Source organism: Melopsittacus undulatus, chromosome 1, assembly GCF_012275295.1.
Source record: "Melopsittacus undulatus isolate bMelUnd1 chromosome 1, bMelUnd1.mat.Z, whole genome shotgun sequence".
NCBI lineage: Eukaryota > Metazoa > Chordata > Aves > Psittaciformes > Psittaculidae > Melopsittacus > Melopsittacus undulatus.
This window is the reverse complement of record NC_047527.1, coordinates 33,439,213-33,511,301: the sequence shown is the minus strand read 5'-3', so window position 1 is coordinate 33,511,301 and position 72,089 is coordinate 33,439,213. Positions and strand designations below refer to the sequence as shown.

At 38.0% G+C, this 72,089-nt stretch overlaps 1 protein-coding gene across 1 annotated transcript; it reads right to left on the bottom strand.

The window, feature by feature from the left end:
• Positions 1-18,283: 18,283 nt before the first annotated feature.
• TRPA1 (transient receptor potential cation channel subfamily A member 1) lies at positions 18,284-51,869 on the bottom strand. Its single transcript, XM_005150799.4, has 27 exons — positions 51,750-51,869; positions 49,016-49,178; positions 48,509-48,684; positions 46,636-46,743; positions 46,147-46,255; positions 45,649-45,794; positions 42,109-42,245; positions 41,453-41,501; positions 38,681-38,780; positions 37,672-37,772; positions 36,209-36,378; positions 35,958-36,122; positions 34,939-35,053; positions 33,524-33,690; positions 32,601-32,694; positions 31,920-31,979; positions 30,483-30,581; positions 29,578-29,648; positions 28,959-29,106; positions 25,259-25,348; positions 24,880-25,049; positions 22,577-22,706; positions 22,271-22,453; positions 21,246-21,314; positions 20,354-20,464; positions 19,732-19,829; positions 18,284-18,852 (listed from the first exon to the last, which is right to left on the bottom strand). The coding sequence occupies exons 1-27, from the start codon at positions 51,867-51,869 to the stop codon at positions 18,621-18,623; spliced, it is 3,381 nt and encodes a 1,126-aa protein (XP_005150856.1). The 3' UTR covers positions 18,284-18,620.
• Between the last annotated feature and the right edge of the window lie 20,220 nt (positions 51,870-72,089).

Below are 72,089 nucleotides of genomic sequence, written 5' to 3'. Positions count from 1 at the left end.
GCCGAAGGGGAGAAACAACCAGAATGTCATGCAGCATTTTTACATATTCTGGAAAAAAAATATATATATGAATAGTGAACTACTAGTACTACAGAGCAAAATGAAAGATTTTTCAAGGACTTATTAGCATGGAGGTTTGTTTTTTTTTTAACAGAACAAGCTTTTATTGTCAAATACCCCAGGCTGCACCTGAGAAATTAGATTTGGAGCAGAAGGGAAACACTTCGTACTTGGTGACTTGGGAAACTTGTAACAATAGGACAAGTTGGGTGGTTCTTCCATAAAATGCCGTAAAACAGGTTTATTTTCCTTTGTGTGCAGAACTCCACATTGCAAATTTCTTATGCAGGAGGCACGTCACATGAATCACACTGGGAAAAAAAAAAAGAATAAAAATGAAAAAGATCTCCCAATCTGTGGCAATGAAAGTGTGTTTATTTTACTATATTTATTTCTGCATAAGCCTCAGTGAGATTTCAGCACATACATCAGTCCTCAGTGCAGCTACTGATTGTAAACACACAATACCCTAAGAGGCATACATCTTCCCCAGACATATCCGAAAATAAAGAGCATATATGTCCTTCTGCAAGAGCACAGGAGTATGGAAGAGGTTTCCCAGTGAGGTGGTGGATGCACCACCCCTGCAAACATTCAAGGCCAGGCTGGATGGGGCTCTGGGCAACCTGTTCTAGTTGAAGGTGGCCCTGCTCATTATTGCAGACAGTTTGAACTAGATGACCTTTGAAGGTTCCTTCCAACCCAAGCTATTCTATGATTCTATATGTAAGGTGAGTATAATCAATACCAGCCTAATGCCTAATGATACCCATCAGAGCCACTTCTACTAAAGGTCTTCTGTTTGCTAATCTTACATTTGGCCAAGAAAATGTGATAGCAGATGACACTTGGTTAGCATCAAGCTATATCTCAGTTTAAACACCATAATTTTTAATCTTGCTACATGCAAAAACATGTTAGCTTAGCCTATTCTTTAGAGCATAACAGATCTAAATATTACTGGAAGTATTAATTCAGATGTTAAGACATGACAGTAAAATTATTAAAAATAACATCTCAGCTTCTGTATCTCCAAGCATGGAAGCTATTCCAGAATAAAAAAACCAAAAAAGACAATTCTGTGATGCAGTCACACAAAGTTGGTTCAAATAGACATGTCCAAAGCTCTTGTATTTTTAGTTTTTGCATTGATAGTCCTGTTAATATTGCAGATGCAATAGATTTTCACTGGTGACGCATTTTCAGAGCTGAGTATGCAGCAGCTACTGCTTTGATAATGGACCGGTTGCAGACATTGTAAGCAGACACTGGAAAATACCTCACTTTTGTGGAATAAGTCTGTGTATCGGCAGGCAGAAAGGAGCTGTCAGTGTCATGCACTGACAGCCACTGCAGACACATCCTGGAGATTTTATTTGGCTGCCAACTGCAGAGACTTTCCTGCAATACTTCAGGGTTCTGCATATCCAGCAAAGACAACATTTTTCCAAGGTAAAATTATGCCTGACACTTTCATTTAGGGCATGTCATTAATAACCTGCCCAAAAGGAAGCATCCCAACTCTCAGGGTCAACAAAAAGGTCCTTAAAGCAGCTGTTGCAATGCAACAACTTCAAAATCCAGTTGGCTTTTTGCTCATGTGTTGATAAACTGCATTGATAGGGAGGGTGAGTCTGATAGTGTTACTTTTCCCTCTCTGTCCCTCATCTTTCTTGTGAAGGCATAGGGCAGTGGTTTAGGGCAATTCTCAGTGGGAACTGTCAACATCTGAAGCCCTAGAGATGTAGCTCCATGCCAGCAAAATAGTTTGTGCTCCCAATCCAGCCCCATGGTGTCTTCTGAAGTGACCTAATGGAGGTATCTCCTGCCTGAGTAGGCATGAACTTTCAGAGCTACTTTCCATCTCTTTACTCCTTTTGGATGGTGCAAAATGGGATGGAGTATGGGGAGAAATGCTAAATGAGCACTGGGTAACGGCTTGTTTCTTTCTCTGATATTTCTTCTGGAATTACATTTTCTCTGTTGATAGCTTGACAGCTCAATCCTCTCAAATAAGAAGACACCTGCAAAGTCAGCACCTGGAATTAAATACTTGTAATGAAAATAGAAGCCTCTATCCCAGATGGGACTGAGTCTCAGTCTTCTATGGAGAGGTGACCTGCTCTGTTTAGCTTCTGTGTCAGGAAGGAAAATTGTCTCCAGCCAGGCTAAATGGTGTTGATAATTCAACTGTAACAACACAGCTTTGGACTTCGTGTCAGAATCAAGTGCAGAATATGATCACAACATTAATGTGAGCAAGCATGACATCCAACCCCATTTGATGTAAAACAATGTGTAGTTTCCATTTCAGTTTTCTACTGCTAATCACAGCTGAAGTCAATCAGCCATTATTTGAGAGATTTTTTACTTGGGATACATAGACTCCCCAGTGGCAGTAGGAATAAAGTAAATGAATTCAAAGGATTCCAGGATGATATCTGGTAGGCTATCTCACATGGGATTTGAACACCAACAGCGTTTCACAGTGCACTGGACAACAACTGACTGCTCTGGTAGTGCTGTAATCAGTTACAAAGCTTAACCCTTCCATCCCTGCAGTGAAAACCCCCAGAAGTGAGGGAACAATAAGAAATTATGCAAATCAAGCAAAATGGAGAATGGAAAGAGGAAGTAGAAGATGGCAGACTGACATGGTTCTATAGTTGCAGATATACAATGTCTGGTGATCCCATCAAGAAGTGGAATACATGGGATTTATGCTAATTTCTGTTGCTTCTGCAGAGCATTTAACATTTTGTAAAATATCTCCATGCTGGAGAGGGTGGTGAGGCACTGGAACAGGTTTCCCAAGGAACTGGCTCCATCCCTGGCAATGTTCAAGGCCAGGTTGGACAGAGAGTCAGGCGACATGGTCTAGTGTGAGGTGTCCTGGCCCATGGCAGTGGGGTTGGAACTTGATGATGTTAAGGTCCTTTCCAACCCTAACTATTCTATGATGCTATGATTCTATGATTCTAAAGTGTATTTCCCCTAACAGCTCCACCAATGCTAATCAGAGATGACATTTATTAATGAACTGTATATAATACAGTAAGGCTTTGTTGATTTGATATGTAACAGGGGGATTCCAGTTTTTCTATCTCACCATCATAGTTCATGGATCACTTGGCTTTCCATTAGTGATTGCACAGCAATGAGTGCTTACATGGTAAGTTGATATTCAGGCAACATTTGTAGTATAATTTAACTTTCTTTTAGCAAAAATATCAGAGAAAACCCGGGTAGGATTCAGCAGCATGTGACCTGTTAGCCCACGACAGCTTAGGGACTGCTATCTGATGGTCCCTATCCTGTATAATACATCCACTACATGGGTGATCTTCTGCATCGTGGTGGTAATCGCCTCTACAATTAGACAATGTTATTTTGATATGTGTGGTGTTATTTAAATTCTTCTATGCTTGCTGCAGAGAAGATCAATTGTAGAAAAAATGAAATTTGTTGCAGTTACAGTGTAAGGTTTATATTAATCTCAGGCACTTGAAATGACTTTTAAAGGCACTCAAGCTGTACTTCATATTCTATGGACAGCGGTGATTTAATGTTGAGAAAGTGCAATTTATTCTAATCAAATTTTCTTTGGAAATGAAACTTAAATTCTAATGGGACTCCATAGATTATACACGTTTCAAGACTTGAATCATAGATATTTTGAGCTGGAACTGAACAATGAAAAAACCCTACAGTGTTATTAGCTCATTTTCTCTTTATTTTTTTGCCAAAATAAAACTGCTTTTGGAAATACCTTCCCAAGAGCTTTGTCTAATACTTTTTTAAGTGACTCATATGATGTGACTTCTGGTATTGTCCTTCAGAGAATACCCAAATCTAATCACCCGATTAATGTATTTTTCCTGCTATTTGAATGAAATTTCCTGCCCTTAATATTTTCTTTGAAATACCACTTTGAGATTTATATACTTTACAGTAATGAAAAGAAAAAGATATTCCTAAGAATATTCGTTATATACATAGGTTATTGCAGTAGCTGCATCCTCTGTTCAAAAAATTTCCGTTCACATTTCAGACGTACTCTGATGGATAGTTGCACCCTTGTGGCATGGAGACTGGCAAAGAGACTGGCATCCTGTCAAAGCCAGAGTGCTTGTGGGTGAAATGACGAGTAAGCGAGAGGTCCACTAACCCAGTGAAATGCATCTGATGGGCTGTGCAAGATCTCTTTATCTTCTAACTCCTTCTAGATTCCTCTCCCCTGCAAGGTCAGGCACTCGGAGGAGCAATTTATAAACTCACAGCTCATATTCTGGTTGCAGTTCCAGAACTGACACAAAATTAAATCAGTCTTGAGTGCAGTAGGATACAAAAATTACCTTCCCAGTCTACTGAGCCCTTCAAGACTTCCAATAAATCTTCCAGCGGCAGCATTCCAGCGCCGGTTGCCTATCTTCCTTGCCTTACAAAAAGACCTTGAAATGGAAACAGAAGGGTTTTCTTTGAAGTCATATTTCATAGCAAAAAAAGACATGCACAGAAGCAGCTGACTTAAGTAGTTTCCCCCTCTTGTTCAAAGTATTTTCTGAAAAGTTTTAAAAGGGACTTTTTACTTAATCCCCAGAACTCCTAATTGCTGGGGCCACACCATGTTTGAAATCAGGAGCTGATGTCAACAAAGCTCCTTTAAAGAAAGATAAAGGCAAAACTCTTTAAAAGTCTGCTGGCTAGCAGAAACATTGTTAAGCTTCATCTAATTGCATTCCTCCCCTGAAAATTATAGCACTCCTCCCTAAAAAATATTAAACTTGAGCAAATATATTTCACTGCAGCTTAGAACTGGCACTGAGTGCAGATGAAATATAGCCCTGTATAATTATTAAATTGAGCAAGCCATAATTATCATCTCTAGTAAGGTTCCTTGGGCTTCAGAAGAGATAGGTTGAGTTCTTGTCTCTTAGACCAACCCTTTCTTTTACATTTTGTGGAGAGGCAGCATCAGGTCTCAAAGCTGGCTCAGGTCAGTCCAGAGCCTGTTTTTCTGGCATGTGGCCTGGCATGGGTTCCCTGTGCCATAACTGAGCTGCACTCACCTGGGGAATGAAGGGTTCAATGTATTGGTTTATTCCTCTTTCATAAAATCATTTAATCACAGAATAGTTTGGGTTGGAAGTGACCTTAAAGCTCATCCAGTCCCAAACCCCTGCCATGGGCAGGGACACTTTCCACTAGACGAGGTTGTTCCAAGCCCCATCCAACCTGGCCTTGAACACTGCTAGGGATGAGGCAGCCACAGCTTCTCTGGGCAACCTGTGCCAGTGCCCCACATTAAAGAATTTCTTCCTAATAGCTAACCTAAACCTGTCCTTTTTCAGTTTAAAGCCATTTTGCAAGAGCTCACATTGCTGTGGGACTGGCAGGTCCACAGCTGTCGTGGTCCTCAAATTGAGGTGCCCCTCCAGTGACCTGGGGACAATGCTAGCTGGGTGAGGGAGCAAGTCCTATAAGGAACAGAGATGACCTCATTTGCTATCCCTAGCTGAGGTCAGGCAGCTGCCTTAGCCTGGGTGATCAGGAAGATACAAAACCTTCTCAGATCCTCCAGGAAGGCCACCCTATCATTTCATAAAGGGCTGCTGTCATATTTTTGGTGTCAGGCTCTCTGTTGCTCAAACAAGCTTAAATATTGCACAATGTACATGGGCACCAGCCCTAGCACCTCCCAGACTTTGGGCCCAATGCTGACCCTGGGGCCCACCTCTATTTTAGGTCCAGAGCCCTCTGAACCTGTCTGTGTGCAAGTGGGCTCCGAGAGGAACTCCCACATGAGTGACCCATGAAGACTTCATTTTGTTTCAGACTGCTTAAAGTGTTATTGGAAAATTTTGTAAGGCAGCTCAAGTGAGTGAAAATGATTTGCTTAGGATGAATGTAACCACCAGTGCATTACTTCACATAATCTAAACAGAGTTTCAGGCACACTTCATCTATCATTCCCTGAAAGAGAGAGGCTGAGTTAATGCTCTCTGACAAATATTATGTTTCTCAGGCAGCCCTAGTGCTGTCTTCCACGTTTCCTGACCCACTTTGATTAGATATATAAACAGCACGAGTAAAACACAGGTCGGGTTTTGCTGTTGGAAATGCAAGATAAGGATACCATAAAGGCTCATCAACACCCCAGTGCTCTCTGTGCGAGACACCAAGCACTCGGGAGGTCAGAGATTCCTTCTCAGTGCTGTAAGATGAGTCACTTGGCTAATAACTATGATTTATAACAGTGTTTTAATAGCTCCCTGGGCTCTCTGACAAAGGCAGGAGAGGGCAGGGTGTCACACCTCGGGACGGTTGCCTGCGAGCTGGGGGGAGAGGGGAGAGCAGGGCCGACATCCAGCGAAGAGTGAGCATCACTCAGAGGGCAGCCAGAGAAGCTCAGGGGGAAAGCAAGGAAGGCACAAAAGGCAGAGACACCGATGAGCTCCTGACAGTGGGTTTGCTAATGCTGGTACTATCCTCTGAATCAAACATTAATGTCAGGGCTTGGAGCTGGTAACAGAGAGGAAGAGATCCATTTCCTCCATGTTGTGTTTGTGACTAAAAGGTATGTGACTAGTGAGTCAGTCAGTGTTACAACCCCTATAGTGGATAATCGAGTGGGTTAAATTTGCTTTAAAAACACCCAAAGCCTCAACTCTCTTTGTTAATTAACTCTAAGTGGGCCCATAGCCACATCTCTGGGCATGTGTACAAAAAAGTAATCAGCAGAAAATTGGAACACTTCTTTCCAAGCACGAAAACCTCCCACGTCCGTCAAACTGCAGTTCCCTTAAAGTCAGTACTCATTGCTTGCTTTCCCAGAAAGGAGCATTACAGAGCAACTTGGAAGTCAAGTATGAGACACACAGCTTCACTATATTGCTAATCCAAAGGGCATGGAGGTTAACTGAGACCTGGCAGGAAGAACAAAACAAGAGTTTTCTCTATATGGTTTCCCTGATACGATCATCCAGAATCATTAGCTGGAGGAGGAAAGGCTTAAGACTGTGTTTCACAGAGCTGGGCTGGAGCCCTATCTTCAGATCTTCATTCGTTTGTTTGAGCAGGAGAGTACAAACTAAGTGACCAAACCTTACCCAAGCTGGCCAGAGAGGCAAGCACAGCTTTGCCCCATGGAGCTGAATGGTGACATTTGGGTTTCCAGTGCCAGGGGTCCAAAATGCCGTCACCAGTGCCCATGGACAACTTGGGAGCACCCAGATGAACCTGCAGCTAGAGCTGGGTGGGCACAATATACCTCCCTGCGACATGCTGCAGGTTTTGAAACTGTATTTCACAGGGCAGATCAAGACAGCAAACTAAAAATCTCTATCCAAAATAAAAACCATGAAGCTGATGGCTAAAAATTTTGTAATTAAAACTGTTATAGCCCTGTCTGACTTCAAACTAATAAAACTGCAGACTTTTCACAATTTATTGCTGTTTTTAAATGCTGATTTTCATGATAATGATTTATATTTTGTGTTTAATCAGTGTTTTCTGATGAAAAAAACTCTTTCTGTGAAAAAATGTTTTAAAATATTCCAGTGAGCATGTGCTGGTGTTTCCTTACTTGTATCAAGCAGTTAAAAGCAGTGGCCTCATGAAGATACTATGAAGCAGTATCTGCAAAGCTTTTTCACATTTCTGGGTGTTAAAGAAGAGGAAAGCTGTATTCCTTTGAGAGTGATTTTGGGTGAGTTTTGTTTGTTTGTTTGGGGAGGATTTGTTTGGTTGCTTTTTTTTTTTTTAAACAAGAAATCCCATAAGAATGATAACTTCTGTGTGAAAACATCTTTCAGGCTGCTGTCACTTGCTATAATTAAGTACACAATCCAAGCATCTTGAAATTGAAACTCAAGTTTTATTTTTTGCATTAAGATGCAAAGATAAGTCTACTCCTACTGTCTTCTTTAGCAGATATCCAACTTAAGTTTCTGCATAACACTGTGGAGATGATGTGGAGAAGAGCATCCCAGGGTCAGTGGCATTGTCTTTACATGGGTTATAGCAGGGGAGTCTTTTATTTTTGTGAAATATTTGGTGAATTCCTTAACTTCTGTTTTTTAGGGGGTGGTTTTGGGGTTTGGGTTTTTTCTTCTTTTAATTGGAAAGGGAAGAAAGTAATAAACAAGAAGACTGTCACTGCTAGGAAATAAAAAATAGCCATGGTTGTGAGAAACACAGAGACAAAGAAATATCCAAGTTGTTTTTACCTGCCCCTTGAGACTGCCACACCAAAGCTGTGTGGCTGGGGAACCTGGGTGTGCACAGCTCAGGTTCTGCCTGGCCAGGCACCACCTCAGCAGCCAAACCTGTGGTTAGGATGAATTTACAAAAGAGAGGGCAATGTATTAAGGGTCAGTTTGTACAGTTGGTGAAGACCCTCCAGTGTGTTATGGACTGATGCAGTAGGGCTGAGAGGAGGGCTGACAGCCCAGTCACCAACTTGGCATCCACAATCAGCTGGCTTCTTAACCTGCTCAGAGGAAGTATAAATTGGTTTCCCTGGAGCCTGCGTTAACCTTTTGTGGATTAACATGTGAAGCTCCTTGTGAGCACAGTGAGGCCCTGTGTTGGGTGTCACTGCTCTGTGCAGAGATGGGGGCCTTTTGACAGCCTGGAGCCTTGGCAAGGGTCAGAATAGCAAAGAAAGAAATTAAGGCAACTCTTCATCTCCACTGACAACTGAATTAATTTAGGAGTTATGAAGAACAGGCTACCGTTTTCTGTCCTTCCATCCTTCTTGATCAGGCACACCTTCCACTAGGACCAGGTTGCTCAAAGTCCAGTCCAACCTGGCCTTGGACACTGCCAGGGATGGGGCATCAGTTTCAAATTGCCGCGTACATTGAGTCACCCCTGAAGCTGACTTCAAGCTCTCTGATGTAAAAATGGGTCTTTGCTTTCAATGATCTGTGGGACTTGCTGCCATGGTTGTTACAATGCTGCTGCTTCTATGCAGTTATTAATTAGTCTAATAGGAAAATATGAGGGGGGATGAAGAACCACTGGCAGGTTTGCTGGCTGCTGCACTATCCTTCTACTCCCTGTGCCTGAGAGCTATGCTAGAAATGCTGCCAGGTGCCAACACATAACATTACAGAAAGGGCATCCACAAGGCTCTGAAAGCCACTCAGAAAACATCATATGGCTTTGATTTGGGAAAGACCACACACATTACTGCACTTGCACCACCTGCTACACATTTCTTGCCAATCACTGCTTTGCTTTGTTTTGCTGGTTCTGGTGTATAAATTGATCTTGAAAAAATCTTATTTTGATAACAATAGCACAGTAGAATCATAGAATACTCAGTAATACATATTCTTCTCCTTATACATATCCTGAGAGTATACTGAGGGAAGAGCACAGGCCACTGAATCAGCAAAAGCTAAACAGTTGGTAAAAGTTCAGTTTCTGCAGCAGGTTAGAATATTCCCAGTGGATTAAGGCAGCCACTTGAAACTACATCACTTTTGTCCTGGAATATATAAGTCATGCTGCAGCACCTGTTTTGTGGTTTTCCAAGCTCACCCTGCAAATGGGGCTGGGGAAGACAGGGGTGTCCCCTTGGCAGCACTGGTAGTGCTTCACAGACCCAGAAGTTCTGCTTGTGCTGGACAATCTGCTTACCGTTGCTGCTGTGTGCCAGGGAAGCACTCAGGAAGAACAGCAATGCTCAAGTGCCACCACAAGTGCCTTGGGAATAGCTCATGCCTTGTCTCTGCTGACAAAAAACTGAGCAAATCTCCTAGCTACATCCAGAAGGAGCCCAACCAACTTAAATTATGTATAGGAGGGTGTTAACATAAGCTGGATGCCACTAATGACAACACCAATGCTGCCACAATCAGGATGCTGTGCATCTTGCTTCCCTGGGAAAATGGTCTTGCTGAGAAACTGAGAAACAAGTGCTGTGCTAGCATGGAGGTCCAGGCACTAAGCAGAAACCTGTTGTATTTTGAACCACAAGGGACCATATCATCTACTCCTGCTTTGAAAGGAGTACAGGTTGCTGCTCCTTCATCTAAGAATGTTCTTGGTGGGGGATTGTGTAACACAGGGCAAAACTTTGCTGGCAGTTCTCTGGATGTGTTCAGGCATCCCAAACATGCTTTGAAATCTGGCATAATTTGCTGGGAGGTTTATATGAACCTCACATGCATTTCCAAAGTTTTATCATGCTGGGAATAATAACCTGAACTAATGTGCAACCATCCATGTGTGTCCCCAGGCAGGGACAAGGGTTGTCACCTGCATCGGTAGATCCTTCAAGCATTTTCTAAACTCCAAGGCAATGTGAAGGGTAAATGTGATGGGGAAGCAGGGAAGACTCATTGCAAACCTCAGTAACTAAAAAATGGAGTATCTGAAATAAACCAGCCTAAGGCTGTCTCATCCCACATAAGTATAACAGCAGAGCAGCAATACATCCCACTCTGAGAGGTGCAGGTGAAAAGCTGGACTGGAAAGCATGGGGGCGGGGCTTGGGGCAGGTTGCTTGGGCTGGGGGAGGGCTTGAGTCACATCATAGTGATGTGGCATTCAGTGCCACTGAACAAGAATTACCACCTGCAGGTGACATTCCCAAAAGAATTATCACCTGAGAGAAATTGAGATCTCATTAAGATCAGTAGTGAATTTGTCACTGGGGCCAGAATAATCAGGAGTACACATTCCCCCTTTATATCAGCTGTCAGCTAATGTAGCATCATGTCAATGCATACATACCAGGAACTGGACTGACACAACTGTGGGTGCTGAATCTAAGAACGACCAATCCTCCTTTAATTTTGGTTTAGTCTCACCGAAGCACTTCACCTTTCACAAGCCTAATTATTTAGTTACACTATAAAATAAACCAGAGCTTAAAGTGTTGTTTATTTTTGTTTTCTTCAGCCTTTTTTACTTCTCTCTAGGTAGAGGTTTTAGGTTTTAACTACTTCTAAGTCCTCAGAGGAAAGATATACACAGCCCTGGAAACATATTATTACTTGGTTTTAGAATTCAAGAGTAAGCTCTTTACCAATCATTTGGTCTTTTCTTTAAAGGCTATTTTGTAAAGTAGGATTGTAGGCATTAAAAACCAGACTTCTACATTAGAAAATGTGCATGCTGGAGCTAGGATTCTGTTGTTTATCTCCAGCATCATTAATACATGTTTAATGGTTTCTCAGGATAATTTGTGCGTTGCTGTGTTTATTCAGATAAGTGGAAAATGCTTTTATGACTCTTCTTGAAAACAAAGTTCCCTGGTGACTCACAGTCCTTGTGGTGGACTATTGGCTCCATCCTGAATTCCCCCAGCACCCTTTGCTTTCACCAGTAAAACTCAAGAAACTTATAGCATTGATAACTTTGCTGTCCCAAAGAAATCACAAATGCCCTCTAAGCTAGCTTCCCTCTAGCACCTTTCATGTTGTCTCCCCTCCTTTCAAAGCTAGCCATAATTGCCTACAGCCCCCCAGGTTGGGTCAAGTATGCTTTATATTTGCACCTCCTCCTCCCCAGCTTGCACTCACCACTCCACATGGATCCTTCTTGACTTCTTTGACCATGTCTATAGGTTATATAGCTAAGAAAATAGTTATTTTAACAGTGCATTGTCACTTCCTAAGGCTTTCCACAGAAACCCAGCTTGTGCACCTCAAGGGAAGCATCAGCTGTGCCCTGTCCAGGAAGAGGTACTCAGGGGTTGCATCCTCTAGGCCACCCTGTGCCTGACCTCTCCTTGTGGTGACATCCATCATACAACTGCTTTCAGGCAGAGAAGGTATCATAAATCCACCTCAGCTGCTGTAAAGGTAGATGGGAAAGTGACAACTGGGTTTCGTATAAGGGAGAAATAGACACCAGGAACCACCATGTAACAGGAGGGTTCCTAGTCTCAGGCCACAGATGATACTGTGGCTTGGAAGCAGAAGAGGTATATTCTGTCAGTCACCTTCACTTTCTAAGATCCTTAGTGTTGAGCAGTGCTTATTTCTGCCTTACATTCCTGCAATGAATTTTTGTGGGAAACTCACTTCTCCAGCTGTTTTTCCTTGGTTATAGCAGCCTGACTTTTGGATCGCCCTCAGTCCTTCAACAAGACCCATCCTGTCTGGTCAGAAGGAAGCTGAGGTGCAGGTATCTGATTGTGGTCATCTGTCTCTGTTTCATCTGATGTAATTGTAACATGTATTTCTACACTTCCCAGTACTTATTTGCTTATGTTACAGAATAACTGAGACCTTTTCAAAGCAAAATATCATTTGAGTCATATAAAGGAAGAGAGTAGTGAAATCTTTTGGCTAGTTTTATAATGTTAATGAAGAAACATGAAACAACTGAGGTTTTGACATGCTGAGAAAGTATTAATGTAACTAGCAAGGGAAAAAATTGTAATGAAACAAAATCAGTTTGGCTCTATTAATTATCAGTGTTTATTGGGTTGAAGTTAAGTGCTGAAGTAATACAGAACTCCCTAGCTTTTCCTTTGTGTGTGAAACTTATTCTCAAAACAGTACGTTTTACATGACTACCAGCTAGCTCTCTTAAGGGAGAAATAGTGCCAAACTTAGACCAGATATGGATTTGAAACACTAATCCTGAGTCTTCTCGAAGCCAAAGGTAAGCAAGATCAGAGCATCCTACAAACTTGCTAGAAACAGTCAAGCTGAAACCCTGTGCAACCTGGCCTTGAACATTTCCAGTGGTGGGGCAGCCACAGCTTCTCTGAGCAACCTGTGCCAGGGCCTCGCCACCTTCACAGGAAAGACTTTCTTGGGGGTACACCATGGCCCTGGGTACTGACTGCCATTCTCATGAGTATGAAATACCCACCATCTATTTTTTTATATATAATATTTATAACTATGTATCATATACCCAATATATAGACTAAATAAAATATATGTAGTATATATATATATATGGGTAAAAATAAAGTTATTTATTTTTACAGAAGGATTTGCATATATAGATTCAGCCTGTAGCACCCTGGATGCTGTACTTCCTCAGCAGCATGGACCAGAGGAGTTGCTGATATTTCCCAGGAGTAGTGATTTCCTCCTGCTCCTGCATGGTGGAGTAGTCATATGAGCAATCTGAAATACCATACTCCTGTCATCAGCATGGACACATGAAAGCAAGATCTCATTGGAGAAAAATGATGTTCCAAATGATAAGCACTCTCTTCTTCCCAGGTTTTATCTAAAATACAATTTATATATAAGTATACATATGTAAAAACCTGTTACTACAGATACCTTGCTCTTAGGACAACAAAATAAAGGTGGTGGTGCCTTCACTGAGGATGCTACCCAAACTGAACACAAGAATCGATCTCTGTCTTTTCCCTCTATCTTTGAATTTAAGTTTTTATTACTTGTTGGAATGTGTTTGTAATCCTTTCCTGCTTCATTTTCCTTTCAATTTGGGTGCTTGAAGAACTTACCCAGCTGTGTTTAGCATTTTTGTTCTGGTGGCTTTCAGAGGCTTGGTGGGCACAGAAGACAGCTGGAAGGGGTTGCAGATACAGTGGAGGAAGAAGTTTAACACATGGTGCAGGGCTCAGAGCAACAAGTGCTTCTGAGGAAGCACTGCCACAGTGTCAAAACTGTGCTTGGAGGCTGAATGTTGCTAACTGAAACTGGTCTCTCTGATTCTTGAATATCCAGTGCACTTTTAACAAACTATTTCAAGCCTAGGAAAGTGCAGATGTTCCTTGCCTTGATAATCCATTTCCTTCATTAGGGTGAAGCCACCATATTTCAGATCTTCATGAATGCAAGATATGGACACAATCTTCAAACTGAAATGAGACAGACCAAATCCTGTGAAATATTCATTTCCTCACAACATAGTAACAGTGACAGTGGTAGCTTTTAACCATGATTACTTTCAGACATTTAATTTAACTGTGATTATCCCACAGATTAGGAGAATACACCAATAAATGTTAAAATTCAAATCTGCAGGAAGTGAGTCATTTTAAGAAATGAGAAATAACTCCTGAAGTCCACTATGGCTATCTATCCTTGCATCGCTTTCTTGCTGCCTTGCTGAATCATTTCCATGGGCATTGCCAGCCCCAGGGATTATCATCAGGACTGAGCTGAGAAGTTTGCATTCTGGTTTTAAAAATCTAAGCGATCTTAACTGTGTCCTTGATCTGAGGATATGGCTGAATGCATCTGAATTAGACATTCTTGTGAGCACCACTGTTGTACTCAGACTGTGCCAGTGGTGTCTTGTGGCTTTTGGACCTTTTTAGTTTGATCACATGAACATCAATGCTACTCCCAGTTTCTCTCTTAATTTTTCTCCAAGTTACTGCCCTGTTTGAACCTCCTGATTTTTGTCAATCCCCAGTTTCCTGCTGATGACTGTTTTAGACTGCAGTCACATCTCTGGATAAATAAATATTAACAATATTATTACTCATTTATGAAATTAATAGCTTTACACTTTGCTCTGCTTCCTAAGATGTCCTAACCCTAACCCTAATCACAAAATGACATAAAATGCATTGCTTCTCATCACTTGCAGTACTTCCCATCTTAACTTCTAAACCACGTCCTACCATTGCTGAGACTTCTCCCTGCCTGAGCTACTTGTTCAAGTGCTGAAACACTTTCTCTCGTGGTTACTGTGACATGGTCATGTTGCATTTCTATAAGGATGCCTACATATTTAACAATCAGGTTCAGTTAAGCTTGAGTGGCCTGGGTACAAATCAACTCATACACAGTCTCACTGTAGCTCTCTTGCTGTTCATGTGCCAGAACCGATTTACACTTGCCAGCCATTATAGTTTCTCTATCATTTCAAAAGGAAAGCCCATAAAATCTCCTGCTGTCCAGAACTCTCAGGGAAGGTTTGCTACACTCCTTTATTTTACCCATTCATTAGGTATAACATGGGCCTAACTCCTCCCCACAGTGGGACCCCTTCAATTGGGCACTCAATGTAACAATATAACGGATGAGTAGTACACTGAAGCCTGAGTGGTTCCTTTGGTTCCTTTTACTGACAGAGTTGGGTAAAAGGGCATTAACCTAAAGAAAAATCCATCTACTTGCATAAAGTTTCTTATGCTATATATTTCTCAGAATCTATCAGATATTTCTACCACATGGCAATTAAATAATCTTACTCTGATGATTTCCACAGAAAGTTAAATAATTTAATGTTGTAATAATTAGCTAATGAAAAAATACCTTCTGTCTTTCCAAATAAAAATTGTTGACCAAGATTGGGTTTTCTTTGCATATTAATCAACATACAGGTGGCTTAATTTTTCTATCCACTGTTCTTTCTGCATTTGCTGAGAACTGCCCCCGTGTGAAGCTGAAAGGCTGGGTTCTAAGTTAATTTGTACCTTAAACTGCAGGAAACACCTTTCTTAAACTTCTGTGCTTTCTTCCAGAAATGGGCTAATTTTCTTTCTGCACAGCACCCTGAGAGTTCTGCTCTGTAGGCACCCAAGGGTGGCTGAATGAACAGGTGCTCTTTATCTCCCAACCACCATAAAGTTTTCTTCTACCCTCAATTTGTATAGCCCTGCTGCCACCACAATGGAAATGACCAGCTCTCTGCCAGTCTATCCTCATGGTAGTAGCCTGATAATGAATACCAAACCTAGGAGCAACTACCTAAACCAATGCACTGGTAGGTTCTAGCATAGAATCATAGAAACATAGAATAGTTTGGGCTGGAAAGGATTTCTAAAGGTCTTCTAGTCTAACCCCTCTGCAATTAACAGGGACAGCATTAACTAGATCAGGTTGCCCAGAAAGACTTCTATTAAATTACTTACTTGTGTGTGGACTACCCTGTAAACAATGTATATTTGGCAATTTTTCATTAAATCTCTAAGTGCATTTACCTTTCAAATGGTGTTATAACACACTGTGGAGTCTGGCAGAAGTGCTGGTACTGCCAAATTCACTTCTGTATGTGATGATGTGCATTGCCTTCTTAAACCTGATCCTACACTGGATTTAGAACCACACTGGATGTCCAAGCTGTCCAGTCACACTAATCTGTGGAAGAGCAGTTGCTAAGAATTTTGATAGGCTGTGAACCTGCTACAGCTAAGTCACAGAAAAGAAAATAAACCAAAACCATGCAGGCAAGCTATGCAACAGCATTACAGTCAGCCTCAGATGTGTATGTGGGAAGGGTGGATATGGTCATCTGTATTTTCCACCATAATCACAGCTGCTAAATGTATGAAAGAAACAAAGCATGAGGGGGGCAGGGGAGGGAGGGGAGGAAGGAAAATGTTTCTCAAATTGTGAGTTAAATGTTCAGAAAAGCTGAAGAGTTGCTGTGTATAAATGGTTCAGAGTGCTGTTTAATGGGGTTTGAAAGGCTCAATCTTTAAAACTTGAATGCTGACTACTTTGCTTCTGTTGTAACTGTACTGCTGTTCCTTGTCAATTAAAACTATGCATTTAGGCTCAATTTACTTACTAAAAATGTTATCGCTCACTGCCATCTAGTGTTAATGGTACAGATTGTCAGGAATCTAAAATTACTTTCCTGCCATTAAAAGAAAAAAAGAAAGTCTACCTTTTTCAAGCTCGGCCCTATCCTGAGACCATGAACATTCTTGTTTCCATTGACAGAGGGAGCTGCAGATGCACAGTAGCTCAGAAGTCCATCCAGTTTATTCACAGGAACAGATGTGAGATTAGAGGCTACATTGCAATTTCAATGACTACAGTTACGTTCAATTTTACTTTCTTGATCCTGACCCTCCTTACTGGTTCACTCCCTGACTCACTGTGTCACACTAGGCTTCTTCTCCTGCAGCTTGTGGGGCAGATACAGCATGCTTTGCAGCACACATTCCCTATCCCCTCATTGTCAAGAGAAAACTGGAGACACCATTATGCTCCACTGTCTGTGCAAAGCACTTCTTTCCAACTGGGTATGTGAAAGTGGTGGTACACACCAGACCTCAACAGCACAGACTTCAGGATGGGGCCTCTAGGGCAACCAGGAGCCTATCTGTGGGCACAGACATGCAGCGGTGCATTATGTGCCTGCCCCCAGTATGCCATTTGAATGGAGTAGCCAACTACTCATTTTCTGCCTCAAACTTACTTAACTCACCTATTACAGTCACACTTCAATGCAAAATGCCTGTGAAGATTCTGAGAGGCAAACTCAAAACAGGACTGAAGTTTTGACAGCAATCATCTCAGTTACAAGTGGTGTGGATTTATGCCACAGGATTCAAAGGTATCAATGAATCTGGCTAGTGAAGAGAAACAAACTCCAAATGCTCCACCACTTGATATTAAGCAACTGCTCACCTTAGTAACTATAATTGAATAGGCAAAACCAGCAATAAACTCCTCCTTTCTCTATCTTACAAGACAAGAATTTAGCCTCAAAACTGGGATAAAACACTTGCGTTAGAAAGCATTTTTCTTACTGAACAGCATTGCCATCCATGGCAGTTTTAAGGCACAAGTCTCACTAATACATAGTGCATCTTCCTGTGTTTTCTGAATATTGCACAAGTTCTGTTCAATGTGAATTACCTTCTCGTGGCTACCTTTTAAATAAATAGGAATCATAACTGTTCTTTACATGAAGAATTAAACAATGTCTGAATTCAAAAGCAGACCACAGATTGTTACAACCACATATAGTCATAACTAGTTTATTAGCACTGGGTTTGAAACAATTATACTCAGGTATTTAAACACAGCTTAATTCATGTTTATTTGACATATTACTGTATGTTACATAATGCACTGAATATCCAGTAAATAAATAATAAAACCAAAGTGCAGATTAAAGTAGCAAGGTCAGTTTTAGGTTATCAGGAATGCCAAAATTACATTAGCAGTATAAGGGCAGCAAGTTATAAATTACTAATATTTAACACATCATCTTAGCGCTGCTGTATGCATGCTAGTATAAATGATCCCTCTGAGAACCGTGTATAGTTATCTACAGAAGACTGTCCTTCGCTTCCATTACAATTTCATGATCTTTTTATTTCTTACCTTTCAGGCCTGATCCTGCAGTCCTTACTCAGCAAAACTTCCAAGGCAATCTGTCAGGTTAGTTTCTTACTTGTTACTTACTTTTTTCTTTAAGCTACATAAAGCCCATTGGCTTTCCCAAAACATCTGAATAGTAAATTATTAGAGTTTAAATTTCTAAAAATTCAGAAATTCTAAAAATATTTGTAACAGAAAATACTGTAATTAAGTACAGACCTAGGAGTATTAAGACCAAATCCAGAAACAGATCTAGGCAGAAGCCTTGGGAACTGTCAGGACAGCAAGGTTGGCATCTGGTGAGTTAGGCACTTTCCTGATTAGCCAGCCACTTTTAGGATCACAGTTTTGGATGCAGACATCTTAAGTCTCCTTAAATACTGTTTTGAGCACCTGCATCCTTTTTTTTTTGATCTGGCCTTTTTTTATATTTGAATACATGATGTATCACATTAACATTATGCACAGACAATAAGAGAAAAAAAGTGACCCTAAAGTAAACCAGAATGATAACACAACATGATATCACAACCATGTCTAGAAGAAGCTATTGTTCTTTTCTGTGCTTGGGTTGGGCACATTTGTTTTAACAGCTTTTAACACTGTATCCCATTTACTATTCTTGTGTTCTAACTGCCTTTTCCTAAACTTGTGCTGAAACAAATCATTGCTGTCTTCATCCTCAGCCTCCGACACTATCTCCATTTTTTGGATAATTAACTTAATGAGGTCATGTTGCTTTTCCAACAGTGTTGATATATCTTTGAGCCTAAAAAAAAATAAAATAAAAAAATGCATACAGCTTACAACAGGGTTTGTTGTTTGGTTCCAAAAGACATTTAAATCATGAAAATTACTGATGCAAAAGACTTGCTAGATTCCATGGTTTGCCTACATCTGTAGAGTGTATTTTCACTCCCCTTCAATTCTTGTTGAGTACTTTATCCAAAAAAATACTTAATCAGAATCTATGCAGCAAGAAAAAGATTTAATAGATTAAAAGAAAAAAAGGGAGTGAAGGGTGGGGAATGAAAAGAGAGAGAAAAAGAACAGGGGAGAATGAGACAGAGTGAGAAAGAATAGATTTCCTCAGCTTTTCTGAAGTGATTCTTAAAGGATATATTGGTAAGATGAATAAGAAAAGCAAGTACAGAGAATTCCTTCCCCAGCTTTTCGAAACATGATCTGTTCAAGGATGAGCCAGGATACCAACCCATTTTTGGGGAAACAGTCTGAGGCAGATTGACCACAGGACCAGTGGAAAGATTGTGTGTGTTTGCAAACCAATTGGAATTACATCAATTGTGAGTTTAAAATAACCCTTGAAAACCTCCATACACAAACTTTTAATTCTGAAATGAAAATGCATTTTCCACATTACTTCAGTTTACTTTAATGAACAAACAAGCCTGTCATCTTTCTCTGCCATGGGATAAAAATATTTCTCTACCACACAAGTATTTTGAAGGTAAATATATTGCAGAATACAAAATACTAAGTTACCATAGTGAGAAAGCTTACTTAAGGACACCAGATACCCTGAATTTTACTTTTTAGGTATAGTATGGACCTTTAGAACACTTTTAAAAATAGCACTATATTTGCAATCTTGTTTATTTTTACAGCAGTAAAATAACACAATGAATACCTGTATTTCTGCTTCAGAACTTCCAATTCTAATGTTGTATCAGTGCTCTGTGCATCTGTAGTAGAGTCCTCACACCCAAAGCAATACTGGAACACACTCTAAACAAAACATGGAACCAAACTGAAATCAGATAATATAGTCTGACAATAAATTAAAAATCCCAAATAAGTGAATGGTAACAGTCTCCACACAGTGTTAAAGTTGAAAAGAGTTTCAGTTATGAAGTTATTTTTCGTATATTAAACATCTGTTTTACACAATTCTTTTAATCAGAAAATTCGTCTACCAACAACAGCTGAAATCAAAAGTAAACAAATAAAAGAAGAAATGCCAAAAGGAAGTAACTCTGTTTTCTGTCTGAATAACTTCAGTAGCTTGTCTTGCTTAATAAAGTCACAGATCACAGAGAATTCAAACACTGATTATATCTGAATAAGTTAGGATGCACTGAAACTGATTTATCATTTTCACTGACAACAGTTAAGACCTTATCATGATTCCACTGATGTCAGTTAATAATTGAGACTTATTAAGGAGACGTTCCCAGCAATTTGTGTACAAAGTTAAATCAATTTTATCACATTTTCTTAAGAATTCTTTACTCTAAAATTCACCATCTTACCATAAATCCACAGTATCTTGGTCTGTTTGGATATACAGTGATTGATTCCTGGTCCACTCGACTTAAGAACCAAAATGGTAGCTTCTTCTCTAAGTTGGTGTGAAGATTAACCTAAATGTGTTTTTGCATTTAAAATATGTTTTCTTAAGATAAAGACATATTATCATGTGAAAATACCCATCATGTCATTATAGTAAAATCACTATTATTAGATGTCAAGTCTCAGAGTATCTATGCTGTTGTATAATATTGCAACAGTCCAGCTCAGACACTAAAATCATCTAGTCATAGCAGTATTGATTATCTTAACAGAATTAATTATTATACATAGATGTGCACACTTATAACTAAACTGGTTTCAAAACTGAGCTAACTTCTGTGCAATGGCTTAAATAGCTCCTTAGTACACTATAGATCACAGTATAGAATTAGAAGGCAGAAACAGTCAAGACAAAATGCCTATTATAGCCACAGGTTTTAAGACCAAATCATAATGGGAGAGTAATCTTTCTCTCTTTAATTGTACTATATCCTTTTACTAGATTAAGATGCCAGTGGAATGTCTGTGAGAAAAGTCTTCTCCTGGGTAGAAATAAGTATGTTACACATGACTGCTTGTTCAGAGATGCTACCAAACTGGTACAGAAATATGGATCATATGCATCTAGAAGAACAGGCTGCATAGTATAAGCGTGTTGCAGACAATCATAATTCTGTCAAACATAACAGAACATCAATAGTAATGATTTCATAGTCCTCTCTGAAATTGCAAGACAACATCCTTCCTGAGCACTTTGATGGCAAGGGAATATAAATAAATTAATTAAATAAGTGGTGTTCTAACAATAATATGGATTTCTCATAGTTAGTGCTTCTGTAGTATGCTACTTACCTGCATTGCAATCCTTTTGAGTGCAGCATATTTCTGTACTTCAGCTATGTCCCCAACAGCCAAACCAATCTAAAAAATGCCAAGAAAGATATAATTATGTATTTTTATTGTAGTCTGTGATTTCAATTGTATTTCTTATTCATATTTAAATTCAAAATGACTCTAAAGTTATATTTATTTTGTTTCACTTGAATTTGGAAACACACCCCTTATGTGCATATTTAGGAAATCCATATCAAGAAAGGTAGAAAGCTTTTTAATGCCAACTATTCATCTTGCAGTAAGGCACTAAAGAGCTACTTCAAACATTTGTCTAGAATAAGATCTCTTTTTTTGATTCTTCACTATTGCTATTATGTAAAAAATTTGTTGACCTCTTTATTGGATAGAATCGTGGCAGCAATGAACAACTTAATTAAAAAATGGAATTGTTTGATTTTTATTGCTCAGCTCATATAAAAACTTGATTTCCTAAAAAAAAAATAAAATAAAATTGATGTTTAATGGAACATGGCTGAAAATGTATTACATATTTTCCTCCTTCATCTCCACTACCAGGTTTTCTGATCCTTTTTGTCCAGGTCAAGCTTATTAGTTAGCTTTAGTACTACTGTTGACTATTGCTTTGTGTTTAATAAAGATCTGTAGTTTGGGTTCTTAATAAAAAATTTATTGTTAGCTGTAGGTCATAATTCAGCAAGACAGTGAACAAAAATCATTCTTCCCTAATTTTCTTTATCAAGACCTCATAATAATACATTGCCGCTCCAATTCAAATTCCATCAGAGTTACTACCTAAAGATATGCAACATAACCCTGCAACCGTTAACTGTGGGAAAATAGAACAGTAAACTGGAGGGAAAAGGAGTCCAGGGAAAGGCAACTTTTTAATATGATACTCAAAATATCAATTTGTTACATAGTAAATGAATGTCATGAATCAGCACTAAAATAATTCTATATGCTAAAACTGTGTATAAACCTGTGCTTAACCACTTCTATATATTAATAAATAGTTTACTTACTAGCAAGTTCATAAGAAGGATTGGAATAAGCAAGGTAAATATAATGAGAACTGTGTAACTCAGGAAAGGATATGGCAATTCACTGCTTAGTAATGGATCAAGGAATGCATCATGGTAATTAATGTCTCCCAGCATCATTGCAAATGTCTTCATTACAGAAAGCAGAGGTGTGCTATATGTTTGCTGCAAAAAGAAATACAAAATCAAGAAAAAACATAGACTGATGGAGTCTGTAAATAACCTCTTGAGATTCTTTAGTAAAAATTATTTAGAATAAGAAAAAATTAATTATGCTATTTAACTAACCTGTGAACCCAAAAGGACAAAGAAACTTAGTCCAAAGGCCAATATCAGGAAAAAGAAAACGACAGCAATCCGTATCAACGTCCTCAAAATTTCCCAAAACATCACAACATAGATGCCATAGTTTTCAAATCTAAATGATAACAGAAAAGATACAGAATCTTAGAACTGTTTAGGTTGGAAAAGACCTTTAATATCATTGAGTCCAACCATTAATCTGGCATTCCAGATAGTTTAGTCCACCACTAAAGTATTAAATACTGAAAGTAGAATCGCTTACAGTTATTTAAGGCATAAGAAATGTAATTTTTCATGTGTGAAAAGAGACATTTTGCCTCTCTGAGACATTTTCAGATGGTACAAATGTCTTGTACTTTCACACCCAAAACATTGCAAGTTGTCTTATTTATAGCAAGCCTAAAACACATAATCTTATATTTTAATGCACCAGAGCAGTAATTCTTCAAGGTACTATTTTTTGTGGGCAACATGTACTCTCTCCATAGCCACAGACAGTACAATATTCTACAACTGTTACACTTGGAATACTAACATTAGAAAATTACCCAATTTTTTTGCTGCTTTTTGAAGCAAATTAGCAATCAGAACAAAGGACAACTGGCATCATGACATATCTACCAGCCACATGCCTGATATAAAAAGATTTTTCTTTTTATGGCACTACAAAGTATAGAAAACAAGCAAACAAAAAGAAACACATTTCTTGGCAAGAGAGGGCGAGCAGTATAATTTTAAGACATCGGTGTTTCCAACAACAGTCTGTCATCTGGCAAACTCTCCTACTCTTGGCTTATACAAAAAACTGTATCTCAGAACATGAATTGTCATAAAGCAGATTAAGCTACTTTTCCCCCCAAACCTGAACTTGGGAATTTATGTCCTCTGCTAGATTCAGGGACCAGATGACTGGTTTTTCCTACAACAGTAGCCACTGAGATAAACCCCCCACAGGATTTTCTCCCTGAAATATTATGTGCAAGGCTGAAAAGATCAATTTAGAAGTAAAGCAAACCTATTTATCAGGTACTTATTAGGCAAAAGCCATTGAAGTCAATGGAGCTACAGGTTGCTTTGAGAAGAGATGGCCTGACTGAGTTAGAAAAATGATGTGTACTCCTGCTATACAAATGAAGAATATGCAGGCCAGGGAAGCATTTCATATAGCAGAAGAAAGGATGTTGGTCAATCATGAATTTATTTTTTACTATTTAGGTTCAACCCCCATTTTGCGTACAGCACACAGCAGGGAGGACATGCCCATTCATTAGTCATCTAAGGTCAGGCATGTGTAGGACAACGTTTGCCAGCCAAGGCAGTATCATAAAGATTCTCACTCTGACATTAACTCTGTTTACAAAACTTGTCCTTAAACATTCCAACTATAGTAAAATGATCCTGAAATTAATCAGGAAATGACATGTTTGTCTGCCAGACCTCATGGGGGTGATTAGTACATATATACACTAAGAATCAGAAGAGCATATATGCAGCGTTGTCACATACTGTCATCCTTGTTTTCTGAACAGCTCCAAATCAGCGCCTTTTTGCTGATCAGTCAAACCTCATCTTTGTGCAAGGCAGTTATGCTCAGGAACAAAGACATTTAATTTATTAGTCTTAAGCACCACATACAACTTTTCTCTCCACCCAGCTCTCTTGCGGTCTGTAACTCTTGGACACTATTGCACCAATGACAGCATTAAGATCATTAGCAATAAATAGACCTTGTGTCAACTAAAGAAATAATTTCCTCCTTTGTAACTCTTTTAATGGACAATATGGTGTAGAAAATTAGGGTGTGCCATTTAATTCATTAAATGATAAAGGAATTTACCTTTTCCCAGGTATTATAAAAAGAGACTTCCTTTGGCCTCTTGTAATTCAAAAATCAGAGCAGTTTCTCCTTACAATTTAGGTTTCGTGTGCAGTATTTTCAAATTCTTGTAATTTTTTTTTTTAAGTGAAAGTCCTTACAAAATAATGAAACATACTTTAAAAAAGACATATGTGGTGGCTTTGCTTAACATTAAAATAATTCTTGTTTCCTCAGTTGCCAAAAGACATGGTGTTATTCTCTCTACATAAAGAACTGAAAACTACTTTACAGTGTTGTAGATTAAAAAATTTCCTATGGTAATTAAAAAATTCCTAACCTGGAAACTAGTATAAGTTGAAAAAACCTCATAAAATATACAGCTATCACACTCAGTCATTCATGGTTTAGGATATGCAAAATAGCTGAAAATATTTAAAGTATTTTATTGTAAAATGTTAGTAACTTTTACCGTTGAAGGTAAAGCAAGAAGTTCATCCAAGACAAATATACAGCAATTGCTCCACATTCCCACTGCAAATGAGCTGGTGTATTAATAAATAAAGAAGACACAAAAATTATGCTTGTCGTATAAATTGTCCAGTCCAGTAGATTAGAGTAATCCAACAAATATTTCAATTTCTAGGATTTAAGAGAGACAGACAGATACATATTTATAAGTCATGCACCATTAAACAACTGAACTCACTACACTACTCAAATCCTCTTCTCCTATTTAATCTTTTATAAATTGGTATTTCCCTTTTTAAAAGGGAAAAAAAGATTTCAATATCACACAAACTGCTATGCAAACACACTGTCTGATTAATGCTATTTCTCTATGTATTTACCTGCTGAATCAGCTGAAATATTTCTTTGCAGATTCCCAGTAAACTCATAATTAAAACTAAACACATACACACCCTTGTGAAGTATGAGTTCTGAAACAAAAATCAGAGAACAAATAAATTAGAAACTATTAAATTAATGCTTTTTTCCAGCTCTACCTACTACATAAACATTAAATTTCTTAAGTTACATAATATGAACTTATTACTATCTAAAGTCTGGTTTATTTATATTCATTGTGAAATACATGTCATGGATATTGTATTTAAATAATTCAAACCAAGTATGAAAGTTTGAGCATTTCCATGATAGTTTCTGCATACTCCATTCCAACCGCTAGGTCATTAGGACATTGTCTCCTCCAGTGCATGACACTTCATATACACTGTTCTAGTTGTTCAGCCAGCACCTTCACAGATCCTGTTCAGTTCACCACTTCTCTCCAAGCTGGAATCATTACTCATTGAAAGACAGGACATCCACTTCCAACTAGACAGACTAGGGACAACGTAGGTACCTTCTGGAAGCTATCAGAACTGCCTATCCTGGATATGGAGAAGGCTGAGGTTCTGAATGACTTCTTTGCCTCCGTCTTCACTGGCAAAGGCTCTGACCACATCACCCAAGTCTTGGAAGGCAGACTTGGAAGTCTTGGAAGGGACTGTGAAAACGAAGACCTTAGGCCCACTGTACGAGAGGATCTGGTTCGAGACCATATTAAGAACTTGAATGTCCAAAGTCCATGGGACCTGATGAAATCTATCCACGGGTCCTGAAGGAGCTGGCGAATGAAGTTGCAAAGCCACTGGCCATCATAACTGAAAAATCATGGCAGTCAGGTGAAGCTCCCCATGACTGGAAAAAGGGAAATTTAACCCCCATTTTCAAGAAGGGGAAAATGGATGATCCAGGGAATTACAGACCAGTCAGTCTCACCTCTGTGCCAAGCAGAATCTTGGAGAAGATTCTCCTGGAAGGCATGCTATGGCATATGAAAAACAACAAGGTGCTTGCTGACAGCCAGCATGGCTTCACTAAGGGCAAATCCTGCCTGACCAATTCAGTGTCCTTCTATGATGGGGCTACAGAAACGATGGACAGGGGTAGAGCAGTTGACGTCATCTACCTGGACTTGTGCAAAGCATTTGACACTGTCCCACACAACATCCTTGTCTCTAAATTGGAGAGACATCAATTTGATAGGTGGACCACTTGGTGGATAAAGAACTGGCTGAATGGTCCCACACAGTTATGATCAGTGGAACAATATCCAGCTGGAGACCAGTAATGAGTGGTGTCCCTCAGGGATCAGTGTTGGGACTGGACTTTTTCACCATCTTTGTTGGTGACATGGACAATGGGATTGAGTGTGCCCTCAGCAAGTGTGCTGATGCCACCAAGCTGTGTGGTTCTGTTGATACACTGGAGGGAAGGAATGCCATCCAGAGAGACCTTAACACGCTTGTGAGGTGGGCTGATGTGAGTGTTATGAAGTTTAACCATGCCAAGTGCAAGGTCCTACACCTGGGTGGGAGCAATCCCAGGCACAGCTACAGGTTCGGCAAAAAGAAAATTCAGTGCAGTCCTGCAGAGAAAGACTTGGGGGTGTTGGTTGATGAGAAAATGAACATGAGCTGACTTCAGTGTGCACTTCCAGCCCAGAAAGCCAACTGTATTCTGGGCTGCATCAAAAGAAGTGTGACCAGGAGGTCAAAGGAGGTGATCCTGCTCCTCTACTCTGCTCTTGTGAGACCTCACTTGGAGTATTGTGTGCAGTTCTGGTGCCCTCAACATCAAAAGGACATGGAGTTGTTGGAACAAGTCCAGAGGAGGGCCACGAGGATGATCAGGGGACTGGAGCACCTCCTGTATGAAGACAAGCTGAGAAAGTTGGGGCTGCTCAGCCTGGAGAAGAGAAGGCTGCGTGGAGACCTCATAGCAGCCTTCCGGTATCTGAATGGTTCCTACAGGGATGCTGGGGAGGGACTCTTCAGTAGGGACTGTAGTGACAGGACGAGGAGTAATGGTTCAAACTTAAACAGAGGAAGTTTAGACTGGATATAAGGAAGAAATGCCTTCCTGTAAGGGTGATGAGGCACTGGAATGGGTTGCCCAGGGAAGCTGTGACTGCTCCATCCCTGGTGATGTTCAAGGCCAGGTTGGACAGACCCTAGGGTGACATAGATTAGTGTGATGTGTCCCTGTCCATGGCAGGGGGGTTGCAACTAGATGATCTTAAGGTCCTTTCCAACCCTAACTATTCTGATTCTAACTAGTCTTCTTCCATTCATTCTTGGATGATTTGAGGACCTGGGTCTGTCCAAGTTATCCCTCTGTTTTCTGTAGGCAGCTGCTGTAATTCTCCCATCATCCACCAGGAAGATGAGTTAGTGGAGGCGAATTCTTCCAGTTCTACTAGTTCTGGCTTACAGAATCTTTGAGAATCCCACATGTACTGGGATGGGTGTGTGATTCTTTTCATATGTGAAATATATGTGAATCTTCTATAACCCTTGAGCTTATTTTATTTCATATTTCTACCAGCATATCCTTTTTGAGTTATTATTTCAGGTCTATGTCTTTTAACCCCCAAAAGAACTGCATTTAATAATAAAAGTAATGATTTTGAAATTAATCATTTGAAATGTTTGCTACACAAGACCTTGTCTTCATTAAGACCAGTATGTTACTGTTTTAGGGCTAATGACACAGATGTCTCTTCTCAGAATACATACTTCATGCCATGGAAACAGAGCTCTGACTCTCCTGTGCTTCACATGAATGCAGGAGTGTAATATAACGTATGAGTTTACCCACAGGTTCAATAAACAGCAGAACTTTCCTTAAGACCCCAACTAAATCATCATTTCTGTCCTATGCATATCACAAACAAGATCAATATTCATAAATTACTAGAGTAGAGCCACACTTACCACAGTGTGACTTTGCTATCTAAGCAAGTTTTTCACTTTGAGATACTGTAATCCCAAAATGGGGGTATATCATTGACATTCTGGCACAACACAATTTTTTCTATTTTTATTCTTTTACATTTATGAACAGGGATTATAGAAAACAATTATTATACTTAAAAGCCTTTCAGACAGTTTTCCATCCATGTATGACTGATTTCTGCTGTCACACTGGTCATTACTGTTGTACATGAGGTACCTATATACTGACTGGCAGAAATTGTTCTGTCTTAGCCTCATACTTTATGAGTTTAGTAAAGAAAAATACTGGGCCTGCAAGGGAAAGTAATACATAATATGGGCAAAGAAAATATATATTTGAATACTCAAAAGCATTTTATTAATGCCTGCTCTTTCTAAGTCAATTTTTAAGTGTGCAATATCCAGTTATTTCAGTTGAAAGTTAAATGGACATAGGAAACTAAAGAATCCACTGGATTCTGTCTTTTCAAAATTAAGGACATGTTAATCCTTTTTCTTCCACATTACAGAAAGACTCACATTAGGGAAGACATTGAAGTAACTATGTACCAGATGAAAAATTTTCAGAAAAGACTAAAAATAAGAAATAAGAGCTGAAAATTATCTACAGAAGTTGCCACTTAAAAAGATATATTTCAGTTCTATTCCTCAGAGTTGCTAAATCGTAATTCTAGAAATTATTTAAATAATCATAACTTTTTGCAACAAAAATTCTAACCATATTGTAGCTAGCAAGAAAACTCAGTACCTCATATTCTAATGGCCTTGCTTCATAGATATCTGTTCCATTCAAAGGTCTTCCTGGCTGTATGTGAGTGACCAGAAGAGTCAGTGGGATGAGACCGAGAGAATATATGCCCAAATTCATTAGATGTGCTCGAAACCCATAGGCCATCCTTGAAAGTGAGAATGTTAAAGTTACAACACTTTATAAGCTTAGAAGAGCATGCATTCAAATGTAACAGCCAACAGTGTTTTCAAGACGAAGAAACAAACATTTCTCAAAATGTCGTTTTGTGATGAATGCGTTTATTGAGCTTTACATGGACAGAAGTGTATCTGCCTTCCTGAAATACTGTTTCTTCCTTTTTAAGTCATCAATCCTCCTATATATTTTTGTAATAAAGTGGAAACACCAACAGTGGTTATCTTTGCTGTAAATATGAAAGAATCATTACTAAATGTTAAGCTACATTTTATATTATAGTCATCAGCATATCCTAATTATGCTCATGAGAGTTTATACGGAAAAGATATTAATTTCATTTAATGCTATAGATATGTACATCTTAGTAAACAACTTCCAGGCACAATAACCTTCATTCTGACATGCAACATGATATTTATGTACATTAAAATATACCTACCATTTCATAAGCAAATATTCTTTACACACGGGATGACTGAGCAGCTCCATGCGATTGTGACGTACCATGGCCTACAAAACAAGCAAGCAGAAGAATCAAGCTTATCTCACATAGCCAGCTAAGTAAAAGTCCTTACAAAGCTGGGTAAGTCACCTTCTTCCCTTGAATATTAGCCTAACGAAAATTAAAATGTCTGAGAGATATTGCAAAATTTGTTTGTTTATGCACTCTGGCCCCAAGCTATTACTATTTTGCCTTCTCTGTCTGCTGAGGCATCCAGCTTCTTTCCTGCTGCTCTGTTAGTCTATTTAGAGCTTCAAAAAGTTGTACAGACTATTGCGAACTATAACTCTGAGATTACCAAACTTTTCTAGTTACATTTATTTAGAAAATATCTATTTATTATTAGACAGTATACCAAGTCTAATTGCTAACAGGAAGCCCAAAAAGTAATCAAATTAAGCTAGAAATTCTGTTCTGTAAACATTTTCTGACAAAGAATGAGAGGACAGACTAGCTATGTTTGTTTTAAGCACAGAAAGTATTTTGCAATTAGCATGTGAAAAAACAAGTTTTGTCAGGTTTTTCAATACCTTACATTCTAGTAGATGTTCACTACAATGACTGGAGTATGGTTTTCTTTGATGTATTATTACCTGCATGTACAGCATGTTCTCTTGAAACATTCACAGTTGTTTAAATAAACTAAGAATTTTTATCTAAACCTAAAAGAAATGTTATTTTTAACTTAGACTATAAGAACTTTTGCCTATATTTCATTCCAATATACTTTAAACATACAGTTACAAGCTTTAGAGAAGAAATATTATGAAAAATTCAAACATCTTTATTTTATCTAGAGCACGAAAACATGGAATTATGTCAGAGTAAAATACAGAACTTACGTTTAAAGTGGTAAGTGGTTCATAGAAAATGTCTTCATCATCCTTTAGTTTCTTGTTAAGTGTCAAGGGACACTGAAGATATCGGAAGTTATATTCAATCTGAATAATAAACACACACCAGCATTTAAATGAAACTGATCATCTAAGACTGAGCTAATGTGTTTAATTTTAGAAAGGTTATCCTTTAGAAACAAAGCAGCTATACTGAGTCAAAGTAATTAGAACATTGATGTATACTTATTGCTCATTAGTTACGTGCCATCAAGATACACATCTGTGACTGTAACATGATTAAACACCCATTTTGAATCGTAAAATAAAAAGTTCTCCTTATTAGTTTAAAAAGGTCATTCTCATAACTGCAATTTGTTTTACTGTTGACTTCAAAGAAAAGCTTGTATTTAAAAGTTATATGACTTTGATAACACAATATAAAGAATATGTAGAGTAGTAGAAAATTTGCATGTTTTCTGTTACTAATGCAGACACAAATCAATGTAATAATTGATAAGGCTGACAATATGGTTTCAAAGGTAACATAGCTATAGAGTGAAAGCAATCTACTAAACATTTTAGTCAAGAATTTACAAAAAAAAGAAACGACTGAATTATTGATGACAATTGTACTACTTATAATAGACATGCTTTTGATATGCATAAATAGATCTTATGTCTTCTATCAATCACTGTTATTTGGAAATATCCACAACCTCTGATACTCAGCTTGACTGCAAGAATTAACACAGCAAGATAAAGACTACAGATTGCTCAAGCTTAATGTTGTACTTGTTAAAATACATAAGCATGAAGATTACAGAAATTGAGCTTCAAAGCCATTTACAGGCCAGAAGACAAATTTAGATCAGTCACATGTGTTTTCTTTTAAGATCTAATATTAATTTACAAGTGTGCCTCTTCATATGAACTTAAGTACTAAACTATACATACTGAGTGCTTCCCAAACTTTCAAGTAAAAAATGTGTCAATTTCAGTGTCACACAGGCAATAGAGAGAATTAAATCAGTGGCCTGCTGAGAATCAAAAAGAGACTCAAGGTTGAAGATTGCTAATAATACCTGATGAAGTTATTTTTAAAAGTTATCCTAATACTGCGGAGTTTTTTGCTAAATATATATTAAAAACACAGATGCAAATACAGTTATTGGTGAATAACTACTGAATTATTCATAAATCAAGTTAAAATATTGACTGATTTCAATTTACCAAGTACAGAACTATAGCTGCAACAATAGATAATATTTAAAAGGACTTTTAATCTATCCAGTATCAGCAGCTAAAAGCCAAGCTGATGGTTTTCTAACTTTATTATTATCCAGATAATATACCACTGCTAACATGCAGCCAGGCATATTGTGGCATATTCCAACCTAAGACCATAAAATGTGAAGTCTTCATAAATTTTTTTCATCCACTTACATAGAAGTCTCGACTTGTCTTTTCCTCTGAAGACTCAATTATGCAGTTGTCCAAAACCAGCTTTGCAGATGAACAGAAAAGTGAATTAAGGTGATAATGTTCATAAGAAAGAATATGTTTCTACCTGAAGAAAATTACCTTCAAATACAGCAATCAAATATACAGAAGTGATGATTCAGTCAGATTTTATGGTGTATGTTTTTAAGGTGTAAACATCCATGTAGGAGTTAAATAGTGAAACTATGAAGTTTACAAGACTACATGCTACTTTATAAGTGTCAAATGTGAAGTGTTTATTAATATATACATACCAAGTCACTTGCTATTTTAATAAAGAGCATTTCTGTAGCATCATTTAACAGTTAGCTCAGAAAGTAAAAATATCTCAAATCATTTTGAACCCAGTTATCTTCTGACTTTCACTAGTTCTATACTACTTTCACATTCTTATAACTCCACTGACCTCAAAAAACTGAGAACTTTCCTAATATTAAAGAAATTAAACTGAACAAACTGAACTTGCCATTAAAATACAGTTAAATCAACTTGTGAATTTATAGTGTTTCTATTTTACAATAATACATATGAGTGAGGACATTAAAAAAACAATGGTAAGTGATGCAATGTAACTAAGGGGGTTTTGTGTAGTAAAATATTCTTTAATATGTGCAGAAAACTTACTTTAAATGAATCAGGAAGATACTCAACCATTTCTAGCAAAGGACACTTATTGGCACTAGAATAGTGAGAGAATGTCACAACAGCTTCTTCCCATCTGCAAAAATTAGTTAAGATAATGGAAAATGAATTGGAAAAAGTTGCTTCTCTTTCTATTAATTTACTTTTAGAGTATTTGACTTTTATTTATGATATTATCTTGCAAATTACAATATGCAACAAGTTTGAGTACCATTAAATGGAAAATCAGCTGTTTGAGGAGCAATTGTGTAAAATTCTGGATGCTTCTCTAAGAATGATTAATGCTTAATTCCGTTATTAGTTAAACAGAGAGGTTTCAACTATGCTAAGACCTTCTAAAAATATGAAACTTGAACTAAAGCTGGAATCTTGGATTATTAAATTAGGTGAGTAATAACAAATAAAGTAAAATACTGGCAGTGTTCCTGCAACTGTTACCAAGAGATGCGATCATTAGGCAATGGTGTAACACTTCTATTCTTGAAGGGGGGCTATTTTTAAAAGTATTTGCAACATTTAAGCCAACAAGTTTGGTATCACATGTACTCCCATTTTGATTAAAATTTTATGCATTGAATCATTTTGTGAACAGCCAAATTTATGTACGTAAGAGGGAAGACACAGGAAAGATTATTTATTTATTTATAGCTTCTACATATTGGTTTGTTTTGTTTGGGGTTTTTTTAACAGATTATGAATACTCAGTCTAACATGAAAAACAACATGCCACATATCTGAAGTCCATTACAATTATGCCATTTTTTATTTGCTCTCACTAGAACACTATATAGTCTCTGGAGTTTTAAAATATGTACTTATTAAACTACAGGTCTTCAGAAATTAATCTCAGTTAAAAACAAAATAAAACAACAGAAATTCAAAAAAACATTTTCTGGGTATCTTACCTTTTGTGCAAAATTACAGCAGACACTACATCTTTTCTCCTATTGTGTATTGCTTCATGGAAAAAAGAAGCTAGTGCTTTGTTGAACAGAATTTTTGCACCATAGTCAAGAAGTAACCTTACTGCTTTTGCGTGTCCTTCTCTTGCAGCCAGGTGCAAAGCTGTGTTCTGCACAGGAAAGCAGTAAAGCAGTGCATCAGTAAGAATCATTTAAAAAAATGAAATATGTATTTCAGTTTTTTCCCACACTGAAAAGCCAAATACTGTTCTCTTTTGCAAGTTCTGAATACCTTTACTAGCAACATTAAAAAGTAGAACATTGTTACAGAAATTCTGACTGAGATTATAGACAACTTCTTTATGCTACATCTACATATACAGCAGTGCTAAATCTGAAGAAGAAATAGCTGTGGGTGAGAAAAGCCATTTTATTAATATCTTTTAGTTCTATAACTAGCAAACTGCAAGTCATAGATAGGTAAAAATTATGTCATCTACAGACAGAGAACACCAACAATTTGAAAATCAGGAAGAGAAGCATCCAACTATATCCAGATGTACTTATACAATCAAATCTGCAAGCACAGTTTTATAAAGGGAACACTTTTTTTTTTCCTTTGGTATTTATATAAAAGTAAGGTAATGAGTGTTTTAGGAACCAAGTCCCACTGAAGCTGACTTTTGAAAGCATTCCCAGATTTTTCTGAAGGAAATTAAGAACTAAGCATTGGCTTCTCATTATCATCCCAGCAAGATTTGTTCCTAATCTAATAAATCTAAATGTTTCCAACACCAATTCTCAGAGAAATTAGTAACACTTTCTATGTTGGAAACTGGACAGCTACTTAAAATGATCCCCCTATGTTTTCTGACATGGAACTGTCAGGCAGGTCAATAGAAGAGGTCTCCAATCCAGGAAATGGATTCTGTTGACCCAAAGACACTGCATTTGGCCAGGCTTCCAAGAGCTGTATCTGTTGGGCATTGCTGTGCAGAACAGATGGATTTCAAGCAATCTGTTCAAACAATCTATAGCTGATACTGGACTTTTTTTTCTAAATCTGTATAAGCTCTTCAAATTTATGTTACCAACATTTGTACTAGATTGTTAAAATACTCTTGTATTGTAAAGCAGGCAAGAGGGATGTGTCTAACATTCTCAGTATTTTATGTTTCCATTAGGCTATCTGTTTTGTCTTTTGACTCCCATTTCTAACAATTGAATAACAATTTCAGCAATTATGTATTAATCTAAGCAATAAGCTTTAAGAATGGTGAAACAGACTTTAAATATGCCAGAGAAAATGAAATATTACACATGCAATGCACAATGGAAATCTACAAACAGCATACCATTGACATTTGCTCTAGAAGTAATACCAGACAAGAAACAAATAATGCCATGTAAAAACATACCCCTTCCTCATCCACTCTGTCAGTACACTTCACATTAGTATCCAAAATGATCTGCATTGTGCGAGTGTATCCTCCAAAGGCAGCATGGTGCAGGGCCGTCCAGCCTTTATAATCACTTATATGTGGCAGTATAAAATAAGAAATTATAAATGGAAAGCTTTTTATCAATTTTAAGTAAATGCAAATGCCTCCTAAATGAAGCCTAAATACATATACATACGCACATAAGTACATACATATATACTCATATATATATATATATATATACAATCATCTCTACCCTTCTAAGGTGTACTAGTCCAGCTAAGAACACTGGGCAAATAAAGGGTTTGACAGTAGTCCATTTAGTGAGACCTCTGCAATCACAAACAATTCACGCAATGCATATATGACAGGCCTGTTAGGTATTTTCTCAGAATGCTTAGGCCCCTAGCTCCAAGTTGGAGCTGCAGTGGACCTGGAAGCACAGGACTTAGAAGCTGAAGCTCTAGACTTTGAAACAGGACTCTAAATTTTTGATACCTTCAGCTCCTGGCTTTACAGGTATGACCCTGGAAGCTTTTGTGGAGCTGCCAATGATCTGAGGACCAGTGATCTGAAATCAAGACTTGGAGTGCAAGGCAAGTTACTTGTGATACACTAACCCTAAGAACTCCTATTCAGGCCTGTAAGTGAAGCTGACGTGATAATATTTCCAAACTTGTATTTTTTTTTCCATCAAAAGGTTCAATACTCCTCTCAGTTTGATTTAGAGAAACTTCAGTTTCCCTAGCACTAGAAGCCTTGCTTTAGAGCTAGCCATGAATCTGTGTGTCAGGCTGAAGCAAGGCACAATAAGCTTAGTTTTATAAAATATTTTATAAATATGCTCTTATATTCTATATTTATATTTCTGTATACTAATATATTAAATATATCTATATATTGCATTTATATTTATATAACTTCCCAGCAAATGGATGTAAAATATAGGATGATGATTCTTTTTTGCCTTAATGAATAGAAATTAATATACTTACCAGAGAAAAAGGGCTCCTCTTTTCAGAAGAAACTGAACTACCTTCTCATGACCATTCTGGGCTGCCAAATGAAGAGGAGTCATCCCTTTCTTATCACCTTCATTCAGAAGTCTTGTGTCTTTCATATCTCTTATAAGTCGCTGACATGTATTTATGCGCCCATAGCTTTGAAAGATAAACATAGAAATGAACGTAAAAAAATATAGAGGAAAAAATGGCATTTATTCCATTGCCTAGACTGCAGTACTAACCTGGCAGCAAAGTGTAATGGTGACTTCTTGTCTCTGCTCTTAGAGTAGATGGAAACGTTGAGGCTGAGTAAATTATTTACAGAGAGGGTCACACCTTGTCTGCATGCATAATGCAATGGAGTGCATCCTTCATTATCTTCATCCACTACAAGATTTTTAATGTGTTCCATCTGTTAACCCCCAAAAAAACCCCAAAGCACAGAATTATATTTATATAATTTATGCTGCACAGCTTCTAATAGCTTGTAACAATAGCAGCAATACTTAAAATTGGTATCTAAATAAAAAGAAATAAACTTTAGGAAAAGTAGATTTAGCAACAATGAGCATTTAATGTCTGCTGATTTGTGGGTCACCATTTTTTCAAACATCTATTTGAAGAGCACAGGAGCTTGCCACTTTGCAACCCTCATTGCAACCCATCCACAGCACAAGTGTAGTGCAGGAGATTCTTCTTTACTACCATTCACCATAATACTCAATGCTGTCAGCAAGAGGCTTGTACAGAATGCAAGGGTAGTCTGTAGTGTGTGTTCAGTAGCAAAACTTCTGGCTGTCAAAAACCATCAGTTCACTGGTTTACAGTGTAATTTTATTTCCCACATTTCTCTTCTCATCTTTATTTCCCTGGTTTTGCTCCATACCTTGTATAACACTATCCTATGTATAGTCCTTCTTAAAGCAACTAACAATCTCCGCCCCAAGTTTGCTCCACTCATTTGTCTGAATTTTTAGTATGATCAATAATTGGAAAGTCAATGCAGACAACTGAGAATTGTCACTCTGGTTTAAAACTAATTTTCTACATCTGCTGAAAACGGAAGTTATATCCATTCTGCATTACTAATCAAAGTTGTTTACAGATTTCAGCAGATGTTGTACAATAAGTTATACTTGTTCCACATTTAAAAGGTTGTTTCTGGAGCTCTGGAGGCTAGCAAATTTATTCTTTCAAGCGAGCTTCAGCTCTAGCAATGCAAGTGCTTCACCTCAGGATAGCCAAATACAAATCCATGTCTGAAAACCTTTCTAAAACTAAATCCAAGATTTCATTACAGTCCAGTCTACGGAAAGCTCCTGCAGAACATGCTGTAAACTATTTCAGTCCTAGAGCCTGACTGAATACTAATGAGTACATCCCCTAGCTTTACTACATTCAAGCTGGGAAAATAGAAATGAGAAGTTCTGTATTTTATTGCCTACCTCTTGAGCTATTCAATCCCCAACAGCAAAATAATTTATGGGATTGTTATTCCTTTGCCTGGCAATAAGAAAACTGTATTATTGGCTTTGAAATGTTTTCATGAGAGATACGTACCTCTGCAAACTATTTTCTGTGACACTGGGCAAGCTAAAAAACACCACAAACTTTTACAAGCACTCCAAAAGAAACTGTAGTTGCTTTTTGTCTTTACATATTCTAGTAAATGTAGCAGAAAGAGATAAAATGATGCTTACTGTACCTGCAGAAATTTCTCATTTAGATGCTGTAATCCTCCAGGCTGCAATACCGTCAAATGCAAGAAATTCCGACCAAGATGATCTTTTAATGATACATTTGCTCCTAGATAAATATGGAAATAAATACCAGCAACCTCAAAAGTGCTGGCTCCTGACACTAACTGATGACATTTAAGACAAAGGAACAAATGTTAAACAAATGTGCTTATAAATCTATGAAGTAACAATTATTCAAGCCAGCATTATAACATATAATTACATTTAAACACACCGCACACTGACACTCAGATTTCATAGTTATCTCATGTGTATATACATTTTGCATTTTACTGTAGAACTAAAATTTATGTGCAGCCCTTATATTCAGAGATACTGAGCACTCATAAACTACAAAGTAATTAAAGATGCAGATGACCACGTCGTCTAATCTTTTAAAGTTGCAATTCTGTTACAGCTTCAAAACTCATTACAAGGCTTATAAACAAATCAGTTTTATTACTATTAACAAGAGAAAAATATAGCAACAATAACTAGCTTCCACCGGAAGTATAGTCATTGAAAGACAGCTCAAACATTTTCAAGGTGACAGTGATTATATAAAACCACAGGTAATGCTTGAAAGATGCACTTTAACGTTTAAAGATTGATTGTTGCTATAAAACATGACTATATGTGGTGTATTTATTCCACAGTTCTGCTTACTTTGTGAACTGCTAAGGAATGCAGAAATGGAGTGCCAGTGCCATCTCTACCTTGACATATGGAGAAGCATGACATATGGCATATACATTTTTCTAAAGCCTGTTCACTCTGTATTAAAAAGGGTGAAATCATCACACTGATTCTTCCTTTATCTCTGGGGATACCAGCACTGTGCAGCTGTTTAGCTCAGCTGCTCCTGGACTGTATGCTGAAGTACTGAATTGAAATTGAGAGGAAAGTTAGACACAGTTTTAACATGTGTGAACCCTGCTCAAAGGAAGTGTATTGTATGTGTATATTCCTTTTTACCTTTTGAGAGCAGTAAATTCACAATTTTCCATGATGCACAGGAAGTGGCCAAGAGAAGTGGGGATCGACCTTCTATGTCAACACTATCAATATTAGCCCCCTGAAATAAAGAATTTCAATTTTATCACAACTCATAATCTTTTGTTAGGATGCCTTTCCATGCATTTAAATACTCAAAATATATAATTCTAACTTGAAAATACTGAGATTGAAGCTCTGGAAAAATACAAAAATTGCAGTCATTTTGAGTGATGTTGTCTACCTATTAATTACCAGAACAAGACCCTTCTAAACCTCTACACTTTATGAATACTGTTCAACAAGTAATGCATTCAGAGGTTAGTATATCTTAATCTGTATAGCTTGATCTATCTTTCTTTTCTATTCTTCATCATAAACTGTATAAGCCAAATTAATTTTTACTACAAAGTAGCTGTATCAACAGAAGACAGATTTTTATTCTCCAAACTCAAGTTTTTTGATGTGACCTCTCTCATTAGAGGAAGCACAAGGATGGGAAAGTGATATTCCAGCAAAAGCTCAGTTTTGCTGTTTTGTTTGGTTTTGCACAAGGTCCATGCTGTCAGGACAGTATCATCACTATGGTCATATCATTATGATCATATCAGCCTGGACAAGTTCCTGTGTGATGTACTCTAGGTTACCCTGCTCTTGCAGGGGGGTTGGACTAGACGATCTTTCGAGGTCCCTTCCAACTCTTGGGATTCTGGGATTCTGTGACACTATGAACATAAATATATCTATCTAAAAAATCACACCAACAAGGCAGTATGACAATACAAGTAAATGCATGAATGAGATATGCCTATTTTATGATGACTTAGATTCATATTTCTAGGTATTGAGTTGTAAGTCAAACTTGATGAATTGACAAAAGTACACAAAACCCAATATTTTATTTCAGATAGTAAACAAAGATCATTAAAAGGAAAAAAAGATCAATGGCAGTTTTTCCATTAACTTGAATCACCTTTGGGTCCAGTCATAATTGTAGAATTAATCATAATCAAGAGCAATATTTACTTTGTAGAATGGTAAAACCTGCAATGTAGTAATTAGAAACATTTAATAAATGTACAGTGATTACCACAGAGAACAGGAAGCTTCCAGTGTATGCTGATGAAATGTTTGAGAGTAACACCTGGAGGACCCTTTCCCCAGTTACCTTTCTACAGGGTCAGACAACCTCTTACAAATGTCCTTATTCATCAAAGAAACAAGGACCTTTTTTAGCCAAGGGGCTCATTCATTTCAGTGAATACAGGGCTGCAATTTCCAGTTAATAACACAGTCTTTAATCACCTTTGCATGCACAAACCAGATACTGTGCACCTGTCAAATGTGACAATGGCCACTTTTGACATTATTGCCCAAGCCATTGAGCTTAAAATGCTCAATGTGCAAACCAATTTGTAAGTAGCATTTTTTTAAAGCTATAAGGTTTTGCAAAATACTATGTGTAAAGTTTGATTCCCTGCTTTTTCTTGTGTAGCACACTGACCTATAACTTACAAAAAATTGCTGTAATTTAAATGTAAATAGCATACATAGTGTGCCAGGACAATTCTGCTTACCACAGATAATCTTTTCCACCTAGAAGAGCTAGAAGTAACACTGTATCTGTTTACAGAGGCTTTTATTTTCAGACACAAGTACCAAAGGTAAGATAAAGGAAGTAATTATTTAAAGCTGATGTGCATGAAAAGTGGATATTTTATGTATAAAATAAATGAATGTTGTTCTTAATTAAAACCAGAAAGCCATTCTAAACTGGAATTTGCTATTCCTCTTCAGTAGTAGCATTGCTACACCTTTTCTTTATCAATCTGGTGTACACCACAGCATAGTGATACCTTATGCTTGTGCCTGTATTTCTCAGGTAACAACTTCTTCAGAGAGGTTGTTTTGTCAGACAAGTTTAAGCCATCAAACCTCACCATTTCACATTTGAATTAAAAATAAGCATATTTACTTCTGACTAAATACAATCCCTACAATGGAGCTTCTGAGAAAAACAGAACAATATGTGGAAGAGAATTTGTCTTAATATAGTTGTCATTAAATAAAGTAAAAATACTTAAATATAAATAAAATGAAAGTCTAATAACTTCTGAAAATTCCCTTAGCAGAGTGGAGTTTATAATGATTATGAGTCTTAGTATAATTGCTACAAATGGACACTTGGATTATAGCCAGTATCATTCCTGGTTACATTTCTTCTTTCTCCGTCATAATTATTCAGTGGAGAAATATAACCAAACTACACAGAATAAAAATTATTTCTAGATCATACACAAACTTCAATAGATGGCTATAGGATCCCAGGACAACCTTTAAATCTTTCTACATACTGATCTTTTAATCTTTTTGCATACTTTAAAGAAAGGATTTCTTGCTGGGGAAATGAGATGAAATTCAATATATATTTAGCATATATCTCGCATTTCATATTCTAAAAGTGAGGGTGACTAAACAAGATTGTCATATTTAATAAAAGATGTTTATGAAACCTTTCTGAATAAGTAAAATGGCAATAAAAGATGCAAGTTTTTAATCCTCTATAACTGTAGCATCTTAATAAGGAGCCACAACTACCATTGTATTGCAACTGTCAATTACGCATTATAAAATTATATATATCTATACAGCCTATACCTGGGAACACATTTTCCTTTATGAATTTCTCTGTGCAGACCTGTAGTAATAGCTAGCAATAATCTCTATAAACATGTTAATCGATTAAATATTTACCATTGAAATCAAATACTCTGCCAGTTCATAATGATCAAACAATGCTGTCCTGTAGGGAAAAATGCAAAAATACAGTAACATTAGAAGGGACAATGAAGTTTCCAGCCAAAAGGCAGCATTTTTCTTCATTTCTTCATTTTCTAATATTTTCAAAGAAATGCATTTCAAACTAAAAGGCAGTGAGATGCCTTTATTACCTAATTAATTTTAATAAATTGATTTGGTTTTTGTCATGCAGTTCATTTTTAAACTAGGTTCTGTTCAGCTAATACAATGAAAACTCACTGTGGGAAACAAAGACCTCATTGGTGGGTCAACAGGTATTTTACCAGATTTTTAACAAATTCAGACATTTCATATGTCAGATCTTTTGCTGTACCACACAATGTCAATATGGAATTCCATAAACTTCAGACTCTGATTGTTCCAGGCATATCTACAGCCTCAATCCATTTCACTGACCCAGTCTTCAAAAAATAACTTCCTATACATTTTGTGTAATAATTACTGACTCTTTCATATTGTACTAAAGCTATCCCCCATGTGAGAGGATGTTCCAAAGTATACTATGTAACACATAATCAGATGCTGAGAATAACTAATAATATGATGGGTCACAATTTATAGTGAAGTCTGGCAGATTGGTAGCCTCCTACCTGTGAAGGAGAGTTTCCTTATTCCCATCCACAGCATCAATAATGGATTCCTCACCAGCATAGGATGACATCATTAACTTTACAATCTCAGTTGCTCCTTGAGTGGCAGCAAAATGAAGTGCTGTGCATTTTTCATTCTGTAAATGGAAAAATAAAAACAATACCTAAATACTTAAACCCCAAACACCTAACCTCCAGTCTATCAAACACTCTAGGGATCTAGCCCAGAAGTCATAATTCCCAAATGCCTAAATTTCTAGGCAAGTAATGAAACTTTAGTCTGTAACTGAAGTAGTGGAACTCTGAAAAGATTTTAAGATATGAGATAATGACAGCCCTAGCAATCTGTTGTAGTTGAATTAATAAACAGACACACCACAACCTTTAATATGAGAGATGAAACAAAGGAAAACTACAACAAAGCACAAGTAGATCAGTACAAATTAATAACCAAAAAAATGTATGTAATACAGAAAATGTGTTCTTTTAAAATGTTTTTGCCTACCTTAAATGGAATCTCTTTTAGAAGTCATTCTTAAATATTTTTTTTTCAAGTTAAAAATAACTTGGTCTAATATGACATTAAACTATTAAAAGCTAGACAGTCATAAAATTAAGCAATAAATAAATTATTAGAATCAGATTTGCCAAACCTGATTTCAATTAGCTAAATGGTACAAGCTAGCTTTGGTACATGCCTGAGGGTTTTGACTTCCTCCTTTTTAGAACAGCAAGATTTCAGTGAATGCCTTGGAACTGGCTTTTTCACAATTCCAGCACTGTAGAATGAGCATTCTCAAAACAGTTTTACCCATCACAAAATCAACAGCACAAATTATCTTCTCAAAATCTGTGTGTTCACATAATCAAACCAATAGAAGAAGGCATAACAATGTTTAGCCATCTTCACTGCCCTGAGCTTGTTTTGGCCCTGAAAACAATTTGACTAATGATAGGTATTTTCAAAATATTTATTTATCCTAAACCTGGGCAACAGTATAACAGTAGCAGCAGTATTATCATGAATTTGTGCTTGCTTACAAAAAAGAAACTGTAAAGGCCAGGGGAAGGCTGAGGATGAACAAGAAAATGATAAGAATCAGACTGAGAATCCTATTTCTGGGAAGGAATAATAGCAGCTGCAAAGCAAATAAGAGTTTGTAAAGAAGGATGTATTATTCTCCAGAGCTCTCTCCCAGACTCCACCTCTGTATGAATCATAGAATACTTAGGGTTGGAAAGGACCTTAAGATCATCTAGTTCCAACCCCCCTGCCATGGGCAGGCACACCTCACACTAAACCATGTCACCCTAGGGTCTGTTCAATCTCGCCATGAAAACTGCCAGCGACGGAGCATTCATAACCTCCCTGGCAAACAATTGCAGTACCTCAATACCCTTACAGTAAAGAACATCTTCCTTATATCCAATCTAAACTTCCCCTGTTTAAGTTCGAAGCCATTACCCCTTGTTCCTATCACTACAGTCCCTAATGAATGGTCCCTCCCTAGCACCCCTATAGCCCCCCTTCAGATACTGGAAAGCTGCTATGAGGTCTCCACGCAGCCTTCTCTTCTCCAGGCTGAACAGCCCCAGCTTTCTCAGCCTATATCCATACAGGAGGTGCTCCAGTCCTCTGATCATCCTTGTGGCCCTCCTCTGGACTTATTCCAACAGTTCCATGTCCTTTTGATGTTGAAGGCACCAGAACTGCACACAATACTGCAAGTGAGATGTCACAAGAGCAGAGTAGAGGGGCAGGATCACCTCCTTCGACATGCTGGTCACGCTTCTTTTGATGCAGCCCAGGATACGGTTGGTTTTCTGGGCTGCAAGCGCACACTGAAGCCGGCTCATGCTCATTTTCTCATTGACGAACACCCCCAAGTCCTTCTCTGCAGGACTGCTCTGAATCTCTTCTCTGCCCAACCTGTAGCTGTGCCTGGGATTGCTCCCACCCAGCTGTAGGACCTTGCACTTGGCATGGTTAAACTTCATGAGGTTGGCATTAGCCCACCTCACAAGCATGTCAAGGTCCCTCTGGATGGCATTCCTTCCCTCCAGCGTATCAACAGAACCACACAGCTTGGTGTCATCAGCAAACTTGCTGAGGGCACACTCAATCCCACTGTCCATGTCACCAACAAAGATGTTGAACGAGACTGGTTCTAACACCGATCCCTGAGGGACACCACTCTACCGGTCTCCAGCTGGACACTGAGCCATTGACCACAACTCTTTGCGTGCGGCCATCCAGACAGTTCTATATCCACCGAGTGGTCCACCTATCAAATTGATGTCTCTCCAATTTAGAGACAAGGATGACATGTGGGACAGTGTCAAACGCTTTGCAGAACTCCAGGTAGATGACGTCAACTGCTCCACCCCTGTCCATCGTTTCTGTAGCCCCATCATAGAAGGACACTGAATTGGTCAGGCAGGATTTGCCCTTAGTGAAGCCGTGCTGGATGTCACTAAGCACCTTGTTGTTTTTCATATGCCATAGCACGCCTTCCAGGAGAATGTGCTCCAAGATTCTGCTTGGCACAGAGGTGAGACTGACTGGTCTGTAATTCCCTGGATCATCCATTTTCCCCTTCTTGAAAATGGGGCTTAAATTTCCCTTTTTCCAGTCATCAGGAACTTCACCCAATTGTCGTGATTTTTCAAATATAACAGGCAATGGCTTAGCATCTTCACTCGCCAGCTCCTTCAGAATCCGCGGATGGATTTCATCAGGTCACATGGACTTGTGCACATTCAGGTTCTTAAGATGGTCTCAAACCAGATCTTCTTGTGCAGTGGGACAAAGGTCTTCATTTTCACAGTCTCTGCGTCTGCCTTCCAAGACTTGGGTTGTGCGGTCAGAGCCTTTGCCAGTGAAGACGGAGGCAAAGAAGTCATTAAGAATCTCAGCCTTCTCCAAATCCAGGGTAGCCAGTTTTCCCGATAGCTTCCAGAGTGGGCCTACATTGTTCCTATTCTGTTTTTTATTCACTACGTACATATAGAATCCCTTCCTGTTATCTTTCACATCCCTAGCCAAGTTCAATTCTAACCAGGCCTTAGCTTTCCTAGCCTGGTCCTTAGCTTCCCAGACAATATCCTTGTATTCTTCCCAGGCCACCTGTCCTTGCTTCCATCTTTTATAAGACTCTTTTTTCCTTCGACTTTCCCTCAGCAGCGTCTTAACCATCCAAGGAGGTCTCCTGGCCCTCCTGCTGCACTTCCTTCTAGTTGGGATGCATCACTCCTGAGCTTGTAGCTGAGAATTTTCTTTTGTTTTATGGATCTGCCCAAATGCACTTTGAACCTATAAAAAAATTTCATAATTACAACATCCTATGCAACCTGTGCAATGAAACCTCGCATTTTGCCTGATTTGCACCAGAGGCTTGTTTTCCTTTGCTCTTCTCTAGGTTTTGCTTTGAAGGAGACAATGAGCAATGATTATCTGTTCACCCTTTTTTCATACCACCCAGAGATTTAGAAATACCTAGGTTTTATCAAAATTTTATTTTTCTCCACTCCAGGTTTTACCTGTTTTAGATCGATTTGGGCTCCAAATTCAATGCACATTTTAATCATTTCAAGGTCCCCACTTTGAACTGCCAAATGAAGTGGACTGCACTTTCCATTATTGGTAAAATTAATGTGGGTTTTAGCAGAGTGACCCAATTCTTCACCTGAGAGATGAAAATAAATGGAATTTTTAAAGCAAGAATGAGATAACAGAAGATAATAAAGGCTTTTTAAAAAGCACGTTAACTGTAGAATAATGTTCTTCCCCCTCAAAATATGAACCTTTCACATCTATCATTAAACAATGGATGGACATGCATTTAGGAAAGCAGTTAAGATACTGCTGCAATGCTACAAAAATCACAAGCCTATAAGAATAATTGCATTAACTTTTTATAAGTTTAATCACAGTTATAAGTGTTCGTTTTCATAATTCTTTGAGAATTAAAGCACTAAATTGGTAATGCTACTATAAATAATAGCTCTTACTGACTGCTTGGGAGCAACATAATTTACCTTTTTTTAAGAGAATTTCCATACATGTTTTTGCACCTGAAAATGCAGCTGCGTGGATAGGCATGCATCCTGTTTTGTTTGGTTTACATATTTTTCCTCCATTTTCAATCTGAAAAATAATGCTTGGATATAGCTTAATGACATACAGAAGATTCTGACTAATGAACATATTATTACAGATATATTCTCCTGGATAGCTCTCTTCTTTTTTTATGTTGTATATGCATTGTGAAGCTTATATACAACGATCTTTTGCATGTTATATCCATACATCTGTACATACACATGATTCATTTTGTGTTTTCATGACCTTCAAAATCAATTAAGTTTTTCTTAAGTTTGCCATTTAGATATATTTCTATGATATATATATATATGCAGACATATACGCTGTTAAAAGAGTAAAGTTTCTTAGTATCCTATGCAAGGTAACTTGAATACTAGGTCCATGATTAACCTTCCTCCACTGAACAGACAGATTATACCTACCAGGAGTGTCAGTGCTTCAGGATTATCCTTGTAACATGCTACAGTTATAGGTGTGTTCCCAGCTTCACCTTCCAAATTTACATCTGTACTGCTATGCTGGACTAAAATCTAAATGATTAAGAAAATATTCAGTCAAACATAAGCCAAACACAACAACAAATGTCTACTTCATTATTTTTGTTGTTTATCACCCACAGCACTCTTGCAGCTTGGGTTTGTTTTTTTCATGGCAACTGCTCACAACACATAGACAAAAAAGGGAGACAAAATGCAGGAAAATGAAAAAATACACAGGTGAAAAATGCAGGTGAGAACAGACAAAGCAAAGTAAAATTCTTTACAGCAGATAGATCAGAAGCAATGTTAAACACTGCATATAGTTGCAGTTTCTTATAGTTTTATTTAACAACTTCCCCAATGCTGGGAGAAAATCTTTTCTGTAGCAAATTGCAGGTGGGGATTTTCAGCTCAAGTTCATTATAATGTCTTGTAATATTCTGTATTCTCTGGAAACTGGCAATGTCGTGGATACTGTTCCCTTATTCATCTATTGGACAGTTATATAAGATCAAGGGAGACAAAGCTTGAAGAGAGGAACCCTGCTTCAGTCCCTATGTTAACAGCTGTTACTAAGCTATGAGCATCATCAAGTACCTCTATGACTGTTTCTAGCATTTTTTGAGAAGCAAAGGATCTGGAAATGATAATGACCATACATATTTATTCCTCCACCTTCATATTTATTTGTCTTTCAGTAATTCCAATTAATTTTTCTGTACAGGAGGAACTGGCACATTTTAATCACTCTCAGTCCATTTAACAATAGAAACCAAAGGAGAATTAGCCTGAACAAACAACAGAGTGGGGGAAAAACATATTCAGTCAAAAGCAGAGCTTAAAATAACCCAAACTCAGAAACTGATATAAAGCTTATTTTAAAAATGTCATTGTATTTCAGATTTTTTTGTTCTTAATTCATAACATAGATTTTGAAAAGGATGTGAAGACAGTGACATATTTTAGCACTGAAAATCTCTAAAGGATTTTAAGTCTTGAATACAGGGTTATGTTTTTCTTTCTTTTGTTTGAACGAACTAGAAAAAGGTACAACTTTAAAGGGAAAAGCAAGTGATGTTGTGTTAAAGTTGTATTTGCTTATCAAATACAAGAGCTTTACAAATTCTAAAATTCTATCCAAATGCCATATATGGATTAAAAATATTCTCATTGCACTTGGACAAATAATGATAAAGAGATGATGTTTAAAATCTCAATGCTGTTGCTATTTTAGAAGGTTCAAAATGGACACCTTAGTGATGTCTTCACAAAATATTTTTGTGATTTTTAATTGCAGCTGGAGTTCTGCTATTATTCAAATGATTATTGAAATGTTGTTTTTAAGAACTGTGTTTTCTGACTAAATTTATGTTTTTTATTAAAAGAGTATGCTAGTTTTAAGTAAATGTTGATACTTGTATGACTCCCTACTCAATTGTAAAAATATAAATAAATAAATCAGAGAATAAATATTTGAAACAGCACATGCCTACAAGAAATTCTGATGCTAAAAGAACCTATTTAAAGAAAATTCCTTGTCTTTGGTAAATTAAAAAAGACAAATTAGAAAACTTACAAAGAATTCTCCATAAAATATAACAACTACTATCACAGCACAAATATCAGTATTTATATAGATCAGTAAGTTACTTTTTACTTGCTGTGCTAAAGACACAAACATTTCAATAAGCATCATATGTTACACATCCTGCTTTCTAAACAAAGCATATGAGGAGATACAGCATATATAAACAAGGTCTTCAAGTCTGCACACAGCCAGTGTCACTTATCAAGTCTACGTGGACTTTGAACTTACCTTAACAATTTCATTATGCAGGGACTGCACAGCCATATGCAGAGGTGCCATCATATTGGAGTTGAGAATGTTTGGATTGGCCCCTCTGCTCAGAAGCAAACTAACACTTTCAACCTGGTTTTTCTTTGTGGCCCAGTGCAGCGGGGTATTTCCAGATGAATCCATCACGTTTAATACTAGGTCAAAGGAGAGAAAACAAAGCCAAACCAAAACCAAAGCAAAACCATTAAATGTTCCAATTGCACTGAAAACAAAAATAATAGTGTCTTCAATGGAAGTTTAGCTGTGTGCTACTACTGTATCTCTTTGAAGAGAAAAAGCAAAAGACTGCACATCACACAGCGCATTGTATTAAATGGATTAAATATTGTGCTGAATACGTGGTATTGGTTAGAGAGATGGAAGGGGTGAAACACCTAATTTTAGTTCTGCTTCTGTTGGTTTAACATTTTGATTGTTGAACTTTTTTATTCTGTTAAATAAAACAGTTCATAAAACATGTGTTACCTTCACAGGAAGAATCATCTATGATCAACTGCATTAATTCTATTTGTCCTCCTTCTGCAGCATGATGCAGTGGGGTAGCATTTAATTCATCCACTTTGGTAAGCCCAGAACGATTCTTCTTAATGAAGCTCCGTAGCCTACAGGCACTTCCATCTGAAATAACCTATATTGGACAGAAACAGCCTAATTTTCCCATTCTTCTAATAGGCAAGATGTTAGCAATGCTATGAGGTGTTACAGTGTGCATGTTGCCATCAGTAATTCTCTCCCAGGTGTTTAGTTTCATACAGAAATATACAAATCCTGATCACAGTGAACCAACAGTGAAACTCAGATTAATGTAATTGACTGCAAAGCCTGGACCAGATGAGAAACAGCACAAAATAAGCAAAAGACTTAAATTCTCTTCTGTAGTGAGTTCAAGACTCTCCCTCAACTACAATAAATCTCAAACAAGCAAATTTATAACTTACTGTTTTATACTCTCTCCAGGTATGACCACATCAAAAGAATTCAATAGAGAGGAAAAATTAGTAATTTTGATGAATTCTTTGTCTAGGTTTTTCTACACAGACTAATATTATGTTCTGGGCTGTCAAGTTCAGCCACTGGGTTTCTTGCTCTTCATGTCAGAGGAACCACTAAATTCTTCAATTTCTGCAGTACCCTAAGGGCATCCCATGGGCTATTATCTCAGTCTGAAACAACCCTGAGTCTTCACAGTATAATACAATAAAAACCCCTCTGAAAGCTCAGCCCACTGATACCCTAATACCTCCCTGCATAGGGTGCTTTGCAACCTAAGCCAACTACAGAAGGCCTGCTGATTCTTACTTTATGAAGATCTCTGGATATTTTTGTTAGTGTTTCAAAATCTATACTTGTATATTAAGAGAAGTGATGGGGAAAAAATGTGACTGCAGTAGAATGAGCAGGAATTTAAAAAACAAGTATTAAAATGTTAAGAGGGAATAAAAAGGAAAAACAATTCAACAAACTTGGGAGGGGAAAAAAAAGATAAAAACAGGTATCAAAAGTAATGTAAAACTTCTCAAAGATATGTAAGCAAGCAAAGGGTAAAAAAAGGAAATCCCCTAAAATCACTGTTCCCTCCTCATCTGCAAAAGAAAAGGAAAACTTTTGCTCCCCTGAACCACAAACACTCAACAGTTTTTGCAGTCATTAAACAAGCACACATTATGGAGCAGCCCATTTGTGCATTTAGCACATGTTTTAACTTCCTTCAGTTTAATAGTCCCATTGAACTCAGTAATGTCAATAATGTTATAAATGTGTTAAAGATTTAGAACACTGGGGTCTAATACAGAGGTAGCATCTCCTTCAAAAGTGCAATCAGAGAAAGCTATTAGAAAACAGGCAATATCATTGTGGAAAGGGTAGTCAACTGTCAAAAAAATTATGTTAATTACATACACAAATACCTATACATTTTATACACATCAAAAAGCTACTTAAGAAAACCTTATTATAGAGCCTATTATCATCCATTCTTTCTAAACTTCCTAACTGAATTTTAATGGTAACAAATTCCAAATTTTTCTATTGATTTTGACCACATTTCACCACTCTTTACATTGGATTTTTTTGTCAATGTAAGACACAATGTGGCTGAAATAGGGCACGTTGATAATTTCGATCAACAAAAATAAGATTTTTCAGCCAATATTGCAGTGCTTCATTAACAAAATAATAAAGAAAGAAATCAGTTAGGTGTTCCCAGTACTTTGGTTGGTTCAAAACAGCAAAGCAAGCTATTTCAAACAGCAACAGCTTCTTTGCCTTTCACCTGAAAAGCTCTGTAGCGGCAGATCATCCACTGGAGTGACAAGAAGTGTTGCTCAGGACTACAGCTAGCAAACATTAAACAAGACGGAAAACGACCTCCAGAGGTCTTTAAACCTATCCACATACTTTGTCAAATTTGTTTAGTCTGCTTTTAAAAAATCTCCAAAGTTACCCAAGTCATCCATCCAATAAGCAAACTTTTTTTTTTCTTTGTTTTTCTTACCCTTAAAAAAGGTTTCCTTAATGTTCGGTCTAGGTCACCCTATCTGCAATATAAATACATCACTTCTTGTCCTGCTCCCTATGGAAAAGGTAAGATGTTATATCCTACTTGGCAACAATTTCTCGTTTGCAGGTTGTGCTGCTGGTTCTCTCTTCCTTCATAACTGTTACAGTGCTTCTAAACTTTCCCTTTGGGACATTTTTGCTAGATGTATGACTTCCGGACCATCCTCTAAGGGCTCTTTCTGGAGAGCCTTACCCAGGGGGATGTGAGCCCCATAGCTGTCACCTGCACTCACCACCCCACATCCTCCTTTTCCTGCTCCCCTCCTATGTTCTGGCTACCCCCAGTCCTGACTCTTCCACACAGCGGCAGAGCTCTTGCGCCTTCATGCCCCACAGCCAGGGTGGCTCCCAGCCTGTGTCCCCTCACAGCTCTTCCCTCAATGCTCCACCGATGAGTGAGGGGAAATGGTCTCCTGCAGGAAAGGATGTCTGGGACACAACCTGCACAGCTACCTCCAGAGTCCCACCGCACCCTCCCACATCTCACCCTCCACCTTCATCCCTCCCTTTCCCATAGCCCTCACACGAGCCTCAGTATTAGGCACCACACGTCCCACGCCTGCCTGGGTGCCTCAGGAGCTTGGCTCCCCTAGACTGTCCCCTCACACCCGCCTCCCGCCCCACGCCCCTCCGCACGCACCTTGAAGACATCCTGCGAGGCGACGGAGGCGGCATCCGCCTCGCAAACGACGCCTTGGTAGGAGCTGGACACGGCCGCCTTCTCCCGCGACTGGCAGAGCCGCAGCAGAGAGCGCTTCATGGCGCCCGCCAGCCCGGCTCCGAGCAGCGTCCGCCCCGCCCGCTCCGCAGACCTGCGAGGCGAGAGACCGAGTGAGTGCCGGTGCCGAGGCAGCGCCGGGCCACCCCGCCGCACCGCCGGAGGCGGGCAAAGCGTCCGGAGGGGGAGCCGCTTCCCGCCGGGGCGGGCACGCCATGAAGGGCAGGTCTCTGCCGGTCTGCTCAGAGGCCACCGGGCAGAGTAGATGCTGGGGCTCCGGCTGGGGGCTGCGGCGGCAGGTGGAAGGGTTAACAGCGATCGCCGCAGGGTTTTAGAGGGTGTCTGACAGAAACAGCGGTCCCTGGAGGTGCTGCGCAGCGGGCAACAAGTTGAAATCAATAAATGCCACGCAAAACCGGAGTGTCGAAGTCAGACTCTTCGTAGTGCCCTAGGGGAAAAGCTGTACTGCCTCGGCAGCAGGGCTGGCCTGCTCCGGCCTCAGAACTTGAAGACAGCTATTTGAGTATTGACATTTAACTTCTCGACATTTACTTTACAGTATAAAATTTTCTTGTAGAATTTGTTTTGCCATCAGTTTGGAGCAGCCTAAGAAGGCTGTAGGCAGAAGAAAGAAGCAACACAAAGTGTTTCAAAGGGTTAATAGCTAAAGTAACTTTAACTGAGTCATTCCTGCTGGGTCTTTAAGAAAAACATTTGTGACTGGGAGAACTAACAGTTTACTTAATGTGATAAAAACAGTCTTGCCAAAGGTCAGGTAGCAGTTGGGACAGATGCTTAGGAAAAGAAACAGGAGGCACAGAGGGTGACTTTCCCCCTGTGTTTTCATTTTTTATGGTAATCAGCAGCTTAAGAACCACCAGAACCAGGTGTTGCATCCAGTACAGCCCTATTATTAGCTGTCTTCATTACTTCACTCATGCTCAATTTGAACCTGTTTATGCTGTCCATACCACAACATCCTGTGGCACTAAATGCCATAATTTCATCAGGTGTTTGTGAAAAATGCTTTCTTTTACCATTAACTTAATTTAGTGCTTCCTGGTGTTTTCATTTTGAGAAAGGGAGAGTTGTTCTCCAATTTTTTATCTCTGTTAGTACTCATAATTGTACAAAGTTCTTCCAGATCTTTGCTAGCTGATGGGTCTTCATTCACAAGGTTTTCCTCCTGAATGATGCCAATTTTTATTTCTGAACATCCTCATCCTGCTACTCTACATCTTTTCTGTTTCATTTTGGAATGGGATGACAAGATATATTCAAGCTGTAGTACTAACTGTTCAATTTGTCTTTATCCGTTTCTTAAACACAAAGGTACCTGTTTACCTTTTGTTTTGTTTTATGTTTTGAGTGCCACTGAACTAGTTTCCTGAGATTTTTTTGATTCTCCACCACGATCCCTTTTCAGAGTGGTAATAGAATAAAAAAAGAGCACTCATGCTATGCTCATGAGGGTAGTTAGGGTTATGCTTCCTCTGTGTACCCACCTAGCATTTTATCAACACTGAATTTCATTTGACTTTTCATAACTGTATCACCAAATCTTGTGGGATCTCCCACAGTCATCTGCATTTTTGATCATTCTGAAAAACCAATAGCGCCTTCCAGATCACTAGAATGTCTTCGCACCATTCATCCCAACACTAATTTTAAGGGGTTCTTGCTTTGTGAAGATGTATTCCTATTTCATATATTTATCCTCTAACTAGATTCAGGAAATCCTTCCTGCCTGTCTTATGACAGTTAAATATCCTCAAGAGACTATGAGGAGGGACTTTGTTGAAGAACTTTAGCAAATCCACTTATCACTGCCATCATTTGTACCTTTATGCTTGCCAGTTCCTTAGAGAGTTTCACTGGTATGTGTGCAACACCAGACTTCTCTCTGAGAACACTGTGTTTATTGTTTTGATCCTAAAGCCTGTAACTCCAGAATAATTTATAGCAAGTTCCTTAAGTTACACAACCTTAAGTCTAGAGATCATAAAACCCCCTTGGGTGGATAAGGAGTTGCTGAGAAAAATTCACAAGAAAAAAGAGGCTTATAAAAGGTGGAAGCAAAGACAGGCAGCCTGGGATGAATACAGGGATGTTGTCAGGGCAGTTAGGGACCATGTTAGGAAAGCTAAGGCCCAGTTAGAGCTAAACTTGGCAAGGGATGTGAAAGATAACAGGAAGGGATCCTAGAGGTACGTAGCAGCTAAAAAACAGGCTAGGGACAAGGTCGGCCCCCTCCGGAAACTTTTGGGAGAGCTGGCTACACAGGATTTGGAGAAGGCTGAGATTCTGAATGGCTTCTTTGCCTCGGTATTCACTGGCAAAGGCTCTGACCGCACAACCCAAGTCTTGGAAGGCAGACGGAGGGACTGTGAAAATCTTGACCTTAGGCCCACTGTACGAGAGGGTCTGGTTCGAGACCATCTTAAGAACCTGAACGTACACAAGTCCGTGGGACCTGATGAAATCCATCCGCGGATCCTGAGGGAGCTGGCGAGTGAAGTTGCTAAGTCACTGTCTGTCATATTTGAAAAAAAATGGCAATCAAGTGAAGTTCCTGATGACTGGAAAAAGGGAAATATAACCCCCATTTTCAAGAAGGGGAAAATGGATGACCTGGGGAATTACAGACCAGTCAGCCTCACCTCTGTGCCAAGCAGAATCTTGGAGCAGATTCTCCTGGAAGGCATGCTAGGGCACATGAAAAACAACAAGGTGCTTGCTGACAGCCAGCATGGCTTCACTAAGGGCAAATCCTGCCTGACCTATTTGGTGGCCTTCTATGATGGGGCTACAGAACTGATGGACAGGGGTGGAGCAGTTGACGTCATCTACCTGGACTTGTGCAAAGCGTTCGACACTGTCCCACATGTCGTCCTTGTCTCTAAATTGGAGAGACAACAGTTTGATAGGTGGACCACTTGGTGGATAAAGAACTGTCTGGATGGCTACATGCAAAGATTTGTGGTCAATGGTTCAATGTCCAGCTGGAGACCAATAATGAGTGGTGTCCCTCAGGGATAGATATTGGGACTGGTCTTGTTCAACGTCTTTGTTGGTGACATGGACAGTGGTATTGAGTGCGCCCTCAGCAAGTTTGTCAATGACACCAAGCTGTGTGGTGTGGTTGATATGGTGGAGGGAAGGAATGCCATTCAGAAGGATCGTGACATGCTTGTGAGGTGGGCTGATGGCAAACTCATGAAGTTTAACCATGCCAAGTGCAAGGTCCTACAGCTGGGTGGGAGCAATCCCAGGCACAGCTACAGGTTGGGCAAAAAGGAAATTCAGAGCAGTCCTGCGGAGAAGGACTTGGGGGTGTTGGTCAATGAGAAAATGAACATGAGCCAGCAGTGTGCACTCACAGCCCAGAAATCCACCGTATTTGGGGCTGCATCAAAAGAAGCATGACCAGCAGGTCGAAGGAGGTGATCCTGCCCCTCTACTCTGCTCTTGTGAGATCTCACTTGCAGTATTGTGTGCAGTTCTTGTCCCCTCAACATTAAAAGGACATGGAACTGTTGGAAGAAGTCCAGAGGAGGGCCACGAGGATGATCAGGGGGCTGGAGCACCTCCCGTATGAAGACAGGCTGAGAAAGTTGGGGCTGTTCAGCCTGGAGAAGAGAAGGCTGCATGGAGACCTTATAGCAGCCTTCCAGTATCTGAAGGGGGGCTATAGGGGTGCTAGGGAGGGATCATTCATTAGGGACTGTAGTGATAGGAACAAGGGGTAACGGGTTGAAACTTAAACAGGGGAAGTTTAGATTTGATATAAGGAAGAAATTCTTTCCTGTTAGGGTGGTGAGGTACTGGAATGGGTTGCCCAGGAGGTTCTGAATGCTCCATCCCTGGCGGTGTTCAAGACCAGGTTGGATGAAGCCTTGGGTGATATGGTTTAGTGTGAGGTGTGCCTGCCCATGGCAGGGGGGTTGGAACTAGATGATCTTAAGGTCCTTTCCAACCCTAACTATTCTATGATTCTATGATCTGAGCGACTGTGGTGTAGAGCTTTGATCCTATTAATTATCAGTCAATATTAAAACATGGAACTAAAAAATTTTCTTCAGCCCACATTCTGACATAGATATTCATAGGCATGCATTCAACAGCAGAACATTAAGATACATTTTTATTCTTATATCATTATTGTGACCAAAAGAAACAGGGTCATTTTTGCTGTAGCAAGAAAGCTAGTGCAGAGTCTAATTACATGACTTGGGATTAAGACACTGAAGGATCCTTCTATTTCTAAACCCTTTTCTTAGTACTTCAATTAGAAGCAGCCCCAGTTGGTGATATTGTTCATGGTGAGGTCCCTTTCAATTCCTATTTGGCCTTGAATTCTCTGTTGCCCTTAGTCTCTTTCTGACAAATGAAGCTCAACAAGTAACAGTCTAGATATCATCTAAGGAAAATAAATGCTCTATTCTGCAAGAATCTTCACCTGGAAACAGAGGTATTACTGAAACATCAGTAAGCATCAGTAAATCCCTCATCCATTTTTTCTTAAAATCGCCTAAACTGCAGTTAGAGCAAAGCTGTGAAACAACAGAAGTCATGATCCTTGACCAACTATAGTTTTACCTATTTTCTTGAATCTGATAATACTACTACTCCCTTCCTTTAAAATTACTGTCAGTTTTCAGCCTTCTAGTAAATATTCAGAAGAATGTTCAGAACATGAAAAATAATACAAAGGTTTTCCATTCCCAGGAGGAATCAAATGGAATTTTAAGTGGACTGACCACAGCTTTTATTTCTGCATAATGATTTGACATAAGGAAATAATTCACATAAGCAATCAAAGAGTAACCTTTCTTATAGCTGTTTTTCCCATGGGTGAGTTAAAATACATTTCTACCATTTTATTTCAAACATAATCTTGCTAATGGTAGAATAATGGATCCATTAGTACAAGCAAAATTCACTAAAGGTAATCATAGAGCAGCATTTCATTAAAAATATGATTGTTTAATAATTAAATTGTATATACGGTAAATATGCCGTATTACCATTCCAATCCTGTAGCCTTAGTACTGCAGTTTTGTTAATTTTGCAGGTCTAGGAACTGTAAATTCAAGCAAAGGTCAGTAATGAAAAGGATGTACTGCATGGTACTTTGCTCTGGAATTTATTTGGCAACAGTGTTACAAATTATGATGTGTAAAATGATATGTAGGATTTGGGGTTGTCAGTTTAATTCAGATGCTTCTTCAGATATTGATTACAGTCATCCAGAAATTAATCTGAGCTACTGCCTATACAATCAAGAATGCATTGTCTCCTACATGTTTTTGGAAACATGCTTGGGCTTACTATGGAGAAAGTTGCTACTGCCTTTTCAAACCAGAAAGGTGAATTTAACTAATATTTTATACTTATATCTAATGGATTTTTTTTATTGCTTTTTTTCATCTTGATATTTTCCTGTGGTAAGGAACATGCTGCTGTGCTCAGTGGAAAGATTTAAGTTGTTGACAGGTATATTACATGCCCAATAAAAAAATAATTAGTTTAGAAAACAATATTTCACTCCACTACACTGCAGAGTCTTTTTATTATTAAAATGATAATCCGATATGAAACAATAGCTTATAGATTTTTGAGTCCTTCTCAATGCTTTTGAAAAGAAGAAATTTAATTTGAGTCCCATAGACTACAATCTATTGCTTTGAAAGGAAGTATAAATTGATCTTATGGTTAATATCAATTGTAGTAAGTAAGGGAGGTGACACTCCATGAGCATATTCTTCGTAAGGATGCTTCCAAAAGTCTCGTGTACAGCCCAGCAATTAATTACAGCTACTACTGGCTGCAAGGTAACTCCTAGACTAAGGGGTCAAGTATATCCAAGTATATAAGCTGGATCTAGAAATGTTTAGGTGAATGATAGCAATCCCTGTCTCTGTGAAAGTTGGATACTTCAGAGTGGAGTTTGTACTGGTAAGAGTGACTTAGGTACATTAGGTACCCATTTCAGACAGAAATCTCCTTGTGAAGCTGGGAGCTAAGCCATCTTTTGCAAACTACTTTTAAACAAGTGGAGGAACTCTTACATGCCAAGCATCATATGTCTCCCTCAAACTAGAGATTAGAACATACTCTGTCTACTTAATAAAATCATGGCAATCAAATGGCAGCTACTTTTCTGGTAGCGATGCTCTCTTCTCCTCCTGTTGAAGCTACGCCAATGTATAGCCAAAGACTGTCAGAGTCAAAGTGCTGAAATCTGGATCCCTACCACACTGAAGAACTTACCTTCTTGTTCCTGCTTCCAGGACTGGTTTTGTGGTTTTACTCTTGGCTACCACTGACCAAACCCCAAACCATCTGTGAAGCTGGGACCTCAATCCTGGGCTTCCCCTAACTATGGAATTTAGGAAAAGCTGAATTATTAGGCTTCAGAAGCTTTCTCGTCCATCAAGTCCAATCTAACTGAGGATTGGTATATATGCATTTCACTATTTATTATGGACAGATTTATTTCAGTTTGGATATTGTGAAGCTATACCTCCACTTGTAAAAATTCTAAAAACCTTGAGAATCAATGAAATACATAGAAGCATAGAATAGTTTGGGTTGGAAGGGACCTCTAACGAACACGTCATTCAACTAGATACAGGTGCATCGGGATATTTATACGTGTAAGTTTAGGCAAGGGTTTGTTTTAGGCAAGACAATTTTTTATTTCAAAGCCTAAATCCTACCTGCAGTGTAATTTTTACACTTTCTTGCTGACCAAGAGTACATTCAGAAATCATTATTTCTTAGTGCTACTTAGTCTTTTCTCAACAGCTGCGTATTTTGTGTCACCATTGCTGTCCTAACATCCATCTGTAGATTTCCCCTACACAGTATATATGCTGCTGTGCCTGTCAGCACCCTCATTGCAACAGTGTTTTTCATTTATTACTCTGCCTACTTAGAAACCTTTTTTGTTTCTGGACATCCTATCTGGTAAAATCTGTTCTCTGTAAAGATGTCTTAATCACAAACTCCTACTCACTCTTCTCTAAAAAGTTGGAAAGAGTCTTCAAGGACTTCTGTTATTTCAGAGATACAGTCTAGTCTTACTGGTAGGTATTGATGTTGACCTGTTATTGATAGATATCTTTAAAGGTGGAAGTTCTTAAAAATGTATGAAGGAAAATCTGTCAGAATGCGTCTTAGTAATTCATAAAACTCCTTAGGAATATAAATGAGTTTACCATATACAGCAACAGAAAGGCAAAATAACTAGGAATAAGTCATTATTACAGCTACATTAACTGTTTTCTTTATCATTCTGTTGAATGTTTCCATGCATTCATTATTATCATAGAACCATAAGATGGTTTGAGTTGGAAGGGACTTTGAAGGTTGTCTAGTTCCAACACCCCTATAACAGGCAGGGACACCTTCTTCTAGAACAGGTTGCCAAAAGTCCTCTCCAGCCTGGCCCTGAATAATTCCAGGGATTGAGCAGCTAAAAATTCTCTGGGCAACCTTTCCATATGTCTGACCACCATCATAGTGAATTGCACTGAAACTGAGAAACAGAACTTTTGGTATAATAAACTATAATTGTATCACGTTAGGGCCAAAAAAGACTTGTTAAAAATAAGAAATATTTAAATCTATGTTGTATAGGGCAAATCAAGTTTATATTTATTTTAAAGTGAAAGAAAACTTTATTTTGAAAATCGTTACATATGTAATTGAGTGAATGTGATGCTTATGTACCTGAATTTGTAAAATATGGAAATACATATTTTTTTTAAGTAGTCAGATTAAACAAATATAATTCAGGAAAGAAAAAAAAGGTCAAAATAATGTTAATTTAAGTACAATATTGCATATATTAGCTTGTCATTAAACTGGTTGACTTTTGACTTGATTTCCTCAAGTTCTGGACATTCTTGTCCTAACTGAAGTCTGGTGGTCATATCAAAATCATTCAGATGTGTTTCACTAAGTTCTGTATGCTTATTAGATACAATAGATATGGGTATTTGTTTGAAATATATTTTCTATTTAATTTTTAATAGATACGAAACTATGACCAGACCCTCCATAATAATGGTCTGTTTCAGTTTAAGCAAATATAATGAAAGATTTAATTTTTACAAATATTACTTAGAAATAGAGTTAATATCTACCAATACGGTAGATGCAATACTTAGATTGCTTTTTCATATGGATCTACTGGGGAAAAAAGGCAATGGCTGGTGGCCAAAAGAAAATCTAGATTGTAAAAAAGTTTTGGCAATAAAAAGAAATGTAAAGTAATACTGAACATGAAAGGATGTCATATTATTTGTATATTACTTAGTTTTTCCTACTTTTAAAAAGTATTTTATTAAAATTTGCTATTATATGTATCATACAGTTCTTCAGTTAACTGAAATTATGGCAAATGTACATTAAATGTGAATCCCAAATATTCATTTTACCTTGTAGAAATCTCCCTAAAAGCAAAAAAAAAAAAAAAAAGGACAAACAAAAAATTGAGCAGAAGAATCTGAGCTACATGGAAACTATATTACACTTACCATTCAAGAAGTTTGCAGGTGATTTCTCTCTGAAGCAACACATATATAAAGAACACAAAGGTAGGACTACTTAAATCCTTATCTGATGCTTATATCAGTAAGTTCTTGTGAAGCTGACCTGTGAAGCCACCAGCTGTGTCATCTGGTGGCTTGCTCTGTGTAGGCAGACATTTATTTAAAAGAGGTAGGTGTGCATTGCTCAGTGTGGGAGGAGCATTGGTATTCATCAAGTGCTCCTTGAAGCTTTCTGGTTTTAATACATCTAATCCAACCCCATCCATTTTAATTTCTGCCTGCAAATGTACCTTCAGTATCAGAAGTTTTTTCCTAATGCAATATCTTAGAGTATTTTCAGATTGTTAGGTAGTCACTGGAGGGTACTTGTTTACCTATTTGCAGTGAACTAATTGCTTTTAATGGAAAATCTAAACATCACTGAAGAGGAATATTGTCTGCTTATAAAGGTTCTCTTTACTAATAAATGTTTCAAAAATTAGAATTGCCATATAAAAAGTAGCTGTGATCAATACCTAATGCAATACAGGGCAGTGTGAGTCGTATGTGCTTTCTTTTTGAAATATAAATCATACTTTGTTTTCTGAACTTTATTTTCAAAGTGCTACAAAATTGCTTGGTTCTTTTGGATGAATTCTCAAATGACTCCGTGGCCTCATCTGCATTAGGCTGTGGCCAGCATTTTGGTACAGAACAATGTTTTCTTGTGTTACCATGTATCAATCCAATTGTCTTACCACATATACTAAAATACATAATTGTGTAATCTGGGGAAAGTAGCATTTCTCCAAGCAGCATTACAAATGTAAGATCTATCTGATTTCATCTTCTTCTTTCAGAATCTATGAGCCTTTCTGATTTTCAAATGAGGGGTTCAATTTGTGATTCAGAGAGGCATATTTTCAAGTTTTACTATCATTTTGATTGCATAGAAGCTGGACAAAACCGAAATATTTAGAATAAAATGCTTACTCTAAATTCAGATAAAGTCTTATCAAATGATTTTTCTTGGTAAAAAAATTTAGACTAAAGCTTCTAGACTGACATTTGACAAGGATGGAACTTCTGATTCTGCACCTTGTCTTTCCCTAACCTGCTGAAACACACCAAGCGTAACTCAGCTGTGCTAGCAGTGTTCGTGACCAGATAGCTTAGTGACTCAAGGGGACAGACAGAAAGCAACTTTCTAAACACACAACAATCAAGCAACTTAGATATTTCTCCCTACAGAAGTTGTCTCACATCACTATGTAATTCTATTTACCTGTCTTTTTTGATATGGAGTTTCTAGCTCAGTAAATAGAAAGTAGATACATACACAAAAATAGTTTGATTAACAGTTGAAGCTTTATAGCACAACATGAGTATCTTTAAAAAATATGGAACCTGAGAAATAGTCTTGATAGATTCTGTGGACTTACCAGTGCAATTTGAGTTATTTTCCAGTGCTACCATGCAGTGCTTGAAGCATGAAATATGTTCACAGACTCTTATTACAGCAGGCAACTAGACAGTACAGCGCACTGGTTCATTGACATGGAGATGGGTGGAATTCTGTGCATATTGAATAGTGGTTCTCGGTCAGAAAACCTGATTTCCTTCAAATCACCGTGTCATATTCTGTGGGGAAACTTTGAAATGAATGTTTTTTTTTAAAAAGAGATTATCACCAAATTCAGTTGTCTGATAACCAGAGTGGTCACACCATGCCATTGAGCAGGGGAACAAATTCTACCTTAAAGCCAGTTAAGATTATTGCTCCTATTGCTCCTGCTGAAAGGCTTCTCCAATACCTTACTGTTTTCCTAGTTAGGAATGTTTCTGCAATTTCCAAACTAAATTTATTCATAAACCATTTCCTCTTGGTTAACACTGTTTTCTGTTTTAAGCTATTATTCCCTCACCATGGTATCTATCCTTTGGAATTATTTTGAAAAGGACACAATCTCAAAGGTGGCCCTTTGCCACCATGATTTTGTCAGACTTAGCAAAACCAAACTATTCCTTCATCTTCGTCCTCAGATTCTAACAGCCTCTTGGGAACTGTTCCTGTTTGTTTTTACTGTTTCCAAATTGGCAATTTGTAGGATTTATTTTCTGTGAATATTAAAATAGGCAGCTGCAGAAGTTACAGCATTTACAAGAATTCCAGGTGTACATTAGGACTTAATTTCAGAACATTTAATGAGGCTAATGAACCCATTGTAACCATTTCTATTGCTCTGAGAGTGAAGTCATGCTTTTGACTACTCAGGCATAGACTAACAGTGTTCCAAAGACATCTCCCTCTCTTTTCCTGATGGCTAGGTTTCATTTTTTTCTCATACCACTCCAGGGTTAGGGATTTAAAAATCGAGCATGAGGGCTGAGAACCTCTGGGATCCATGCTTCAAGGACATTTAAGCCTCTATTTCCTAGATACTTCTCTTAAGGAAAGAGCAAAGAAAAACAGTCTAACATGATGAAGGAAGACCTCCAGGATGCAGCTGTGTCAGCCAGAGGCTGCATACGGTGTGGAAATAAACTTTGCAGCATGTTTTATAGACCTTGTCATAAATGTATTGAAAGCATTCTTTAACATTTAAAAGTCAGTAAGTGCTACATTAAAATAGGCCCTGATCAAATAAAGGGGAAACAGGTGTTTAATACCACAAACCTGAATTATTTATCAAGTTTTAATTTTTTTTTTAATTGACATTAAGGGATTAGGAAGACCACTTGTGAAAAGTTTACTTTTTGGAGTGATACAAGTCAGAGAATTTGGGGAGGAATCAACAGCTCTCCATAAGTCATGTGGCAGCTGGTGATAACATATACAAAGAAAAGCAGAAAAGCACATCAAAGTACACTGTATCAGAGAAAAAAATGAAATGGTATTACAGTATTGTCGTGGTTTAAACCAAGTCCCCCAACTCCCGGAGAGTTAGGAAGGAAAATCCAAAGAATGTAGCCCCCACGGATTGAGATAAGAACGGTTTAATTGCTAAGGCATAACACAAAACCCCTACTGCCATTTACTACTACAAATAATAATGATACAGCCAATAACAAGAGAAAAGAATACAACACCCCACCAGCCACCGACCCATAACTCACTCCACCCTGCCCGGCCGAGCACCGCGTGCTCCCTCCTCCATTTTTCTCTAGAGCTCCACCTCTCCAGCTTTCTCTCTTTCCCAGTATGCATCCTGGGCATCACGTGCTATGGTATGAAATACCTCATTGCCTAGCCTGGGTCAGGTGTCCTGTCTCTCCTTCCTCCCGGCCTCCCCTCCTCCACCTGGCTGGAAAAAACCTTGAACAAAAACACCCTCAAAACATGCTCAACCCATGACAAGTATCAAAAGCAGGAGAGAAATCAAAGAGAATGAAAGTTTTATGTATGTAAAAAAGCAAATTGTGCTTTAATTATAAACTGAAGATGGGAAAAAGTATGCACAGTTTAGCCATAATGTGGAAACACCCTAACTATGCAGCACAGTAAAAGGTGAAACCATTTGGCAGGTTCACAATTAGAAGATTTTAATTAGAAATATTTTCCAAATGCATACAGGTGAATATTCTCTGTATAGTTTGTCAATTTTTCTTCAACATTTTCTATAATGACTCTGTTTCTGGTCTTTGGAATGGATATACTGCACTATATTTTAAGGCAAGAAGCACGATTAATGTTGCTAAAATAATGGGGAATATGTATCAAAAGATAAAACCTGTATTAAGTTCAAGCCTAGGGTTTCCACTGTGGTGTCTTCTGAATGAATGCCTGGCTTTTATGAAAAGACTTTTATATATATATAACTTCATTATCACTTAATTTCATTAAAATAAATAGTTACTATCACATTGCAAACAATGCATTACACCCTTGCTTCTTGGACACATATCTATTTTTACTTAGTGAAAATTCTGATAACTATAGATACAACTGAATTTCAATTGGATGATTCTGTGTAGTCTATTATCCAGTATATTTAAGTCATTAGTATGTAATATAAAGAATTCTAACACTTTGACAGAACTACTTCAATATAAAATAATTGTGAATCACCTCATCTATTCTTGCCAAACCAGAAGATATCTTTCAAAAAAATTCAAAATCATTCATTTCTTCTCAACTGTGATTTCTGGCGTATATTAGAAGAATGTCAAAATTGTTCCAGTAATTCACTGGCTGTACCAGTCTTTGAGTTACTAGTTCAGCACCAAGAACATTACCACACTTTGCAACCACCCTGGGAAAGAGGTATGTTATTGAGCCACTCCTTTCCTAGCACAGGATTATCAAACACTAAGTACTTAACAGCCACATCTGCTGCATTTTTTGCAGTTTCACCAACCCAGAAAAGCATAATGGGGTGCCTTCAATGGAAATCGTGTGCATTTGATTTCAAAACTTAAGAGATTAAAACAACTAGGCCTTATTCTGTAGTTGTCTCAGTTCCTGAAAAATAGTTGGTTTTGTCTATTATCCTACATTCAGTGCTAAACAAGTATGAGCTATTAAGAATTTCTTTCCCTCTTAAATTTAACCAGCTGATATGACTTCCCTGAGTATATTACATTGAGTGTCAAACAGATTCTGCATTTATATTAAGGAATTAAAACCGGCAATCAATCAACATATTTCTATCTGTCTTTACAAATGTTCTCAGTTTTATGTAAGAGCATACAGTAAATAATGTGCATTAATCTGCATGAAATATGATGAGAAAGCAGAACTTCAGAAAAGCTTCAGTTACACTTTATCGTAAGAAAAAGGTGTTGTTTCCAATATAATAAGACATTATATTTGCTATCAAAGCCTGTAGATTTTATGGAAATCCTAATCATGGAAAAAATGTATTAAGTAATTATTCAACAACAAAAACCTCTGCAGATCTTTTGCCAACAATAATTTTTAGTGGCTAGAAAAACTAGTAGTGCCTGTTATAGTTCATCCTAGTAGTCATTGTCTTTAAAACGAAACTAGATTTTTAGATAAAAGTTTACTGAAATAACTACGAATAATCCTTTAATTTTATAAACTTTATGGAATGACGTGAATTACACAAACTAGCAGGGAAAACCTAATGGTTCAGCCATAATATGGAAACCTAATGGTTTCTGTCTTTCACAAGTATATAGAGAACCAGAGTTTACATGTATAATTCCAGAGGTTTCTGTAATGAGAAATAAAAATAGCCCAAACCTTATGCCAGGGGAAGAGGGGAGGGAAGAAAGGGAAGGAAGAAGGGCTGGGATGAGAAAGGATATAGAGGCAGGCAAAAGGTAGGAAGGAGACTGAAGCAGTCAGGGCAGAAGGAAAGAGGAATTCTTGGCCATTACCACTTCTATATTGTTGTGGTTTAAGCCCAGCCGGTAACACTTTGGCAATAAACAAATTGATTTGTATGCTCATATCCTTTTTTATAGCCAACAGGATTGACCTTTTGTGGTATTTTTGCATCCATGACAGTAGCTGATTTACTTTACTTCCTGTCAGGACATTTGAAAGATACACACAGCAGTAAATACTCCATTAAAATGTGGTTCATAACTCTTTCAGACCCTCTGAAATTATTTACCCTTTTACAACATTTGTCAGCTTTGCCCACCACATTAAACTTCTAAATGTGTGTTTGGAACAGCCATAGTGATTGCATTACTTAAACAGAACAACAAATAAAATGACAGCCATATGCTGATCAATTAGGTTGCATAGGAAGTCACAAGATGATAGCAGTATGATTACATCTGGTAACAAGCAATACCACATCTGTTAATATGACTCATTCTATTTGTTGAGAGTCATAAGCCATTTAAAAAAAAATAGTTTCCCTAAAAGTACTGTTTAAACTACACCAAGATAATCAGTCACTCCAGCCAAAAACATCTTGCCATGAAAAATTAAAATACAACTGAGAGCTGCTGAAAAATAGGGATGTATTAGAAAGATTTGTAAGATACTTTATCTAAGAGTCTTGCCTATCTCAGATGAAAGTCTTAAAATGTTGCTAGCGTTTCAACTGGCCCAGAGTAACTGAGATATCAGATGATGGAAAAATGGGCTGTATGACTTCTCCATCAGAGCTAGGTCATGCCTTGCCTGTTTCAGAAGCTGACTAAAAGACTTGAAGTCCTGTTTGCCTCTGTCAGCTCCATTTACCCTAGCCTAAGATGGACGAGGATCTCTGTGGTTTAAATATTTACACTGGGTCACTTTTTTGTGTTTATAATATTAGTAGAAACTTTATTACATGAATTGTGTTAGAACTGTAAATATCAGCTTGGATATCAATAGCTTTCTTGCAAACATGGTACATTGTGAAATTGTTTACTTTCCTATTCATTTTAAATTAAAAAGTGTTGTTTGAATCAATACAACAAGAAGCAGATCACAGCTAATGATATACAGTAATAATGATTTAGTATATACCCACAGTTTGTTTCTGCACTTCTCTAATGACTGAAGAGAAAACCTTACATGCAATTGCATAAAGCCGTCAATCTGCTTATGCCACAACATTGAACTGATCTAAACCAATTATCGACTTTGGGGCAATAAAGCTTACACACCTGGGATTCAATGGAATGTTTTATTAGTTAGTTAAAGCAGCATAGTTATTATAGATGATGCTTAGGAGTTCAACAAACTGAATGGAAAAAACAGGAGGAGTAATTGAAGAAAATGACCTCAATTTCAAGTCCAGTTTCAAGAATAAAACATTGGCTGTGAAATATTGAAATTGTGAAATAACCACTTTGAAAGAATGATATAACTGACAGAATCCTCATAGAATTCCTTAAAAAGAGGTGCAGGCAGCCCACCTCCACAGTGAATCTCATAAATTCTCTCTCAATACCATTTGCCCTAGCAAATGGGCTCAGTTGTTCTATTTTAAATCCATTTTAAGCATCTTGATTTTGTGCAAGATGATACCAATACATGCATTCTTTAGCTGTTACTTTTTCAGAAGAGAACAAAGATACATCTGACAGAACCTGTGGCTGAAATTCTCACCAGATAATGAGAACTATATTTGTTATAGTTGGTTAACAAAAATGTATTGACATATGTGTGTTGACCAGAGATTAAAATGGCTCAAGATTTGACATCCAAAGCAAGAGTTATACATATGCATTTCTAAGTTTACATTTAGCTACATATTTTTGTGTTAAAAAAATAGGTCCCAAATGTATGGTATTATGCAGCTGTATGTACCTGACAGCATTCAGCTCCAAATTCATAGAATCATAGGATGGTTTGAGTTGGAAGGGACCTTAAAAATAATCTAGTTCTTACCACCCTGCAATGTGCAGGGGCCCCTTCTACTAGACCAGGTTTCTCAAAGTCCAATCCAACCCGGCCTTAAACACTTACAAGGATGGGGCATCCACAACTGCATTATAAGACAGTCTAAGAAAATACAAAAGGCTTTCCTTAAAATTCTCTGTAAAGGCAGAATTAGAAACTCTCGAGAAGTGTAATATACAATCAAGATTAATTTTGTAAGAAGAGAACAACAGAAAACTGTAGCTGAAAAACTATGATTTGATAAATTAACAGCTAACCAAAACCTCCGGCTACAAATAGGACTGTGTTGTGCAATTTCACCATCAATTGTGTTGCTGCATGCTAGGGAATATGGTGAAACACTCTGCCAGAAAAAAAATCAAGATAAAATGAAGTAATTATATGCTGAGTTGTGAATCAATCAGGTCAGGCGACTGATGAGTAGATGCTTGAGCACAGGGGGACCTGAGACCTGATGATGCAAGTACAGTATGAGGTTGAGTGTTGGCAGTATTCAACTCTAGTATAACCAGATTCAGCAAGCAATTGCTCTTTGTTCAGAGGCAGCATCCAGATGTTGCAATCACAGCTTCCTGGCCCTATGCATAATGCAGATGTTGCTTCACATGCCTCACAATCCAGGTCACAGTAGGCTGTAATATGCAGTAGGACCAAAGGGAGAATACAGCTAACCTGGGTCTTTGTGGGTAGAACTAAATCCATTTTAAGGTTAGTGATTTTTACTGTCCTGAGCCATAGAAGTATTCTCAGTTTCTAGTTTAGAAGCATAAAAAATAAAATAATCATATATCTTTTTAATATAATTTGTTAATTGACTAATTAAAGATCTCCACAGTAACACACAACAGTTCATTCAGTGTGTGTCATAGCAATGGAAAATAAGCAAGGTTTTACTGCCTCAATTCTACCTAAAACTTTTTCTTCAACCAAAAACTGTTGGGTTGTTTTTTGTTTTGGGGTCTGCTTGGATTTTTTTTTTTATCTAAATCTGTTATATTTGTGTTTTCAAGCTGAAACCATATTACATTTTTCCACAATGCACTACGTACATATGACTTATGGTTTAGGTTTATAAAACTAAAGGTCTTGTGCACGTTTACAACTTTTCCATTGGTTCGTAATGTTGCTACATCCTGAATAGTACACAGAAACCTGAACTATTCTATACATCAGAACTTCAAAGAGGCAGCTTAAGATATCAAAAATGATCTGTTGATTTGCACACATGCCTGTCATTGACATGATCTGAGTTCAGTCGTCTGCTCTTCCAGCATCTAGGGTGATGAACACAAGTCATTCAACATCTGACGTGTGAAGGCTTTTAAGACTGTCACTGTTTCCTCTGGCTAACCCTACAGTAAGACATTGGCATATCACAAGATCCCAAAGACACCTGGACCTGAAATATTTAACCTCAGAGGAGTTCTAAACATCTCTCACCTATGACTGATGACCCCAGCATGCTGACTTTCCTGCATACTTTTTCAGCGTGCATGTCGTGACTCCTCACTACACAGTGATTATGGTTGGTAGCCCTTAGGACCAGGGATATTGTCTCTCTTAGGTACATAAATCCATCAAGCAGATGAAGAGCTAGTTTTTTTAAAAAAATAACTGTTTTCAGAAAAGTCTACAAACACTTGTTTCACTCCTCGCTCTTTAAACTGTGACATGCTGGCCTGAAAGTCAATACCATTGCCTGAATGGGAAACTCATAGGGATCAGTTAAAATCCATGACATGTCCTGAGAGACTTACTCAGCTGCTGCATGTTCCCATCCCCCAGCTTAAGCACAAAACAATCTGTGCATGTTGTAGCCTTTGAGATGTACTGTTATCAGATAATGTAATACAAATTGTGGTTATATGTAGAACTAGAAGCACCCAGCCAGTCAAAAATTGCACATACCACATCATGAAGCTTAGAATGCTGGCTCTTCCACCACTGGTGGTGCTTGTTGCTGCTACCACAAGCAGTGTTGCCCCAAAAAAGGTTAGGAAGCCTTGGTGTAACTGAGTTTGAGGCCAGAAAGGACACTTGGGGACATCACACATTTGTTTGCATAAAAGTAGAATGATACCAGCTCTATATTTAGGCCATTCTGCCTGTGAGAGTGAGGATCATAATCATGTAGTCATGCAAATGTAAGGTGTAATATAGATATGATAAGGAGATCCTCAGGTGATGAAAACAGTTGTAGATTGGCTGAAATAGGATCTGAGTGATTGCCTGTGGTATTCTCATAATATGTTGAATCTCTATTCTTCTTCAGAGGCCCATGTAGCCTTTGTGCCCTTTTACATATTCATGGAATCATAGCTTGTTTTGGCTTGGAAGGGACCTTTAAAAATCAGTCCCACCGCCCACCATGGTAGGTTATATCAGGTTACTTAAAGCCCTGTCCAACCTGATTCTGAACAGTTCCAACCATGGAGCATCTTCAGCTGCTTTGGGAAACATGTTTCAGTGTCTCACTACCCTCATTATAACAATTTCCTCCTTATATCCTACCTAAATCTACCCTCTTTCAGCTTAAAAACATTGCTCCTTGTCCTGTCACTACAGACCTTGGTAAAAGTCTCTGTCTTTCTAACAAAGCTCCTTTATAAGACTCTATCAATGGCCTCACAGAAGTCTATGTAGATGACATCTGTACCTCTTTATTTGTCACTCCAGTGTAGAAGGCCACTAGATTAGTCAGGCATGATTTACCTTTGTCTGTCTCTAACTGCCTCCCTGTCTTTGATGTATTTTGACATGTCTCCCAGGAGAATCCTTCATCTTGCCAGGCACTGAGGTAGGGCTGACTGGTGGGTGGTTCCCAGAGTCCTCCCTTTCACCCTTTTTAAAAAGGGTGTGACGTTTCCCTTTTCCCAGTCACTGGGTCTTGGCCTGACTGCCATGACTTTTCAAATATGATTGAGAGTGGCTTGGCTGCTACATCAGCTGATACCTTCAGGACTCTGGGATGCATCTCATCAGGTCCTATGGACTTTTGTATGCTGGGGTTCATCAGGGGGTCTTGAAGCTGATCTTCTCTTACACTGGGAGGGACTCCTTTGCCCTGTCCCTGTGTTGAGGTTCAGGGGCTTGAAAGATGTAGGAAGAAAAATTACCATTAAAAGTTGTTGCATTCCTCTGCCTTCTCCATGGTGGCTGTCATCAATCCTGCTTTTTTAATAATTTTCTTTAATCTTAATTTTCAGACCAATGTATCTGTAGAAGCCTTTATTATTCTTGCTAAATTTGGCTCATGACCCACAAATAGTAAAAGTTCAAAGCCCAAATCTATGAAGATCTAACATAACGCTGGCTTCAAAGTGAGGTCACTGGAGTTAGGAGTGGATTTAGGCTCCTAATATTTAATCTACTAAATACTGGTCTTTGTCTCATACATTATTCAGTCAGCATAATAAAGAATAAGCCACAGAACTTTAGCTATTAACTTTTTTCATCACTTTTATGTATTGCCTGGAAAAACATTTGAAGATTCAGCACTAGGAGATTCAAAATACATTCTTACTTCCAGGTTTTGCATTCTGCATTTCAAAGTAGTTGACAATTTAGTTTGATGTTACAATGTTTTCCACTAGGTAGTCTAAGTAATTTTAGTAATTCAAATGCTGATTTTGAGGTATTGATACGGCAAATGTAACATTCATTATACTTTTTGCAGTAACTTGAAAGTAGCTCTGGCCATTAAATCTTGTTTTACTGAAAATTTGAATATAACCTAGGATACCATAGTGTGTCATCTTTTGTGCATGTTCTATGATTTAGAAGAGAATGTCCTTTTTCAGTGCTATCAAGCCTGGCATTACAGAAACTGAGCTCATACAGACTTTTGGATGGAAAAATACCACACATGATTTGCAGCTCAGATGAATATATATTTGTACAAGCTGCTGGCATGTTTAGATAATGGTTGTGAGCAATTGATTATTAATGCAATTGAAAATTATTTAGCTGCAGTGACTATGAAGTCATGCAGCTTCCCACTGTCACCAGCTGTCCAGTTACACACCACCACAAAACTGTCTGGTTTCTTAAGATTTGGGAAGAATATACTTACATGTATTTCTCATGGAATCATATGATAAATATAATGTAAATTATATAAGTGCCATTTTTATTCATATGTTCTGAAAAGGTGTTTTTTTTTTTTTACCCTCAGTTTGACTTTCTAATATAAAGCAAAAAGTAGCAAGTCTATCCAGTGATAGTTTGCTGTTCAACATTATGACCCACGTTCAACAAAGTACAAAAATAGAATAATAGAATCATAGAAGAGTTAGGGCTGGAAAGGACCTTAAGATCATCTAGTTCCAACCCCCCTGCCATGGGCAGGGACACCTCACACTAAACCGTATCACCCAAGGCTTCATCCAACCTGGCCTTGAACACTGC

Excerpts from the sequence above, each read along its gene's own strand:
- TRPA1 (XM_005150799.4), bottom strand. The coding sequence starts at position 51,869 with ATGAAGCGCTCTCTGCTGCGGCTCTGCCAGTCGCGGGAGAAGGCGGCC. Across the intron at positions 41,502-42,108 it reads AAGGAAACTCTCCTTCACAG|GACAGCATTGTTTGATCATT; the intron begins GTAGGAGGCTAC and ends TTTTCCCTACAG. Across the intron at positions 31,980-32,600 it reads ATCTTCCTGATTCATTTAAA|CTGGTTTTGGACAACTGCAT; the intron begins GTAAGTTTTCTG and ends TCATCTGCAAAG.